Raw genomic sequence first — 68,006 nt, 5'->3', positions numbered from 1 at the left:
CAATACACAATCAGCTGAAATAGAGCCAACTAACATGCCAATTACGGCCAGAAATAATAATGTCACTGGAGGCCAGGAACCTGCAGATTGCTGGTACTTTTGAACACCTCACTTATGATCCCTTAAATTCCTCCAAAGCAAAGATAGTTACCCAGATTTAAAGAATATATTCTGTGTCTTCCAAATCTAGAACTAGCAACAGAGGGCAATCATGAAACCTCAATACCCAATGTCTGATATCTCAAAAACCAACAGTACTTAAAGGACAAAAAAGGAGGCGAAATCCCAAAAAGATGAGACTGCAAATCAATCCATTCAACAGTAAGTCAAAAAATAAACCAGCCAACACATAAAAGTAAACAAAATAAGTGAACTTAATTCCCTTCAATGTTGAACAGAAAAAAAAAACTCACAATCAACTAGCCCTATAGTCAAAAACTATATCAAATAGCACATGACTTAAGCCTACTAAGCACGCAGTATCAACTTGGATCCATAATTTTCTGAGGAAACAGAAGCAAGATTATGCATGTGGTCAAGAATCAAGATCACTCTCAATTCCTAATAACCCATGCAAGTTTAATTTTCAAATCTCTAGGCTTGTGACTCTGTTGGGGCTCTAATTTGCATGTACCTACCAGTTTCCTCAGAGCAAGTATTATAGTTGGCTGTAAGTCGGCTAAATGATGAGGTGGAGGAGAGAAGAGAAGCGGGCTGTAAGCTTACAGCCGGCTTGGGCACAAGAACCAAAAAAATCTGAGACAGGTGGGTCATGCATTAATTGTGAAGAGCTAACTATTATACAAGTGGGCTGAGAGAAGGCTGCAAGAATCCATACAGCCAGCTTGTTGGCTGTATTATTAGCCTTGCTCTCATGAGATGGAAAAGGAGCTTTGCCACCTGAAACTTCTGACATGCATATAAGTCCCAGCTGAAACACATGTCATACTGCCACACACAGCACAAGTACTTGACTTAACATGTTTCGCTAATGCTGTTCAAACACTACTTTAAGTGAGGAGCAACTTCGTTGAATCTTGTCTAAAGGTGAATATACTCAATCCTCACAAAGCCTGAGAAGTAGCAACTAGGAAACAACAATTATTTCCATGACATCCCAATCAAAAGCAACTGATATTGTTCAATACCAAAAGTCTGATCCATTTTCACTAGCTAAGTTGCTAGCTACTATATGGCATATGCAACACTGAATCACAGCATACCATAAACTATCTAGTTTATAACCATAAACATCTGACACACGCAGGCCATCTAGTTCTCCTAGAGTTCGATTGGAAGCCACGCTAACTTAAGTCCCAAACGAGAGTAGGAAGACTACAGAGTCCTCAAATTTTATTTCGTTTGAACAGATTGGCAACGGCATCCACAATTATTTGGTGAATTTCAGTTCAATATAACTACACGAACTATAAACTTCTTTATCATCCAAAAAATATAAAACCGTACAACCAAAAGCAGTGCAGTGGAGTAATAGATTCTTATATCGATGCCAACCACAGACAATGTGGTTATACCTGGAGACCATGGCAGCAACTGCTCCAGCCCAGAGATGCTTGGTCGTGTTCATCGCGCCAGCTCCAGCACGAGCATCCTTCTCCTTTTCCTTTTCCTGCAGAAGTAGCACGTTCCCCTCCGCCACAGCGACGTCCTCCACCGCCTTCTTCCCCGCGACCAGCGCCTCCGCCTCCTCTGCCCCGCCCTTCTCCTCCGCACCCGCGAGCAGCCCTACCGGGCCCGGCACGAACCCCCTGCCCCCCTTCACCGACATCGTCAGCGACAGGAATCCCGGCGGCGCCCCCCGCCGCCGCTGTGACCGGCCCCCCAGCGAGACCGAGCAGCCGGGCATCGCCGCGAGGAGGGCGCCGTGCGCCGCCGCGTCGCCGCCGTCGAGGAACAGCCCCGCCGCCACCGCCCCCTCCCCCGCCGCGGGAGGCAGCCACATCTCGAGCCACGGCATCGCGGCGGACCGGGCCGGACCGGACCTGAACCGAACCAACCCCTCACGCGCTGTAGCCTTGTCTTCGTCCTCCTCCTCCCGCCGCCGCTAGGGTTTGCGAGGCGGGGCGATGCATCGGTTCTATCGACAGGGAATGGGGGAGGAGGGGAAGCTGAATCGGACCGAGCGGAATGGATTATTATATAACGAGTTAGCTGCCTCGATCTGATGCGAGTGGCAGCCGCCGGGCGAGCAAGCAGATGCGAGTGAGGGAGGGGGATTGGTCCTTGTTCTTGCGATTCGCGAGAGATTTGTTGGCGGTTGGGGGGGCTTGGATCTCGCCGCCCGGAGGCAGGAAAGGCCAACGAGAAGCGAACGAGGTTGCTCGAGGTGGAATTCTTATTTTATTTCTTATCTGCTGAAAAGAGAAGATGAGCTTTTAAAAAAATTTCTCTGTTCTTTTGTAGTTGTCCTCTCAATTGAGTGGAGGGCTGGAGGCTAGAATTTTCCTTTATCGTTCGTGCGTGCATCAAGAATCCAAGACGGGGGGAACTTCTGACAAAGATTACGAGGATATTTGCTGGTCCAATTCAGTGTGCTAATACAGGATCAGACCTATAGGTACAGACGAGATTAGGAAAAAGGATACTTGTTTGAGTCATACAGCTTGTCTAGGGAAACCAGCTACCTAACTGGACCCTAATTGCTCCAAAGATTTGTCGGTAATGCGATCGCAACTTCGCAATCGGTGAGCATGTTGAAGTTATAAGAACAAAACAAGGCCCTGTTTGGATGTCCAGATCCAAAATTTTGGATTGAAAAATCTTATCTTTTGGAGTATTAAATAAAGTCTAATCATAAAACTAATTGCAGATTTCTAGGGTTATTTTGCGAGACGATTCTAACGAGTTATATTAATCCATGATTAATGGATAATTACTATAGCATTACTGTAGCAAATTATGACTTAATTACTGTTATTAGATTCGTCGCGAAAAGGTACACCTATGTGTAAAAAGATTTCGCAAAAAAAAAATTATTTAATATATCATGCATGTGAGATTTCTATTAAAAAATTTGGATATCTGTCGCCGGTTCGACGTGCCGTGCGGACAGCTTCTCCTGTCTTCCCGAAGCGTGCAGGCTCTGCTCGGTCCTCCACGGTAGAGCATTCCTGCAAACAATTCCGGCGTCTCGGCGCCAAGCAGTAGCGAGGGAACCCACAACTCGCACTATCGGCTGGCTGGTGGTATGGCCGGTCCACGTGGCGCCCGCAGGCTCCACGGGTGGCTGTGCTGAATCGGCTGGGAGCGAGCTAGGGGTGGGCATTCGGTTCTTCGGTTCGGTTCGGTTCCTCGGTTTTCGAAGAAATTCGGTTTCTAAAAAATAGGAACCGATCGGTTCCAAGAAATTTCAGGAACCGAGTATTTCGGTTCTCGGTTATTTCGGTTCGGTTTCGGTTCTAACCGAACTAACCGAATTTTTTTACCGAAAGCTAAGATAACAAGAAAAATATATATGTTCTATAGCAAATTTAGACAATACTTCCTCTACTTTAGAGAATAATAATTGAGAAGAGAACAATAACAATATAGTAAGAGAAATACATGGCAATTGAAGTATGATACATCACATGTAAACTAAATATACTCTTACAAAATGCAAAGTTTATGTAATTCGGTTCTTTCGGTTAATTCGGTTACCCGAGGGTAGGAACCGAATTTTTTTCGGTTATTTCGGTTCTTCAATATCTGGAACCGAACAAGGAACCGAATTTTTCGGTTCCGGTTATTTCGGTTTCGGTTCCGGTTTTTTCGGTTCGGTTCTTTGGTTTCGGTTAAATTTGCCCACCCCTGGAGCGAGCTCCCCATCTGTACGACGGGCATAAGGCTAGAAGTTTCATGACATATAATTTTGCTAATATCGTCGGATATTTATGAGAAAAGAGAAAAGAGATTCATAGTATGTGTGGGGAGTTTTATTTTCATAAAATTCATCCGGCTCGCTTACCTAGTAACCATGTGATGAAACTATGCATTGAGATTGGCTTAAGAACGCAGAGTTTGCTACAGAACATGGCACTGTTTGGCTGAGCTGATAGCTAATGCTGATTTATTATGAGAGAAAAATACTACTATTTGACTGACTGTAGCTGATGCTAATTTATTATAAAAGAAAAGTACGGCTAACAGTGTCAAACAGTACCAAACAGTACATGAGTTGCTAGGCTGTGTTTAGTTCCAAAATTTTTCCCTCTAAACTTCACTATTCACCTATCACATCATTTGTTTACCTCATGCATGGAGTATTAAATGTAGGTAAATAAAAAACTAATTGCATAGTTTTGATGTACACGACGAGACGAATCTTTTGAGCCTAGTTAGATCATGATAAGATAACAATTACCACAAACAAACGAAAAGTACTACAGTGTGCTATAGTGTCCGATGTAACACTTTTTACCACCATTTTACGGATCTAAACACAGCCTACACTACTATTCGGATCACGAGTGCATCCGAGCGTTAGGTCTGGTTTAGTTGTGAAATTGAAAATTCCAAATCTATCATATCGAAAGAGAATCTTACATGTATAGAGTATTAATCTAGACGAAATGAATAATTTAGTTTGCTTGTAAATTGCGAGACGAATCTAATGAGCCTAATTAGACTATGATTAGATACTAAATTGCTATAGTAATTGCTCCACTACACATGCTCTAATGATGAATTAATTATGCTCATTAGATTCGTCTCATAGTTTACGGACGAGTTCTGTAATTAGTTTTGCGATTAGACTATATTTATTACCTCAAACGTGAAAAAATCTATTTTTACAACTTTACACGGACAACTGGCCGTGTTTGGTTGCCTCCCGTAAATTTTTTGAAAAGGCATATTTCTACATTTGAAGTACTAAACATAGACTAATCACAAAAATAATTACAGAACTCGTCTGTAAATCGCGAGACGAATCTAATGAAACTAATTAATCCATCATTAGAGGTTGTTTACTGTAGCAATTTAGCGTCTGATTACAGCCTAATTAGTTTCATTAGATTCGTCTCGCCATTTACAGACAGCAGTCGCAATGCGTTTTTTATTTCGTCTAGATTTAAGTCTCCATGCAGGTGCCGGAATTTTTTTTTTGGAATTTTGGTTTTTGCAACCTAACACGGCGTAAACGAGATCTTAAAGGATATCAGAAGTTGAGAACAAAAGTGAATTTCTTTTTCCCATCGATTCCTCCACTGGTTCCGATACAAACCATGCTCCCGCCATGCGGGCCCGCCTAGGCCTAGGTAGCACCGTACAAGTTTGGGTTCCAAGTTCCAGCCAAGGTAGCATTATTATTTGTTTTCTTTAGGAAATTGCAGTCGCTGTGTATGATCTGTATCTTGCGTCTTACCACAGGGAGCTTAGCTAGAAGTTGGTGAGCTCAAACTGCTGTTGTATAGCATTTGGCGCGAGCTGCTTGATCACCGGGGGTGGGGAGCCAAAATGCAAATGCAGCTACGCTCTTCTTTTTCAGATTACCATCTATCTACGGAGTAGTGTAGTCACCCGAGAAAACAAATGGAGCAGCAGCTTCCTGCTAGTTAACTTCCAGCGTTCAAACAAAAAAAAAACTACCAGCCCAACAAGCATTTCTTGACAGCCCGGCCCAATGGCCAATGCAGCAGTGGTCAGGGCAGCAGTTTCCTTGAAAACCGATTAACCGAAGTACCGAACGAACATTCAGCTAAAAAGGGAAAAAGGGTAAACTGGACCTTCCTTTTGGAGAAGGAACTTCGTTGCTTTAGCTTATTGATAGAATGAACCGTATCACCAAAAAGAAAACGAGCTATATACTATATACTAAAGGACCTACTCCATACTTACCTCTATCCAACAATATCCGAGCGATGGAGGCCTTCGTGGCACGCGCGCACATCTGCAGCAGTCGTACTACCACAGAAGCGATTATTGGCCATGTTTGGATGATTCCACGAAAATTTTTGCACAAAAAGACGAATGTATGCATGAAGTACTAAACGAAGTTTATTTGCAAAACTTTTTTAGGAATGGGTGTAACTTTTCGAGACGAATCTAATGAGCCAAGTTTCATCATGATTGGCTACAGTGATGCTACAGTAACCGCGCTCAATCATCCTCCAATCATGCGGTCAAAGACCTCATTAGGTAGAGCAACTGCTACAGTACCACAGTTGTGGAGGTAATTTTGTAATTAGACTTTATTTAATACCCCTAATTAGTAGTCAAAGCATCGTTTCTCTCTCATCAAAACTTTTCTACCCTCCAACCAAACATGGCCATTAGCATCCATCACGGCGGTTGAAAATTGCTAGCAGTCACAGTGCAGCTGGCCTACCGCGCCCTCCCTGCGACCCTGCGCCGGAGTAGAGTGAAGCAGGGAGCTGGGTAGCTAGCTGTCGTCCGGGCGGCTCTCTCCCCCTCGGTACGGCCGGGGTCGGGAAGGAATTGTTCCGTGTGATGCGTGTTGCCTTGCCACAGACCGCAGCATAGTACTCGATCGCAGCAGCCACCGGCGGTGGACGGGCGGGTTTTAAATTCCCGGCGTTACTCCGGCGCCGTCGAGCACGCTGCTGCCCCTGCACTGCTCCGGATTTAAGCCGCTCCCCCATTCAATTTCTCCATCAACCGCACCTATCTATACCACACACACACACAGCACGTCAACACGATCGAGCCTAGCCATCGAGTTGAGCGTGGCCCCGGCCGGGGCTGGCTGGACAGGGCCGGGCGCTGGGGCCCCGTACCGCTCGCGCTTCCTCCGCTCTGCGACCCGGTGGCGTCCATGGGAATCATACATGCATCAAGCCATCAACTATATATACTACTATATATTAAGGTCCCCCCAACGACTAACTGCTAGTAAACCCTAGTAATCCCACATTGCGCAGCCATGCACGTCTGCTCCACGTCCCCCGTGCACAGTTCAAAAGTGTGGAAAACGATCAAGGGGCGAGGCCGGAGAACCTCCTCCTGTCCTCGTCGTCGTTTCACGTAGGACACGTACGCATGCCGTGCGCGTCCGGTAGAAAGACTAGGAAGCTGCAAGCATCCGGTACCTGCAGCCGATGCATGGGGGGGGGGGGGGGGGGGGGTGAACTTGCGAGGAAATGGGCCGAGCGGATGGCGCATGCACGTTAGGTTTTAGATATGCTATTCGTCTGAGTTCTGAACCTACTAGCGCGAAAATAGTAATGAGCGTAGACTAGTTATCAGTGAGTATTAAGATCGCTGCACCGCTCGACGAGACAGTATCGCCGTCCACAATCGCAGTGGCAGGTGGCAAGTGCAGAGCCCAGCCATGTCGATGGGCCCCGATGATGCTGATTCGGCGCCGTGTCGACCACGGTAAATTAAACAAACGTCGTGGGGGTACAAGTCCTTATTTGTTCGACAACATAATGCTACGAAAACTCCTTGATTGTTCCACTCGCAAAAGTGGATATGCATGCGGATTGCATGTCGTCAGAGATCGAGTCAAGGAAAACAAAAGTTATCATTGGCCGTTGGGAACATCTCCAAAAAAGAAAAGAAAAGGCAGAGATCGTCTGATCGTATAGTAAGCAGATGAACGTTGCACTCATGCATCTCTTTTTCATGGAACAGAAAAATGGACAGAAATGAGCACGAGTTAATGTTGTCCACTGCATCCAGCTCGCCCCGCTGCTCGCGACGCCGGCCGTCGGCCGGGCACAATGAATCGCCTCATTGTCGTGACAAGGGAAAGATGGCAATATTATGCTAATCCCAGTGGAGAATTTCATATTGCTATTTCCAAGATAGCCATGTAATTACAAGGATTATGAAACAATATTTGAAATACCCTCTTCCAATGCATAATTTCGTATTGTGGTTTCATGGGATCTATATTGTATTTAATTTCAAAATTCATAGTGTGTTGGTATTCGTATAGAGAGAGTTTCATCTAGATGAAATTGATTTTTTTTCTTTCTTCTTAAATACTATGCCATATCATTATACAATCCTACATAACATGCTAATTAATATACATAAAAACCCCTATGAAACTCCGATTGGAGTGGCCTTATACACATGCGATCGATTCAATACGCGAGAGGACAGTTCATTGCACCCGCCATCCAGCTTCTAGTAAATGACCCGCGCGCATTCAAAACCCCTTGCACTAACTCCACCCGTTGCCCAATCAGACCGTGTTTATTCTTTACATGTAAAATTTTTGTATTGGAATCTTGTTAACTTGAAGTACTAAATGAAGTCTATTTATAATATTTTTTGCACAGATGGGTTGTAAATCGCAAGACGAATCTAATGATGCTAATTAATCCATGATTAATCTATAATTAGCAGATGGTGACTGTAGTATCACTGTTGCAAATCATGGATTAAGTAGGCTCATTAGATTCGTCTCGCGATTTACAGCACATCCATGCAAAAAGTTTTTTAAATATACTTCATTTAGTACTCTATGCATGTGTCAAAACATTTGACGTGACGTTTTTTTACGTTTACTGGATTTACGGGTAAAGATCTAAACGGGGCCTCAGCCCCGCGCCTTCTTCCATCATTCCATCCGTGCACAACCCTAGCTTTGGTATCCACGACAAAAAAAAACAACAAGAAGAAGAACATGCTCAAACTCCCAACGGCCCTGGACGCAGCATCAGCCGTGTTTTGCATGGCCGCGTACACGTGTTGACACAGAATCGCGCCAACACATCTGAATGCGCTAGAACGCGCGACGATCGTCAAAACGATCAATACAGCGAAAACCCTGGGCAGACCGGTCTGACCGGTGCAGGCAGGGAGCTCGCGGAGACCTAGAACAGCGAGCTCGGGAGGGACCCGTCGGAGCTCGTGAACGTAGAGTTGCTCTGAGGTCGGCAGGCCACTCAGAACGTCTTCAAACACCGTAGAGACGAAGGCGGAAAGCAATGTAGGGTTGGAAATGGCTAGGGTTTGAGAGGAACAAAAAGTAGATGTATTTTGTATTGATTCGATTGGGAATACCTCAATCGGCCTTAGCCTTTATATTTATAGGCCGGGGAAGTCGTACCCCTCTCCAAGTCGGTTTGTACAAGAATTTCCAAAATAAAACGAAGCTTACTCGGATTACAACTGGACAGACCGGTCTGATCGGTCGGCCCGACCGGTCAGACCGGCCAACCTCTGAACCGCCAGAATTAGCTGTCAACATATGCCCCTTGCTTTTTGGTGAGTTTCACAAGCCAAAAAGTAAGAACTATCCTGATGTACATGTTTTACACAGAGCATACAAGTCTAAAAATAAAACTAATGGAGATATCCAATACCGGCCGTCTTCGTCTTCATGCACTTTGCCATACGCTAGGATAGAACTTCTTCAAGTATCTCCCAATGATAGCTCTTGGTAGACGCTCCCCTTGCACTGTCTCCATCATGTATGAATTACCGGAGATAGCCTTGATAATCTTGTACGGACCCTCCCAACTTGGCGACCACTTGCCAAACTTGTTGCTTTTCATCCCAAGAGGCAAATTTGTCTTCCAAACCAAATCTCCAACCTGAAAGACTTAAATTTTACCTTTTTGTTATAAGCTCTGGCCACCCGAATCTTGTCTTTCTCAATCTCCTTCAAAGCCTTCAAACGCTTGTCGGTCACCTCATCAATATTATCCATCATCAAATCATGATAATCAACAGTAGAGAGGTCATTTTATTTTGCTAATCTATAAGTGTTCAGATTTACCTCAACGGGTAAAACAGCCTCTTAACCATACACAAGCTCAAAAGGAGTAACCTTAGTAGCACCATGTCTAGATATACGATGAGCCCATAAAGCCTCAGATAACACTTCAAGCCACCTTCTAGGATTTTCTTCGATCTTCTTCATGACAAGTTTGATCAAAATCTTATTACTAGACTCGGCCTGCCCACTGGCCTGAGCATAATATGGAGATGAATTGAGCAACTTAATCTTGTAAGATTCGGCAAAGACACACACCTCTTTTGATATAAATGAAGAACCTTGATCCGTTGTCAAAGTTTGTGGAATACCGAATCTATGAATAATATGCTCAGTAACAAACTCAATTACCTTCTTATGTGTCATATTCTTCAAAGGAACTGCTTCGGTCCACTTGGTAAAATAATCTGTAGCAACTAACACTAAACGATGTCGCTTTGAAGAAGGAGGATTAATTTATCCAATGAAATCCAACCCCCAATCTCGGAACGGCCATGGTTTAATAATAGGATGCATCAACGCAGCAGGCACCAATTGCAAATCACCAAACCGCTGACATTCTTCACACTCTTTATAGTATTTGAAACAATCGGATAGCATGGTGGGCCAATAGAAACCGGCTCTTCTAAGTAACCACTTCATCTTAGGAGCCGATTGATGAGTACCACAAATGCCTTTATGAACCTCACCCATAGCAATCCGGGTCTGATCCGAGTCTAAGCACTTGAGAAGCAAATTTTCGGCAGTTCGACGGTAAAGCTCATCGTCAATTAAAACATACTTGAAAGCCAAACGCCGAATATTTCTCTCTGCACCACGACCAGGATCTCTCAAATATGATATAAGAGGGACCCTCCAATCCTGTGCTTCGGCCGAGACAATTGAATCAGTTTTTTTTGGCCGAATCAGAACCAACAGCTGCATCACCGGTTAGACCGGTCTCTGGACCGGTCCGACCGGTCTGGGCGGTCAGACCGGTCTTGCTAACCGGTCGGACCGGTGCGTCCAGAACCAGGAACTCGGCTTTTGTTTGCATCGGCTTGCGAATGTTGAAATATTTTTTCGTAACATTATAGCCAGATGCTTGCTGAGCCAGAGTATTTGCCTTTCCATTCTCTTCCCTCAGAATATGTTTAATAATAAATTCATCGAAAGGAAGAAATAATACCAAGGCACTTATCAAGATATGCATTTAGAGAACCATTATAGCATTGGCATACGTTGGATACTTGCTGCACCACCAGAAGAGAATCTCCAAAGACTTCAACATGCTTCATGCCCATGGATTGCAAGAATTCAAGACAAATAGAAGCGCTTCATACTCAACTTGGTTATTTATGCATTCTTCTTCCAATCGGTTTAAAAATTCAAAAACGGCGTCATTTGGAGAAATAAGAACAGCACCAATCCCCTGACCGTCATCACAAACCGATCCATCAAAGTACAACTTCCATGGTGTGCAAGTAATATAGCCGACTTCTAGATCATACTTGTCATTAATCCGATGCTCAACAATAAAATCCGCTACAATTTAGCCTCTCATAGATTTTAAAGGTTCACAAGCCAAATCATATTCAATCAAAGCATAAGCCCACTTGCCGATTCGACCACTCAAAATCGGCTTTTGAAACATATGTTTGATCACATCGGTTTGACATATTACTATGCAAGTACAAGATAGTAGGTAATGTCTCAATTTGGTACAAGCATAATAAAGAGACAAACACAACTTCTCAATAAATATATACCTCGTCTCCGCATCAATAAGTCGTCGACTTAAATATGTAATGAGTTACTCCTTTCCTTCGGTTTCTTGAGTCAAAACAGCCCCAATAACCTTGTCTTCAGCAGCAACATAAGTCTGAAAGGTACTCCTCTCCTAGGTGCCTTGAGCACTGGTGGCAAAGACAAATAAATCTTGATCTTCTCAAACGCTTCTTGCTGTTTTGCCCCCCAAGTAAATTCGGTTTCATCTTTTAACCGAAGAATATGAGTAAAAGTATTGATCTTCCCGGATAAGTTAGATATAGACCTTCTCAAGAAATTTATCTTGCCCAATAACTTCTGTAAATCCTTCTTGCATGTAGGGGGCTTCAACCTTCTTCATGGCTTCAATTCTTTTAGGATCAACCTCTATTCCTTTCTCATGAATAATGAAGCCTAGAAACTTTCCAGCCGATACACCAAAAGCACATTTGAGTGGATTCATCTTCAAACCATACCGGCACATCCTCTCAAGAGCAAGTCTCAAATCGGCTAAATGATGATCCAAACCGGCCGATTTAATGACAATATCATCAATGTACACTTCCAAGATGACACCAAACAAAACATGGAAGATCAAATTCATAGCTCTTTGATAAGTAGCACTCGCATTTTTTAAACCAAAAGTCATAACAACCCACTCAAACAAACCGACAAATCCCAGACATCTAAAGGCCGTTTTAGATATATCCTCTTCGGCCATAAATATTTGATTGTAACAGGCGTTACCATCAAGAAAACTAATAACACGATATCCGGAAGCCTCATTGATTAACATATCGGCTATAGGCATAGGATATTCATCCTTGGGAGTAGCTTTATTAAGATCTCTAAAATCAATGCACATTCTAATTTTCCCCGAAACTTTTTTCTCAACGGACACAATATTAGTGATCCAATCAGCATAACGACAAGACCAAATAAATCCAGCATCAAGTAAATAATTAATTTCAGCTTTAATTCGGTCATAAATAATAGGATTGAAATGCCTAACCGGTTGCTTATAAGGTCTAAAATCGGCTTTAATTGGTAAACGATGCCCAACAAGATCACGACTCAAACCAGGCATTTCATGATACTCCCAAGCAAAACAATGAACATATTCTTTCAACAAATTAATCAAATCGGCTTTATATTCAGCCGATAAATTTTTGTTTACAAAGGTCGGCCTAGGAATAGTTCCATCACCAATATCTATCTTTTCTAAAGGACCGGCTGTAGCGAAAATGGCCTCTCATGCCATATTTCAATATAATATTTTGGTGATTGATATAGACAACACAACACTTGGACTAATATGATTGTTATGATGCCCATTCTCAGACTTTTAGGTTCAAGTGATGACAAAGAGAAGATAGGCGTAGCTAGGCCCGAAGGGCCGCATCTTCGGTCCAAGGGACAAGAATTGGAGAGACCGTGGAGAAATCCAAGTCGAAAAGATCAGGACGAAGACAATTTGCTATCACCGGTTAAACCGATGATAAGCAAATTGCACTCATCGGTGTAATGAACTTGGCACCGGATTAACCGACGTTGGGTGTTTTACACTCACCGGTGTAATGGACTTGGAGGACGAAGAGACAGCAGGAGTTTTACAGGCACCGGTTAAACCGACGATCAAGGCAAAGTGAGCATCGGTGCAGTTGTCCAGAGACTCCATTTTTTGGGGGGTTTCTGAGCTTGCATTCACCGGTTAAACCGACGATGATTTCAAGAGCGTCGGTGCAATTGATCAAGTAGCCGTTGGAGTAGTAACGGCTAAGTTGCTGGGAAAATACACTTACCGGTTAAACCGGTGATGACAAAAACTGAGCGTCGGATCAACCGGCGTTAAGGGATTTCGTCAGTCTTTTCCCAACGGCTAGTTTGAAGGGTTGGGCTATATATATGCCACCCCACGCCTCATTTGTGAGTGCTGGAGTTGCTGAAAGCTTACTACACTTGAAGAACACCTCCAACCACCACAGAACTTCATTATACATCATATAGGCTTAAGCACACTTGTGAGAGTGCTTAGTGCTTGATTAGGCTTAGTTCTTGAGAGAACTAGCTTGAGTGAAAGTCTTGCTGCGGCAAGCATCTTGTGTACTCGTCGTGTGGCCCTTCGACTTGGTGTGGAGAGGCAACGACACTTTGGGCGGGGAAGGAGACCCCTCTTGGTGAGAAGCTCCGATAGTGAAGACAGTGCCATTGGTGACGCTTCGAGAGAGACGGTGGCGGTGGCCTTTGTCTTGGTGACTTGGGGTCACTTAGCCTTTGCTTGCCGGGAGCCTTGGTGGCGAACGCAAGACGGTGATCAAGCGAAGAGACTCGGCATCACACTTGTTCGTGTTGGACAAGTGGCCGTGGACGTAGGGAGGGACTTGGTGTCCTAACCGAACCACGTTAAATCGTGTGTTTTGGTGTCTTCACGGGAGTTTGCATATTCTCTCCCTTACCTCTTTACTTACCGTATTACGTTTCCGCATTTACTGTATCTTGCGTGCCTTTACTTTCCTAGTTAGTTTGATTAGGATTGGCTATAGGTTGCAAGTCTTTTAGGGGTAAGTAGAGAGTAGCATAGATAAACCTTAGTCATAACTAGCGTGTGTAGGATGTGTTAAGTTTATCTCATGCAAATAGATTGAGCCCTAGGATAGATAGCGATTAGCGACCCTATTCACCCCCTCCCCCCTCTAGGGTCAGACACCCCGGTGATCCTTACACCGGCCGATGTAAACCCCTGGGCCAGCTTGTATAGATCAACATAATCTTCAATGGCCTCACACATATCGTTTGTACGCGCCCCATATTGATCTAGCCTCTACTGCAACCACTCTGCGTTGAACCGGTCTGACCGATAGGGGGGTTCGGTCTGACCGGTCGTTCCTGTGCGCCGAACGGGACTGGACCGGTCGGCACAAGCGGTCTGACCGGTCGCTTCTGTTGTACTCATTGGATTTACACTAAATGATTTAGCCAATTGTCCATCAGCTTTAATACAGCAGAAACAAAACCATCCTTAGTGCAACTGATCAAATCATAATCCGACAGATCCATGCCCGATAAACACTTGACGTTGTCATGTGCACTAATAGAATCCGAATCGGCTAAAGCAACAAAGGACGAAGTGTCCCCATGGACAATCTCAATCTCATCGCCGATCCACTGAACAAGAAACTGATGCAAGTTAAAAGGAACGCACTGATTTGCAAGAATCCAATCCCTCCCAAGAATCAAATTGTAGTTACCTTGCACTTCCAAGACGAAGAAGGCCGTAGCAAGCGTCTTACTTCCAATGGTGAGCTCCATGGATGCAACTCCCTTGACGCTAAGAGGCTTGCTTCCGCCGATGCCACTGACCGTCATGTTTGTCTTGATCAAGTCCTCATCTTGGCCTCCAAGCTTCTTGTACAATGAGTAGGGCATAAAATTTACAATAGCCCCACCATCCAATAGCATACGAGTCACCAGCTTCCCGTTGATATGTCCCCTCATGTAAAGAGCCTTAAGGTGATTATATTTCTCTCTAGGCTTCTGGAACACAGCTTCACGAGGCCCGAACTGAAGATGAGCCAAATCCTCCTCTGGAACCACGAAGTAATCCGAAGACAAGTGCACTACGTTGACTTCCAAGTTGGTATGCTCTGGCGATGCCTCGTAATCCACCTATTCCTCGTCTTCTGCGGTTGGAGGAACTGTTGGGGCTTCATCAACAAAAGGAACCGAAACGGGCGGCGCCGGCCGGTCTGACCGGTCCTCCTGACCGGTCGTCTGCGGCGGTTCGACCGGTCTGTCTGGCTGATCAGCTGCCTTGGCCTTCCAGATTTTGCCTTGAGGGAACATGGGTCTGTATCTGTTGAAGTCCTCATCCCTCAGCTTCTCTTCTTCGTGCTCCTTCTTTTCCTTGTTGTGAAGGCGCTGCAGCTTCCTCTTCTGTGTGTGAGTCAAGCCTGATGGACACCACCTAGGCTGATGGTACTTGTCCGCTGCGCTCTTCCTGCTATTGGCTTCATGATCATTGGCCATGACCGGCTTTTGTGAAGGAACATCAATCGATTTTTCAATAACCATCGGCTCTTTGCCCGCATCTTTTATGGGCACTTCTATTTCACCGACCTGAATCACAGAATTGGTTTTAAGCTTTTCTAGACCAGCAACAGGCTTCTACTCCTCCTTCTTCTCCTTGACGCGATACTCGAACCTTGGAACAGGAGCCCGGCCCAGCCTCTGGTGAGACCGGTCTGACCAGTCAGCGGCGACCGGTCTGACTGGTGCAGTCTGCTGCATTGGACCAGATTGGCGAGGTCCCAATCGGTCATGCATAGGTACTCTGGAGCCTTCCCCTTGATAATGTGGAGGATAAGGCATTGGAAAACACTGCATCCATATCCCTTCATGCTCCCACGCCGGATTTGTTGCATTTTACGCCGGTGGCACCTATGGCATTGTAGCATACATCTTCTGGGGAGGATACAATGTGACAACATCACCTCTGCGCCTGCTGGATTCCATCCTTGGGGACGCTGGACGATCTTGGCACGGTGGTAATCGTGGTCTCTTTTTTAGCGGCCGATCCTTTTGAACGGCCTTTGTGTACTTGTTCAACAACTGATTGAAGGTGGGCTTCTGATTAGAAGCTCTTCCGTGCACCTTCGCCTCGTTGGTCCTCCAAGTACCCACTTCCGGACGCTTTGGCTTGAAAGTCCGGGGACGGTCACCAGAGCGGTCTGACCGGCTGGAGGAACTGGTCTGACCGGTTGGACCGGTTTGACCGGTCGGAGACATCGATCTGACCGGTCGCGCCTGGGCAGTAGAATGATTTTCTGTTAAAGAGCTTCCTTGCCCCCCGAGCCTTGGGTTTCTGATGATGATCTTCAGAGTATCATTGCCATCATCAGCCTTCTCCTTGATAACCTTCCGGACAAGGATTTTGTCACTTGTATTCATCGGCCTTGGATCACCGATGACAACATTCTTCCCCTTAGCCCCTTTGGCTTGTTCCGGCCGAATGAGCACCTTTGGATTGTTCAATTCCAGCGTATGAACAGTGAAAGGAGCTTTATCAATTTGCATCTCAGAAAGTATCAATCGTTCTTCATTAATGGCCGATTGTATCTATCAACGAAAAACATTACAATCATTAGTAGCATGAGATGTAGAATTATGCCACTTACAATATGCATGTCGTTTAAGCTCATCGGGAGATGGAATAGCATGCGACAACCGGATATTACCATTCTTAAGCAATTCATCAAAAATCCGATCGCACTCAGAAACATCAAACGTAAATCTCAGCTCTTCTTGCCGATTCTTTTGAATCGGCTTGAGAGACGGAACTGAACTGGGTTTGGCCTTTAATGGCCAAACAAACTCAGCGGCATACACCTCTTTATTTTCGTCGTCCGAACTATCCGAATCATGATCAAGAACATGAGTATTGGACCGATGAGGCTTAAAGGTGTCTTTGGTATTTTTAAGCTTAAATTCTAAACCCATGACTTTGACTTGCAAAAAAATCACCGTATGATACTCAAAGCCCTCAAGTTTTTCTTTCAAATAAGAACGTAAGCCATTAAACGCCAAATCTGTCAAATCTTTTTTGGAAATCGTCAAACTAAAACACCGATTTTTAATTTCTTTAAACCTTTTGAAATAATCCGAAGCCGATTCATCACGGCCTTGCTTAATCGATGTTAAATCCAACAATTTTGCTTCACTTTCCCCACTAAAGAAGTGATCATGAAACTTATGCTCCAACTGAGCCCAATTGCGAATAGAGTTAGGAGCAAGTGAGGAAAATCAAGAGAAAGCCGTTCCAGTCAAAGATAAAAAAAATAGACGCACACACAAAGCATCATTGAAACCGGCTTCTCCCAACTGTAAGACATATTGACTAACGTGTTCCCAAGTTGTACGAGAATCATCACCATTAAATTTAGTAAACTCAGGAATACGCCAACTAGCAGGAAATGAAACAAAATCAAACTCAGCGGGATAAGGTTTTTGATGTAAACGCGTAGTACCCATATGCACCCCAAGCTTACTCTTAATTGTGTTAGCCAGATCTGCTTTAAACTTAAGGAGATCAGCTTGATAGTGCTGGCTGGTATAAAACTCAGAAAATTGACGATGTGCATTAGGATTTCCGTGTGGCATCGTCTGTGAGGAGGTTGGGATCGGTCCTTGGCTAGGCCCGGATCCTCGTGACCCTCCTGCTACAGTAGTGGTGCGAGGTGGTGTATACAGTGACAATTCATTAGTTCGGCCAGGGGCAGCCGAACCTAGAATCGTCCCAAGAGGCACCGGCGACGGTACTGAGTAACCGGTCTGACCGGTCTGTGGGACCGGTCCGGCAGGCGCAGTGTACACGATAGATGGTGGCGGGGTTTGCCCTACAAACGAGTTCGGCGGCATACCATACATTGGTTCATATGTGAATTCAGGAGTAGGCGAACTTGGATCTGATGAGTTAGGATTTGACATAGGTTGTTTACCTTTAAGCGCATCAATATCACTACTCAACTTAATTAAAACGTCACCCGTAGCGGCTTGTGCAGCAATAATCTTTTGATTCATCATGGATGACATCTTATCAAAAATATCGGAGGGAAAGAGGCTTACATCGGGTATCTCTTCAACCTTATATTTGTTAAGCTTGAGAGACGGCAGTACGAACTCCTCCACCCTCTTGACGAGGCCACCACGATCCTTCTTGAAGCCCTTCAGGAATTGAGCCTTGACGTGCTCCTCCACAAAAAGGTAGGCCTTGCGCTCCTCTTCGGTGAGCTCCTCCATCGTAGCCGTGATGATGTTGTCCTTGTCGATCTCTGAAGTGCTCATCTTCTTCGAGGATTAGATTATATCGGTTTTAAAATCAGATTAATCTTTCCCCAGCGGAGTCGCCAAAAAGTATGTTGACACAGAATCGCGCCAACACACCTGAATGCGTTAGAACGCGCGACGATAGTCAAAACGATCAACACAGCGAAAACCCTGGGTAGACCGGTCTGACCGGTTTCGCCGACCGATCTGACCGGTGCAGGCAGGGAACTCGCAGAGACCTAGAACAGTGAGCTCGGTAGGGACTGCGTTGGAGCTCGTGAACGTATGGTTGCTCTGGGGTCGGCAGGCCACTCAGAACATCTTCAAACGCAGTAGAGACGAAGGAAGAAAACAATCTAGGATTGGAAAAGCCTAGGGTTTGAGAGGAACAAAAAGTAGATGTATTTTGTATTGATTCGATTGGAAATACCTCAATCGACCTTAGGCTTTATATTTATAGGCCGGGGAAGTCGTACCCCTCTCCAAATCGGTTTGTACAAGAATTTTCAAAATAAAACAAAATCTACTCGGATTGCAACTGGACGGACCGTTCAGACCGATCGGACTCTGTTACAATTAGCTTTCAACAACGCGCTTGCCCGATCCTGCCTTTTTGTTTCCGTTTGCGGGGTTTTTTCTTTTTTCCCACTTGCTAAATGCTAATCGCTCTCGAATTGGTGTTGTAGGAGCAATGCACTAGTACATGGCAGGGGGGCCAATAATAAATTCCCGCGCGCCAACAGCCAACAAACTTTCCGCAACGAGCAGCCAGGCCGATGGCGAGCTCGGATTACATGCAGGGGCTATTGACAGCGACAGGTACTGAAAGTACCGAGCTACATTTATATGCACTTATATGTTATATCTACAACACCATTCATCTCGTCGCCAAGGAGTACCCCCGCCTGACGAGCTGACCGTACGTGCTACCCGCCCGACGAGATCGATCAACTCCACCCTGTTTGATTACCCATCCTAATAGTGTACGCGCATCACCGTGGCCCTAGTTTTACTACTGCTCCATCCTTGCATCCTGGCACTAGCACATTCAGGTGGCCACATGTACACGTGCGGCGCGGCATACTAGTAGATCGTGCACGCGCGCCGAGGCGCACGGGATGGAATGGAACCATCTCTCGGTCGGTGGGGTTCCACCCTCAGTCCCTGCAGCAGAGCAGCTGGAGGCCGAGCTTGAGGGGCGCCGCCGGCTCGGGCGGCGGCGCGGCGCGGCTCGGCGTGTGCAGGAACTTGCAGTTGGGGCACGCGGGGCTGGCGCGGCACATCATCACCAGCATGTGGCACCGCACGCACACCGCCGCCACCATCTCCCGGCTGTCCTCGGCGGCGGCCTCCGCTGGCTGAGGACGGCTCTCTACTGCTGCTGCTGCTGCTGGTGGTGGCGGCCGCGCGGCAGGCTTGGGCTTCTTCTTCTCCTGGTGGGCGAGCGCCGGGCGCGGCGAGAACGTGAGGTTCAGCTCCAGGTCCAGCCCCGGCGGCGGGCAATTCGTGGACTCTTCCTCCTCGTCGGCGGCGGCGCGGTAGTCCGGCTCGCCTCTGGGGTCCTTCCACGTCCGCTTCTGCGTCCTCGTGTTGTAGTAGTGGATCCGCCCCGACTGCGCACGCACGCACAGCACACGGATCAGAACACGCGCACAGCAGGCGGCGTACGTGTGGAGACGACTCGGACTCGGACTCGCCCCGCATGGATGAACAGATGATGATCATAAACCGGGCAGCACGTCCGATCGGTATGTACGTACCTTGATGTCGAGGCAGCGTTGCCACCCGGGGGGCAGCGGCGCGGCGTCGAAATTGAGCTCGATCCCGTCCACGACCTCGCCGCGGTCGTCGCCGCCGCCGTCCCGCTTCCGCTTCTTGCTGGTGGCGGTGGAGGCGGCGCCGCCGCCGCCCACGAGGGAGAGGCACGGCGGCCGCTTGCTGGCCTCCGGCAGGAGCGCCGACTGCAGGGACACCATGTGCGGCTAGCTACACGCTCGGCTTCGGCTGCTGGTGCCGCGTTGCACCGTACCCTCGGTCGGAGCGGTGCCAGCAGCGGTGGTAGCGCGTACTTGGCTTGGTCGGGTGCTGGCTCCTGGTGATGTATCCCTATGTGGATCAGGCGATCGATGATCGTGTTGGCTCGGCTGGCTGCGGTGCGATCTGCGTTGTGGGGGCGAGCGTTGGGTTTGGATTCGGGCGCGGCGGGGGGTTTATATAGGAGGGGAGGAGCCGGGGGGTTCGGCGGCCTCGGCCTCGTCGGGGGCCGGAAATTTATGAGCCCAGAAGAGGTAGCCAGGATCTTAAAGGGGACACTGCGGCCGGGCCCACGAGATGTTCACACAGCTATCAGGACCGTCGGGTCAGGTCGAGTCGATTGCGTCTGCGTGTCATCCGCCTCCCTCCCTCAGTCCCTCCCCTTTAACCGCCGGGCACCGTGCTCCTCCTCCGCCTCCCAGTCCGGTCCGGTCACCTCCCCTCCCCCAGCGCGCGGCGCTGCCATTACTGCTCCGGCCACCACCGCCACGCCCATCGCATCGCTCTCCGCCCTCACATGCTTCTTAACGCTGCATGGGCTTTTGCGGTTAACCATCGTTTTAGCTCACCATTAAGGCCGGCCCAGCAGCGATCGACCAGCGCATTAACCGCGCGCGCTCCCCTCCTCCCGTCTCGTCCGGGGCGGGCGGGCGGGTTAGCTTCCCTTTCCGCCATGCCGGCGGCTCCCGGCCGGCGGGGCCGCGTCAAGTTCCATTCAGCTCCGGCCGAAAGCGGGTACTAGACCACTGGGCTGAAAAAACAAAACCTCCGCCATTAAAATCTGAAACGGATTCGACTTTCCGTTGGGGCAGTGGATACGACCGCATTGATTACGGTGGAGAGCGGATAGGATCATGTCATGGAGTGCTGTGTATAGAGGGAAATATCCAAGGATTAATCGCGCTGCGTGCTGTGCATGCGCCTCCCTGCAGAAGGCGGCGCTCTCGCCTTTCTTCATCGCATCCTTTTCTGCCTTGTTCCTTTTCCCTCATCTGAAGCAAAGCAAGGTGGTTGGGCCATTAATCTCCGGTGCCCGATCGACCGCAGGAGCAGTATGGGCCGGCCGGTGAGGGGGAATTAGCGTTTGGGGAGGGGAGGAAATGCGGTTCGGTCAGGGTCAGGGGTCAGGTCAACCAACTTTCGGCATACTTACTTCAACTAATACACGCCGGCGAGTGAGGTTTATACGGAGTAATTAACCATGGAAATGCTACTACTACTATACGGATTGACCAAGTGTGCTGGCCACTTGGGGCCGCTTTGAAAGCTACTACTCCGTACCTGTATCTAATTCTGCCCTGAATGCAGTTAATGTGAATACCAGTCAGTAGGAGCAAATGAGTATAGCATGCCAGCCAGCAGCTGTGGCAAATTCAATCGCACCCGTCCAGTCAGCAACGCTTGCATAGCGAGTGCAATCCGTGCAGAACCCTTACGGGCGGGTGCTCCGTCCGTAATGTCGACTGTTATGAAGCCGTCAGAGATCATCACTTGGTCGATTGGTCATCCGGGCATCCGAACCTTCCATTCCATGTCTACTCAGGCCGCGTTCTCTCACGCGTCACGGTCGGGCCAGCGCGAGCGGCTGACACGTGCCCCTCGTGTGGGACCTGGGGGGAGCCGGAGGTGAGAACTCGCGCGGGCGCACCGGGTGGGTGGCCGGAGCCGGCGACGAGAGGGGAGGGAAGGCGAGAGACTCGTCGAGAGCCAGCCGGGCACGGTTGAGGTCGGAAATGAATGCGGCTGCCTAGCTCCTCCCCCATAACTCCGACTTCCAAATTTGGGTCGCCAAGGGAGGCTCCAATTTAAAGCGGCCCAACAGCCGGTTTTAACCCAAATTTACAACCCCGGAATAAATCTCGCCAACCTTCCCTTTAAATTCGGAGTACTGTGAGGGCGTGCCTGGATTTACGAAAACGCCCCTTCCATCTGCTGCCTCCCCCGGCCAGGAGATTAGCTGCGTGGCCATTAAGAACCCTCCTGCCGCTGCGATCGTTATGATGGCTGCTGGCTTGGATGGGGCAATGCATTTGCTGCCACTACTAGTAGGCAGTAGTGAGTACCCTAGGCCAGCATCTAGGGCGAGCCAAGTGCGTTTGCTCTTGTGTCATCCACATCGGTGTCCATCGTCTTGGCAAACACAATTCGGCTGGATAACTGAGACTACTAGCACGTTCCGTGTCATGCTAGCAATTTGTAAGCCATGTGGTGAAGAGCGATTCAGATTGGTTTGGAAGTCAGAATTATGAATGTTCGACTCTTGGGACTTCATCACACAGTGAATCTTAATGGTTCTTGGATCACCATGCATGTGCTGGGGTGCATTCCTGGCTAAGATTTCTCATCGCAAAGATAGGCGATCATGCATTCATGCAGTTTGTTTCTAGCTTACACCGGTCATTTTCATCCCTCTGAACGCGGTGGATTCGGGCTCAACTGTTCCAGCGCAAGAGGAGTGAATGCTGCTGCTGCAATGATATCGGTCGTTCCGCATTTGAAGATCCCCGGAATGCTAGAACAGGAGCGCGCCTCGCTTCTGGACCTCCGGTAGATTAGATTGAAGCAAATTTAAGAGCTGGACGGGCCACAGCCCCCATACGGAACTGTATCAAATAGGAAAATAAGTTTTTTTTTTAAAAAAAAAAGCCCTTGCCTTGAAACATTTTCTTTTCGAGCGTCGGATCCCGGAAATAGAAGAAGGGGCAAAGAAATTTGGACGGCGACTCGTCTTGGCAGCATTAAAGGCCGGAGGAAGACGGTCATATATAGGTCGTGGTGCTCGAATGAAGTCCACCGGTTCCCATTAACTCGCCTTCAATTCCTGCTTCAATGCGCCCGCCCGCCCTTCCCGTCGCCGCTTAAGTGTGGCGAGGTCGCCGGCCGCCAGAAACGCTCCCCGCCGTCCGATCGGTCGCGAGCTCTTCCCTGTGGTGGAACAACAGATATGCACGTGTGCTTGGCTTCTCTGTCTGCTCCAGCCCCCTGTTTTCACTGCTCGCCTGTCATTCAACCTGGGTGAATCAAAGGAGTCTTATTTTATGCATTTGAGTAAAAGTGTTGCTTAGGTTAGAGCAAAGTATGTGAAAAAGTTTGGATTTGTATATTGTAGTCTCTTTCGTTGTTACTTGATAATTAATATCCAATCATAGATTAATTAACATCGTTAGATTCATCTCGTGGGAATCAGTCAGACTGTGTAATAAGTTATTTTTTTAACTACATTTAGTGCTTCATGCATGTGTTTAAAAATTCGATGTGATGGGTACAATAGAAAAAAAAATTAGAAACTAAATGGGGCCTAAGTAACTGAATTATATCTACGTGGAGGAGAGAAAAATAAAAAGAGAGAAAAGAATAGGTGTCTCGGGATGCGCTGGCCGTAGCGAAGATGTGCTCCGCGAACAGCAAACTATGCATTGACTAGCAGTGGACCCTGCCACAGGCGAGGAGCAGCCGAAACTATTAAACTTGCTTTTATACTGTTAGGGCACCGGCCACAATATCGATGGTGTGCTCTCTATATTAACACCCACATAGGATATAGTAAGCACTTGTAGAGTACCTGCTCAATGGTTGGCATATTGAATAAATTTTCTAATTTATGTGGAGCCCGCATGACAATAGTTATTTAATACTCTGTCTCTTCCTTGAGGCTCTGTTTAGTTCCCACCCCGTAAACACAAAAAAACTGTAAACGCAAAAAAGTATAAAAGAATTTTACTAATTTGAAGTACTAAATGAAGTTTATTTACAAAACTTTTTACATGGTTGGGCTGTAAATCGCGAGACGAATCTAATGAGCCTACTTAATCTATGGTTTGCAAAGTGATGCTACAGTAATCATCCACTAATTATTGATTAATCATAAATTAATTAGCATAATTAGATTCGTCTCTCGATTTACAATCCATCTGTGCAAAAAGTTTTGTAAATAGATTTCATTTAATACTTCAAATTGGCAAGATTCCCACGCAAAAAAATTAGTTTACATATAAAACCAACTAAACAGGGCCTCAGTCTCCGCTTCACCTATCGTTTGTGGGACCAACTTTGAGGCGCGCGCTGTAGAGTGTCACCAAGCGTAGCGGCAGTTTCTCTCTCTACCCCATTCTCTCTCCGACATGTACCTGCTATATAGCAGAGCTGCTATCGGCCCTTTGGCCATGCCTAGTGTTACTCACTCCCTCTAAATCTAAACAGGGTGCTGTGCATGATTGGTCGATGAGCGCAAGTGCATTTGCGCCATATTGAGGTGGTTACAAAAAAAACGACGTCTTTGAATGTGGATAGCAGCTGAAATCATCAGAAATCGCTGATGATTCAGGCGAACAGCGCTCTGGCGCTTGTTTAGATGCACAATTCAAAATTCCAAATATATTACATCGAAAGAGAATTTAACATGCATAGAGTATTAAATTTAGATAAAATAAAAAATAAATAACATAGTTTGCTTGTAAATTGCGAGACGAATCTAATAAGCTTAACTAGGATATGATTAGACACTAAATTGCTACAGTACACAAGCTCTAATGATGAATTGATTAGACTCATTAGATTCGTCTCGTGATTTACAGACGAGTTCTGTAGTTAGTTTTATGATTAGTCTATGTTTAATACTTCTAATGTGTAAAGATTTCATTTTAAAAACTCTACGGAAGCAACTAAACAAGGCCCTGGTGTGCCATGGCCAGAAGCCGGAACGACGCGGCAGGGCGACGCCACATAAATGTTGGTCACTGTGCATGCCAGTGATGATCCGGCTAGCTTAAGACTGAGTCCAACAGCGCAAGGCAATGCCACTGTGCCTCGACGAGCAGAGCTCCAACAGCAGAGGCAGCGGGCGAGGCAAACTTCCTTTCGATGAGAGAGGATGTAAGCATCTAGGCCCTTAAGGTTTGTTTCGGTGATCAATAACAACTATTATTGTGACTAATGAGTTTGTGCAGCTTAATGAAATATTATCGCTCATTGGATCATATGTTAAAGAGGTCCCTCAATTTTATTATTCAAAAAGGCGATCTCGGTATTCAACTCAAGCATATAATAAGACTAAGGATCTTTCTAGTCCTAAGTGTCGCAAGGTTGAGAATGACACTTAGGTTAGTATAGGTTTTATAGTTTTGTAGAGGTCGCACTATTAAGAGGGGTTAAGGCCAAGTAACTTGAGCATGGACATGGTCAATCAAAAATGGATGCACACTATGGTCACTCATGTTCTTAGAAGTTTAAATAAGTGGTTTTCAACTTATATCTCAATAATATTTGGATTTCATTCAAGACTCAAATCAGAAAAGGCAAAATCAGAAAAAGTCTATACAATGGTTTAACCGACGACTCCAATTTTCTATACGTCGGTTAAACGTAGTTATTAGAGTCTGGACAAGTACATACACCGGATCAACCGACGATATTTGAAATTAACGTCTGTGCAGTTGTCCAGAACGTTGGTTTTCCAGGGTTTTTCAAACTTATACTCACCGGTTAAACCGACGATATTTGAAATTAACGTCAGTGCAGTTGTCCAGAACGTTGGTTTTTCTAGGGATTTCTAAGGTTATACTCACCGGTTATACCGACGATGGATTTAAGTTAGCGTCGGTGCAGTTGTCCAGAGAGTTGGTTTTTCAGTTGATCAGTGGACAACTACACTCACCGGTTAAACCGATGATACGTTGGTTAAATTGCCCGAGTTGTAACGGCTAGTTTTCCAAATGGGCAGTTTACTTCATCGGTTAAACCGACGATGACTTTTAGAGGGCCGTCGGATTAACCGACATTGCGTACTTTTCTGGCAGCTTTTCTCCAACGGCTCTATCCGCGTGAGCTGCCTATATATACCCCTACAATGGGTCATTTTGAAGTCTCTTGACACCAGGCAACATTCATACACTCATACAATTGTTGAGAGCCACCTTGAGCTTCATATTCCACTCATTTGATCATTCAATCATCCAAGAAGCAAGACTAAGGAATTGAGTAGAGATAAGCTTGTGTGCATCCATTCTTGGTGATCGGTTCTTGCTCAAGTGAAGGCCCTACCTTGTTACTCTTGGCGATTGGCAGCACCTAGGCGATCTTGGTGATTGAGGTGTTTCTTCCGGAGTTTGCCAAGTTGATTGTGGGAGCCCGAAGAAGTTTGTACATGACTTGAGTTCCACCACACCGAGATGGTGAACGGAGACTCTTAGTGAGCACTCTCGTCTCGGTGACTTGAGATGTGAAAAGACTCTTAGTGAGTGTCACAACGTGGATTAGGGGTGTGTGCTAACACATCGACACCACGGGAAAAAATCTGGTCGTCTCTTGCCCACTCTTTACATTCAAGTACTTACTTTCATGCAATTATTCATGTGCTTGACCCTAGAGATCATAACTTAGCTCTACCTTGCTTAGTTTTATATCTTGTTGCATCCTTTATAGCTTGTGTAGTTTGTGAGTTAGCCGGTTGATGAATTGAGCCTTACTAGTATTGCATATGTTAAGGTTGATTTATTTTGTTTTAGAAATTTGAAAAAAGCCCAATTCACCCCCACTCTTGGTCCATCGATCCTTACAGAGGAGATGTAAAAATACATCCCCTCTCTCCTCGAATGCATTTCGCGAGCGACGGCGACGGCGACGGCGACGACGCGGAGGGTGCGCGGGGGCGGCGGCGCATGGCGAGCGCGGCACGGTGAAGGAACGCCGGTGGGAGGCAAGCACGGCGGAAGAGCGCTGTCGCCGGAGCTCGAGCCCAATCCATGGCCACCAGCGTGGGCCTGGTCTGCCGCGGGAGAAGGGGACGGAGAGGAGGGCCGGGGAGCAGAGGCCAGCCGTGTGGAGGTCCCGCCGGCTGGGGAGCAGAGGCGGGCCGGAGCTCGCCCTGGTGGCACGCGTCCTCTGCGTGGCGCGGCGGAGCGAATCTCGGTCTCCCTGGACTCCCCCGACGGTGGCCCCGATGCGGCCCGAGCGGCGAGACGCGGCTTCGACGGCAGCCTTGAGCTCCCTCCGCGGCCGTAGCGACCTCGACGGCGCCCGCTCCTCCGACGGCCCGACCCAGCGGCCTCGACGACGACCCGACCGGCCGCGAGGAGGTCCCCTGCTTCACCTCCAGCGAGCGCGGCCCCCTCTGATCTCGAGGGCGGCCCTCTTCTCCTGATGCTGCGGCGAGCGGCGGGCGCGCCGGCCGGAGCGCCGCACGGCGAGACAAGCAGCGGCCGACCTTCCCCCTCCCCTGCGCACGCGGCCGCCCTCCTTCCCCCTCCCCTGCCTGCTGGCGACGCGGAGCGGCCGAGGCGGCGGTGGCCGGTGACTGCACGGCGCGGCGGAGCTGGCCCGGATCCGCCAAGCTTGACGAGCTCGTCCACGCGGAGCGGCGCGCGCGGCGTGCGGCGGGCCGGAGGGGTGCGGGCGAGCGTCGATGGCGGCGGCGAGCAGGCGAGGCGCGGCATCCCCGGCTCCCCTGCTCGGGAGCGGCGCGCCGCGGCCCCCGCTCGGCCGTGCGCCTCGCGGCAGCTCCTCCTCCTGCGGCCGCAGCAGCCCAGCGAGCTCCAGGGGTGGCGTCGGACCGGCGAGCTCCACGGAGTGGTGGAGGCCGAGCTGGACCGCGCCCGCTGCCGCAACGCGGAGCTGGAGGAGCGGCTGCGGCAGCTGGCCGCCGAGGGAGTGGAGCTGGAGGAGCGGCTGCGGCAGCGTCCATGGCTGCCCGCGACGCTCGGCTTCCTCCGCGGGCGGCACGCTGGTCGAGCGCGGGCGGATGCGTTTGCCTCTCCAACTGTTGAAGACACCAAGAAAAAATACCCTATTTCAACCGCTGTAGATGCAAGGCAAATTGTATTTGGCTCTTCAATTTGCCTCCCTCCTGTTGAAGTTAAGCATCTCTTGCTGCCACCCCGCGCGCAGGCGGCGAGCGAGGTCGCCGCCGCCACGGCGGTGCCTGCAGCTCGTGCGCGCCCGCCGGCCGTTCACGGCGGCTGCGCGCTGCGTGAATCACACGACATGACGGGTCGGAGCTCGGAAGGCAATGCACGGAATACGCCGGTCGCGGTCAAGGTGGCCGATCGAATCGCCCGACCTGCCGATGCCGGTGAGCGAGTGAATGGAGACTTGAATACGCAATTGAACGCGGCCGAGAGGGTACGCGCTACCACGTACCGTACCTCGCCAGATCAGATCACGTCATCTCGGCGTACACAAATTATAGTACATGAATTGAACGCGGCCGAGAGGAGTACTTTGGGCAATTAATACGGGGAGCTAGCTCGGAGGCGCGCGGCCGGCGGTGGCGCGGCGAGAGGAGAGCTCGCCCCCGCCGCCTGGGAGTTGGGTGCGGCCTTTAAGGCGGCGATTACTACCCGCCGCGCCCGTACCCGATCTGATCATCGACCCCGGCGAAGATCATTACGCTGCTGCCTGCTGCCTGCCTGCCGGCAGCCAGTTTTTTGTGCGCCCAGCCGGAGCGCAGGGGATACGGATCCGATACGGGCGCTGCTGCTGCCTGGCACTGTGAACTGCGTCACGGCCTCCGTAACTGGTAACCTGGGCATGGTGGGGGTTGGTTGTTGTTGTGCTGTTGCTCCTAATTCGTTCGGTTAGAGTTGCCACTTCGTTATATGCGGCACTAGCGCAGCACAGGTTATTCACTGTCAGGCTAAAACAGTTATTACATGTTGGTCTATGGCTTCTACTTTAGCAGGCCAATTGAATACATCATTCCTCTTCGTGCAATTAGAGCCGAGCGAGGATAGGATGCTGTTACCACAGTTTATTTACTGTTGCTGCCAAATGAGGGCTCGGAGGCGCATGACTGAAACTGCATGCTCCTGCTTCTCTGTTATTTTTCCTTCTTTTGGAGAGGGCAAGGGCAAGGGCATGCTCCTGCTTTTCGGACCCACCGTTGCAACAGCACGATTTGGTGGGATCAAAAAAAGGGCATCCATAGTTTATGTCTTTTGATCGTGGCCCATTAATTTTTTTGAGGGGTTCTTGGCCCATTAATGAATCCACACTGCAACGTGGTTGTGTGCTACTTTGAACAATCTGGCCCAACTCTTAAAGAAATTCTAGCCCAATAAGATCCTGCCGCTACAGCAGAGCTCGCGCGCGGGAGGGAGGCGAGGTTGCAGCCCAACCCATCATCTGATCCTTTTAAAGAGCGAGTGAGTCAATCCGGCGTGTTTGGTTTGACTTCGGATTTGGCCTCTCCCGAGTCCCGGCGGCCTCTCCCCTTAACCTCCTTACCTTATGGGCTAGTGGGCTACTAATGGCGTTGCGTCGCACACTTGTGCTCTCGTGCCAGGTCACGCCTGGCACGAGCGCGCGCCTTGAGCTGCTGCCGGAGCCCGGAGCCCGGAGCCCGGAGCCGCGAGCCGGAAGGGGGCTCGCGCTAAGGGCCCCTTTGGAGGGCTCTCGACGGACGGCTCCGGCTCCGTGCTGCAGTGCCGCGGCACTGTGCGGCACTGTAGCACGGAGCTAAAGGAACCACCTCTGCGCTACAGTCAACTGCGGGAGGAGTGAAGCCGGTGAAGCTAAGGAAGGGTGGCTTCACCGGCTCCGTGGTACAGCGCCGCTATAGTGCGCTACAGTAGACGAAGCCGGAGCCGGTGAAGCCGTCCCAAACAGGCCCTAATCTTCCGTTTTTTCTACCAGGATGGTGATGATGGTTCCTTGGCTCCTTGGCCCCCTGCCGCCTTTTTGACTGGAATCTGGGTTACCAGTTACGGCCATGTTTGGCTTACACCATATTTTTTTTACAAAAAGACGAATATATGTATGGAATACTAAATAAAATTTATTTGTGAATTTTTTTTCGGATGGGTGTAACTTTTCGAGACGAATCTAATGACAGTAATTAATCTATGATTTGCTATAGTGATGCTACAGTAACTATCCTCGAATCGTGCGGTCGAATGCATCATTAGTTTGGTCTCGTGAATTTACCAGAAATCCTGTAAGTGGTTTTGTAATTAGATTTTATTTAATAATCTAAACTAGTGATCAAAGATAAAAAAAATTCGCAAATTTTTTTTCAAAACTAACCAAACACGGCCTACCATTAGCTGTACGCTCACCAGCGCTGACCCCACGCGATTTCTCCACCCCCGTTGGCAGCTGGTGCAAGCAAGAAACGCTCCTCCCTTCCCTCGTTCTTCTTCCTCGGCCCACCCCGCGACGACGAAAAGCCTAGTTTGAAACGCCGAAAGCGACGCCCTTCTTCCCCGTTCAAAGCAATCGTGCTCCCCTTTTCTCCTCCCCCTTTCCACCAGCTGCACGCGTACGGGCCCGCCCCAAACACCAAGCTCGATCTTGGTCTCCAGCATAACCAGAAGAAGAGGGGGGGGGGGGGGGGTGCTCCGGATCCCATGGCGCCGGTGGTGTCGGCGCTGGCCAAGTACAAGCTGGTGTTCCTGGGCGACCAGGCCGTGGGCAAGACGGCCATCATCACCCGATTCATGTACGACAAGTTCGACGACACCTACCACTACCAGGTTCGTTCCTTCATCTCCATCGCGCCGCCGAATAGCGCCGATCCTCGGTTCTCTGCTTCTATCTCCCTCTCGGACGGAGAGTTCATTCTCTCGTGTGTTTCGATTGAGGCCGCCAGTCGGAGAAATCTGATGATCCGCCGCGCTGCTTGCTAACCCTTGCGCGATGCAGGCGACGATCGGGATCGACTTCCTCTCCAAGACGATGTACCTCGAGGATCGCACCGTCCGCCTCCAGCTCTGGTACATATCCAAACGTTCCTGTCCGCTCTTAACCCTCAACTGAACCCGCTGCTCCATAGATCGTCTGGTTGCCCATGGAGTTCGTGCGTGCTTATTGGCGACTAGCTAGAGAGAAGATCGATCTGTCGAAATCGCCTTTTTCTCCCAATATAAACGGAAAGCAATTGCACAAATTGATTATTACAACAGGCAGGTTTGACAGAGTTTGCAAATGTGAAAATGTGCAGGGACACAGCTGGGCAGGAGAGGTTCCGCAGCCTGATCCCGAGCTACATCAGAGACTCCTCCGTGGCCGTCATCGTTTACGATGTGACTGGTAAGTTGACCGTCTCCGAAAGATTTCCCACCAGTGCACTCTAATGTAGTTTTGCTTTCAACGCTAGATGGGATATGAAGAATTCGCACCTTGTGTGTCGAGAAATTTTCTTTAAGATCAGTTAGACGTGCTGATTTCAGATTTCTTTCTTCTTCTTTTTTTAAAGAAACAGATTTTCTTTCAGAAAAACTACTACTAAGTTTTGAATTATTTGTTTCATGAAAGGTTATTTTTCTTTGAAAAGAACGAGTCAGGTGAAAACGTCTGTATAGACATAACTTCAACTTGTGCAATGCCGGGATCATGTCATCCTTCTTTGCAGACACGCAATCCTTTTTGAATACGTCAAAGTGGATCGAGGAAGTGAATACACAAAGAGGCGGCGATGTGCTCATCTTCCTTGTCGGAAATAAAACTGACCTTGTCGACAAGAGGTTTGTATCTGTGAATCCTGTCATCAAGATAATATCAGTTTCGTATTCCATTTCCATAGACAACGTCCCACGATATAAACTCAAAATGCAAATATCCATTTTGTGCTTTAATTTTTGTATTGAGACCACAACTAGCCTTCTCAATTATATTCACTGGATGTACCAGGAAAGTGTCCACTGACGAAGGAGAAGCCAAAGCACAGGAGCATGGCGCCATGTTCATAGAAACCAGTGCAAAAGCTGGGTTCAACATCAAGGTTCCCACTCCTGAATACAAGTACTTTTTTTTCCTTAACTTTCACAAGCAGAAGTCCTGCATTGCTTATCGTTGGCTGCTCACGAAACACTTGGATCCTGCAGCCTCTGTTCCGCAAGATCGCTGGATCCCTTCCTGGAATGGACGCTCTCTCGTCAGCAAAGCAGGAAGACATGGTGGACATAAACCTCAGGCCTTCCACTGGGTCGTCAGCTTCAGGCTCAGCTTCGCAGGCGGAGCAAAAGTCAGGTGGTTGCTCTTGTTGAGACTTGCAGAGTTTTGTGTTCAGAGAAGCTGCAGTAGTAGGGATACAACATTTGAGTTAATACTTCCGTAGAGATGAAGAGTAATATTCATGGGGAAGAGGCCAATTTCTGTGTACAAATATTTTTGTGAAGTTGCCATACATAACTTTTTTTGGAACCCAGGAATATGATCAAATCTGTGAAAGCTAACATCATCTCTCTTTTACCAACTACTAAATCAAAATACTCGCCGTCGAATTCAGCTATACCAGAGCCACTCCCTGAGGAGCAGTTATAGTCATAAATCAATCTTATTAGCATATCCATCAATGCAGCAGTAAACAACATTAAGCACTGTGGTGAAACTGACGAGCTCGTGCAGAAATTCCAAAAAAAAACATAATTAGCCACCGAAAACATTAAGGACTCCATGGCCCAATGGATAAGGCGCTGGTCTACGGAACCAGAGATTCTGGGTTCCATCCCCACTGCGTCTTCCGCCCCTTCCTGAACGCCTGCAGCATTGCTACTGGTAGTTTGCCCCTTATTCACAGGTCGGGGTGGTAAAGGGCCCAAAATTTTGAATTAGAAAATCTAAAGGCCGGGCTCTAATCTTATACAATTTTAAACTAAATAATTTAAAAATCTCGTTTGACTATGAAGAGGCCACTAGGGCCATGGCCCATTACCACCCCTATTCACAGGCGGTTCCATCCACTTGTAACCGGAATAGAAAGCCAGTTTCTGTGTACGTGGGCTCCTTACCCGTCTCCTCAGGCTCTAGTCCAGCACTCTGCTGCAGGTCAAATCCTCATTCCATTCCCAGCATCGACGGAGGCCATTATTTACAGCAGCAAGCTAGTTGCTAAAGATCAAGGTATTTCCTAGAGAACCATAGTGAAGTGCATCACTTCACCGAGAAAATTGGCAACTTCTCTCAGAACTAGCAGATCGGTGGAGCATCACTTCAATACTTTTTTTCCCCTAAACCAAAGCTCACGTAAGAATTACACCAATTTCCACAATATATCGTTCCTCAAAACACACCGTTTATGTATAAAAAAGCAAGTATAACGACTTGTTCAACAGTAACAATTCACACAATCCAACGTGGAAACAAATACAGCAGATACAAAGCAGAAAGCACACGGGTTCCTTTTACAACTCTACACTACAGCACCACCATCAGGACAGGCGTGCTGCAAAAAAAACTACACCACGGAAGACAGACGGGCGGGTACCACCTGGGGAAAATTTTTACAACCTGATGATAACTTAAACCGATGTTCTTGCAACCAAAATCCGCCTTTTCAGGACCCTGACGAGGCTCATGTTGGGCGGCGTGGACAGGTAAATTATGGTGAACAGCTAGTGAACATAAATTGACAACAATGAAATACAGGCAGCCTTCTTGGTACCACAGGTATACAAGTTGTACACCTCTCTCACCTCCTGGAGAGGGCCCTGGAGATCCTTTTGCAACAGGGGCTAGTCCGGATGGCGTCCTCATGAGGGCGGATAGCTTCGACAAGAGCATTGTGAAGATGGCCCTGTCATGGAGGGAAAAAATGTGAAGGAGGGAATGCAGTGTAGATGATGTACTGATGTGCTATGCCATACTCACCCTGGTGTTGAGAAGGGCAGTGTAGATGACGTAGTTGGCGTAAGGGTCTTGCAGCAGTTGCTCAAAATGAGACCCATTGAGCAATTCACGCACTATGACAGCTTTGGCATCATCTGGGAAAATCTTCAGGCATTTCTCCACCACGTTGCTGCTCACCTTCTGCTTTGAGAGATAAACATACCCCCCTTCAAACTGAGATGCCAAGTGAGCATTTGCAGAAGGAATTTTCAGATTCAGAACATATTGTACCACATAGTTCCTGGAATAAGGGGAAATGTGAAAGCAATCTTAGTTTCCTGGGATGACGGGATGAAGATACAGCACTGCCAGCAGTATAGAGAAATAAAATCCTATAATATAATAGATAAAATATAATAAACACCCTTGGACCGATGAATGAATTTACCAATCTAAGGGAAATGGACGACCTGTCTATTCAAACAAGAGTTATTGAAATCCATTTACTACTGACCATGAGAAGTATAGTCCTGTTCAGCACAGGTTGGGTTACCTTCACTTTTAGAAAATTATAAAAGTAGAAACCATTTAGTTCATCTAGGTAGCAGCTTAGCACAAAGTTCATATACTATGCACACATTTTTAACTTCACTAACCACTGTCCCTGTTAATATAATATGTTATCTTCCCAAAGTATCTACACAGGATCACTAAGAGAGCTTCTGAAACGTACATAGAATTTGAACTAAGATACATATATACATGTTTATAATCAACAAAGGAAAACATACATTTTCTACACTAAATTAAGTTACTGGTGTGAAGTTAGCTTCAATATAGACTAGCTTTGTGCAAAAACAAGATATATAAGAGATATTGAAAAATATGAAAGCAGAGAACTAACCAGTTACAAGGACACTCTACTGTACTACAATCTACCTGACAGATCAGTACTGCATGGGAAAAACAAGAAAAACACAATGGTGTTTCTTGCATCATTATTCATTATAAGCAACCAAGGGCTTACCCAAATGGATCTTGAGCAAGCTCAAAGCCACGAGCACATATTTCCACAATTAGCTTGGCCTGGTAGGCACCACGTGCACTAGATATGCAACGTTGTAGAACACAGCATCCATGGCGATGTATCGCCATATCAAAACAGTTAGCTGCAGCGGCCTCATATATGAACTGTTTAAAAAGTAAATGTAAATATGTTGTACATGCTCTAGTAAAGTAAGATTAATCTATACTTAGCAAATATTTGCTATTTTAAGAATTTCATGACATAACATTGATCCCTAGCAATAGAATTTATGAAGAGTTAATATGAAAATTTGAGCATACATACAGTAAGGACTCTTTATTTTCACTTGAAAAATCTGAGGTACTGAAAATTAGCAACATGATCATATCTGCCCCCAATTACTTTCTGTATGACTAGTGCATAAAAAACCATGTGTACAAACAGAACATATCTTGCCATGCACAAGTCATGTGTATAGTTATGCCAAAGACAGGATTGAAGAAAAAAGCAAAAAATCTCACAGTCAAAGTCAAGAACAGAAAGAGTGAGGTAAACTCTTAAGGTAGATCGCAAGACATCACCATCACTGACAAATGATATGTATGAAGAAAATATGACACTTAAATACTGAAAATTTAGTAAAGCATAGCAACAGTTTGGTTGTTAGTTACTGAACTTAGTTGAATTTGGTGTGTTATGTCATTTCAGGTCCCAAACTTTGTAATGACTTGATTCGTCCCTCTAACTTTGAATACAGGTGGATCCAGACCTCACAATTTCATGAATAGATCAAAATTAAACTTTGATAGAGTAATGTATACAGAGGCAAAGATTCAAGAATACCATGTTTACATAATGATGAGTGGCTTCATGTTTGTTAGTTTGTAAGCAAAAATATTTTTAAAGAAATTTGAAGATAACTACCTCATGCAAGAAAATGTCTGATTACAGATGCATATGAGCCCACATTGCTAAATGAAATTATGAGATGCCTGCGCTTGCTTGCACTAATCATGCAAACTGTATGGGTATCCACAGCCAGTAAATTCCATGAGTTCTGAACCATTTCTCTAACTTATGTGCCAGACTGCCAGTTACTCAAGGGCAATGACTTAACAAAGAATGCAACAGCTACTTATAATTACAAACAGAAGAAACAAGTTTGCAAAATAGGAACTGTTGGGTTACCTTGTTCTCGTCTGCCCCAAAGTTTGTCAGGCACTTCTGTATTACATGATTACCATTAGGGTCATTGACAAGCTCCATGAAGGCTGGCTGTAGGGCTGAAGTAATAAGTACAATCTGCTCTCTGGTCGTAACAGTCTCTATCAATTTCTGTACTGCCCTTGTCCTGAAACAAATCAAGACAAGCAAATCATCAGCACCATTGCATCCCCTCACTAAAACAAAAAGGGTACACACTGTAATGTTAGCACCACAGCACACTTTTTGATGCCTGTGTCTTCATTGTACTGACTCAAACAACAACATTCTAAAATCAGCAATTGCCATAATTGATTAACAAGTACAAATGCATCTAGTGTTAGATAGAGATAATAATGCAGATGTTTGATTATTTTTCAGAAGAAAGTATCATTACCCATGCATATTTAGACAGATAGCAACCAGCCTCACAGGATCTTGTGTCAGCACAGCGATGATCCTCAGCCTTTGTTCTTCATCACACACGTCCAGCATCTTTTGTACAAGATAGTTGGCAAAAGAGTCGATCATAAGGTCTGCAATGTGGTTGATGATTCCTTCAAAGATCACATCCACATGATGCTTCCCTTCCTCAAACTTCTGTTGCAAATACCGGCACCCAAACTGGTCCTTGGCCATAAAATAGATGTAATCCTTCCCTCGAACCATGTTCTCATACCTCATAGTCCTAGAATTCCCAAGCTCTGGTGTCCTGTTATTGACAAACTGCTGGAATCTCCTCTCCCTCCCACGTTCCAAGAAGTTCATGCTCTTCTTCCCATCAAACATCAGACTGTTGTCACAATGGAATGCCTCAAACTGATTTACATTTCTTGCAAACCTGTTGTCTGCCGCGGGAACACCGTATGCATATTGTAGCTTTGGTCCACCACGGACGTCAAGAGCAATCGGACTGGGACTGAAAAATTCTGCACCAGTGTGCCTGGAAAGCAAGTAGGACTCGGCGAGATCAGGGTGCACCAGACCTTGGCCCCAACCAATGCCAGTGCCATGCCCTACCCTGTTCATGCTGTACATGAAGCCGCCAATGCTGGTGTCCAGGCCTCTGGGGAAGCCGCCGTAGCCATCCAAGCCGACGTCCGACAGGAAGCGCTGCGGCCGTGCTGCGACGTACCCGACGGCTTTGGCCTGATCAAGGAACACGTGTTCATGGTGGACGGAAGAACCTGGCGCCGCGAAGTTGTACCCATGGTAGGCGCCGTGTGCCGCGGAGACATCAGTCGGGGCCGGGCTCTTGACTGGCGGCGGGCCCTGGCGCTGGAGCGCGGCCTGCGCGCCCGCGGCGGGCGCGTCCCCGATGCGCAGGCCACGGAGCTGGTGCGCGAGCCACTGCTGGTCCGGGTCGACCACCGCCCGCGCCAGCGGCTGCGGCGGCGGCACCGCGCTACCGACGAACGGTCCCGACGCCGGCGACGGCGCGGAGGCCACGGGGAGCCGCGCGGCGAAGGCCACGCCACCTGCAGCGCCGCCGCCGCCCTGGAGTGGAGCGCCGTCATCGCGACGGTTCAGGACCATGGCGAAGTAGCCGTCCTCACCGTAGCGCGGCGCGGCGTAGCCGTGGCCGCCCGCGGCGCCATGCACGCCGCTGCCGTGGCCGATGACGCCGACGGCGAGCTGCCCCTGCGGCGACGTGACGTGGGGGATCTCGCTGAGGAGCAAGTCCATCTCTTTCTCCTCCGTCCTCTCCGCCGCCGCCGCCACCACCTTGGCGCCCCTCGTCTCCATACGGATCAACAACACTCGGGAGCACGCACACGCAGCCCGAGAAAAACGACGACGGGAAATCAAAACCACCCCGGCGAGACGAAAGATCCGATCAGATTGCGGGAGTGGGGACGGAATTGCGGAGCCGGGAGGGGGAGAGGGGACGGCGAATCCGGGGGATCGGTTGGGGGGATCAGGATTGGGGGGAGCAGGGGTTAGCAGTGGTCTCGCATTGGAGGGAGGCGGAGGGGGCGGAGGAGGTGGAGAGGGCCGGTGAGGCATGCAAAAGGGGAGAGGCGGAGGACGGCCGATGGGGTTCGGGGGTTTTATAGCCTGCAGTGCTTGCGTTGGGCTTTGGCGGCTTTGCTCAGCTCATCCCTTCTCCCGCAATCCTCCTGCCCTGCGCAGCTGCGCTGCGCCATTGGTGAAGGCTAGTAGTACACCGCACCACCACAGTAGGCACACGCATGCATCCGGTTGTTAAAGGTAAATCTGATGCTGTTAATCCTGAATTCCTGATCTGTTTGTTTGCTGTTAATCCGGTTGTAGGGAAAGAAATGCCATGATATTCTCGTGAGCAAAAAATAGAAAGAAAGAAAATGTTGGATATGAGTGTTAAATTCATGGACAATTTAGTCGTCCCACCCAAAACAATTGAAGACTTTATTGATCTTAAAATTAACCATGGTAGGTTTTCAAAAAAAAAAACCATGGAAAGAGTACAGCATGTTTATTGACCTTATTATGTGCATGATGGAATTAGCCGTTTGCGCTCTGCGGATCCTCTCCTCACAGGCCAAGAATGGAGATTAAGGGCCCGTATTTCTTGCTTCAGTTTTGGGTCTATCTTAATTTGCCTTGAGAGGTACTACATCGGTCTTTTTATATGCTCACTCCGGTGAGCCTTTACTAGCATGTGACACCATAATATCTTTGCAGGGAATTCCTAACTGGACAACTCCTTGGGTAGTTTCTTCTGCTACGACTTCAACAGAAAACAATATTCAAAAATATAAACTATAAGTGCTCCATTAGACATGAACTGATTTTTTAGACTCCCCCCGGAAAAAATTAAAACCATGTACGTGAGTGAGATCTTTGACCAACAATTTTTCACGAGGATCTCAAAATGTAAAACGATGCTTGCATAAAAGCACGTCAAAATTTAACCAATTGCTATCCTAACTGGACAATACGTGCAGAGTTTGTAATATTAAAACTTGAGGCAATATGGTGTTGGAATTATGGGCTTGGCCCATTTATTCTATTCAATGCATTAAAAGAATTCAAAGTATACTATTAATTGCCAGGGAATCAATTGCTTAATACCGTATCGGGTTTGAGGAGGATCTCAACCGACTTAAAGGGTGGACCCTGTGTACACCACTTGTGAAGCCGGTAAGAGGAGGTCGGTGAACCACATGCGCGCGCACGCTCGCTCGCCGGGCCGAGGCCGTGGCCGGACGGGTGGCGCGGCCGACCGTGACGAGCGGTGCGACGTGTTGAGATGAGAATGTTTTTGTTGTTGAATGCATTCAGAGACAATAAAACGTGACAGTGATGACATTAGAATCATGGCCTTGACCGTTGGCACTGATTCACTAGTAACTGCACTCATCAAAGACAATTACAGCGTCCAAGTTCGTTGAATCTAATGCACCTCCACGCCTATATAAATCAGTCTCTCCTCCACTCATCCACACATCACAAGCACTTGCTTCATGTACTTCATCCACACATCACAAGCACTTGCTTCAGGTACTCCTGCTTAGGAGACCTCTCACTTCTCCCTCTGCTGCTTTCTGCCATTCTCATCGCTAGCGCTGCGCGCACAGCTCTAGCGAGAGCAGGCCTCCGAAACCTCTGCTCGCTAGCGGGCAATCAGGTTTTTGGGGAGCGTCTTGACGCGACTGCTCGCTCTCTGAATGATTATTTAGTCTACATCTCGGCGTGAATGACTACTTCGTCTACTTCCTAGTGATCGTTCGTGGAACTGCACTGTGAACATCTTCCTGCATCGACGTCGTTTGGCTACATCAGGCAAGGCCAGTCGAATAGAATATCTATTCCAGCTGGTAACGGCGCACCCGGTGCCTCCGGCACTGGTCCCGCCTTGGGGTACACTCTAAACCTATTCTGGTTTAATATTTTGTTCATGTTTATTAGTGAGAATAATATGAACACAAGCACATATTTTGTTCACACATTATCACTCCTTTATGCCATGGAATTGCTAGTAATATTTGGAATTAAAATATACTGAAAATTGCCTAGTTGTCTAACATATGGAGTTTGTTTGAAATGATTTCCTTCATCCTTTTACAGATTGGGTACAAGCTGAGAAAAAACTTATGCTTTAATAGTAGATAGTTTCCTCGAAACAAATAACCGTGGGTTTCCTTGGAGGTGCTAGGTTTTCAGAGAATAGTTGTGTGGATCAAGGATCTGCTTTTTAAGGATCTGGCACATTTTCTTTTGTTTGCATGAGAATCAACCGATTCCAAATCAAGAATGATCTTAATCTTTTTCTACGGAAGAAATGATCCAATTTTTTTTTGTGCATTACCATATTTTATCAATCATGGCGCAGAATCAACACGATCCATAGCACGTAAACCTCGTGAAACTTAGTAACCCAAAGGCAGTAGAAGCAACACAGCGGCTGTCCGCCCAGAATCCATGATGATGCGCGAGCCCGAAGGATACGAAGCCATGTAGCATGGCCATGTTTAGTTTCCAAAATTTTCAAAATTCTCCGTCACATTAAATTTTTGGACACATGCACGGAGTATTAAATGTAATTTTAAAAATAATCAATTACATAGTTTAGCTTTATTAAATGATGAGATAAATTTTTTGAGCCTAATTAATTCATAATTAGACACTAATTACCAAATAAAAACAAAAATACTACGGTAGCCGAAATAAAAAAATTTAGCGAACTAAACACGCACTAAGCAGCAGCCTTGTTCGGCGGCGGCGCGACGCCGTTGCAGCCGACCGGCGGCTGGCGCAACCAACCGCGCTTGGATTGAAGGAAGGGGGGGCGTTTTGACCGGGTCGTGGGGCTGCCCACCCACCCAACAGCCAACAATAGGCGAGTCGTTAAAAAGCGTGTCCCCCCGTTGGCGCGCCCGGCCGCTCCCCCTGTTTTCCCTCCATATCGCCCGCGCGGGCACCGCACCCCCTGATGCGACGCCCTCCGTCAGGTCCCTCGCCCCGCCCCGCGCCCGCGCCAGCCCCTCGCCGCCTCCCGTCCCTCCCCCCTACATGGCGGAGAGGGCCCTCCCGCTGGCGTCGCCCGAGCCGGACTCCTCCGCGGTCTCCACCGCGTTCGGCTCGCCGCTCGAGCCCGTCGCCGCCGCGGCGGCGGCGCCCGCGCCCGCGCACGACACGTACGTCGTGCACGTCCAGAAGGACCAGATATACCGCGTCCCGCCCCCCGAGAACGCGTACCTCGCCGAACGCTACCGGAACGCGCGCGGCGGCGGCGGCGGGGCGAAGAAGCAGGAGGGCCCCGCGTGCTCCCCGTGCGTGGCGCGCACGCTCGGGGCGCTGCTCGCGGCCGCGCTGCTGCTGGGCGCCGCCGTCGCCATCGCCCTCGTCGTGCTGCGGCCGGGCGTCCCGAGCTTCTCCGTCGACAGGCTCACCGTGCGCAACGAGTCGCGGCCGCCGCGCGCGGACTACGACTTCTTCCTCACGGCGGTGAACCCGAACAAGATGACCGCACTGTGGTACCGGAGCGGCTCGGCGGTGCTGCTGCACAAGGGGAGGACGCTGGCCAGGGGCGGCGTGGGGCAGCCGGCCGACGGCGGCGAGGACGCCACGGACTTCAGCATGCTGCTGCGCGGGGTGCCGCACGACGGCCACACGCCCAGGGCCGTGGACAAGGCGCTCGCCGGGTCCAGGGAGCACCTCGCGCTCCAGCTGGATGTGGAGGTCACCGTGCAGGTGCACGTCGGCGCGCTCGGGTTCGGGCAGCGGAGGCTGGCGGTGCGCTGCGAGATCGGCGCCGCCGGGCTGAGCAAGGACGTGCACATCTCGTCGCAGAATTGCAGGAGCAGCTTCGTCAACTGACGATGACGCGCGCACGCCCCCCTGGTCGTCTTGCGGTTGGGGTCGGGGCGCCTGGGCGATCGTCGAGACTGGCGGCGCGCGCGGTTGCGCGGCGGCACGCGGAAGCGAACGGGGAGTAAGATCGTGCGCGCGCCTTGTGCGTAAAATGTTGTGAAATTCTTTAGAATCTTATGTAAAATTGTGACGAACTGATCATGGCGTTCAAGTCCGGATCACAGCACCACCCACATATTTCTGCTGTCTTTTGGTAATGATCATCACGAGCGTTATCCGCAACCACCGGCCGCTGCGGCGATGCGTCGGGAATATTCATTCGTCTCCAAACCATGGCGGTGTGGTGGCCGCGGCCGGCGGGTGTTGCCCGGCGGCGGCGACGGAGAGAACACAGAAGCAGTTTGCTTCTCGGCCAGAACACGCACACCGATGGGCTGCGCGTTGGCGAAGCGGCCCATGCCCAAACGGGCCCCAACTGTGCCGACTTTCGCTTGACTCGGCCCAAGGCCCAGCTCTACCTGAGCCTGTAAACGTTTCCCTGATTAATGAGAAAATACATGTGTGACTGACAGATTCGGGCACCCGTGTGCATGGTTTTGGTAGGGTTGCATGCAAAGACAAGTCTCTTTCCCTTCGACTTCGTGTGCCATGGCAATGCTTCTATACCTTCAGATGGCCACTCTCTATCTTCTAGCAGGGGGTGTCCCGGCCAAATTAGAGGCCCAGTGCGAAATATTAAGATAGACCCTTAATGACCTAACAAAATTAAACAATAATCTTACTCAGGTCGGTGTCTTGTGATGTGCAACACACAGTGAGGGCGGAGGTCGGAGGGCCGAGGCATTGACCCTGAGCCTGAGATGTTGATCGCGGTAGCTGCAGTGCGGCAGTGGCATCTAGGCTGCCCTAGCCGTCTAGGAGTGGCCGTGGCTCGTGAGCGACTCACGACTCACGTCTGGCGACCGGTGATGGCGAGTCAACACTGCGACGGTGACTGCCAGGCGCGAATCTACTCTATCTTCGCGAGCTTACGAGTGTTAGTGCGCGTCAGGAGACGAAGCGGTGTCGGTCTTGCCTTCATGATCGAGTTGAGCGCCGCTGTGGCCCCCGAGCGGAAGGGCGAGCGTCGGGTGATCGAATCAGGAATACGATGTGTGACTTCTTGGAGTAATTTGGGCCTCATTTTGCTACGAATTGGGCAGCAAATTCATGAAATTGAGGCCTCATATGTTACTTTATACAAGGTATACTTTATATTTTGGGGCCCTTCAAATTTAGGGGCCCTGTGCAGTCGCACAACTTGCACGCCCTTAAGGACGCCCCTGCTTCTAGCGGCGAAGAAAAACACAAGTCCCCACTGCAGCCCCCTCGGTCCCCCTCCTCAATTCTTCGGTGGCCTTGCCGCCGCGGTAGGTGGAGGAGCGGGGACCTGTCCTTTCATATATCTACTTAGTTTTTCTTTAGGGTTTGGTTCTCCAGCGACATCGACGAGGCGGTGGCGACGATGACATTTTGGAATAAGGTCTCTCCGGCATTTCCCTACTTCGACGACGTCCGTTCCGTCGCTGACGATGGCCATGAGAGCTAGTTCTGCCAGATTTGAAAGTTCTCTCCACGTCTTTGCAGTTGGTGTGTCAATCAGGAGATGCAGTTGGCTATCCTTTGTTGTGGCGACTTCGACCTCTTCTTTCGATATTTTCTGTGACAAGATCTGGTTTCATCAGCCCTCTGTTTTGGTGGCGAAGAATTGCAAGCCTGTGTTGCTTGGGGTGTTTCCTCAGCCGATGTTCTTTCTGCGGTTGCTAGATCTCGTTGCAAGCAACGAGTGTTTTTTGCGGTCTTCAAAGCCTTGTGTGGCAATGGCGTTTGCAGGTGTCCCTTTCCCTTACTGCCGCTTCTGTGTATTTTTCAAGCTCCGGTGGACGACGAACAATCGGAAGAAGAAGACGACCAGATATCTCTTCGGTGTAATTGTGTCAAGTTGTTCTTCCATTGTACTACCAATTATTTTTCTTGATATGAGTCAGATATGAGATAATTTTTTGGTGTCTTCCTAAAAAAAGATGGCCGCTCTCCCATTTTGCGCTGGGACATGCTTGCTAGGCGTCTGTACAATTGTACGTGTGTATGTAACGCCCTGTATTTTCTCATTAACTGTAAAATATCCAAAAACATGAAGCTTCTGAATGTAACAACAACAAATTTGAAACAGGTACGGGCAAAATGTCCCAAACAATATGAGAAATTCAGGTTTTAAGTTTCAAGACTATCTATTTGTTCCTTTCTGTTTTGGCGTGAATTCTGTTCAAATGTGAATATCCGTTTTCTCTGAAAGTGTTTAAATTATTTCTAAATCCAATGTCTCTCTCGGGCCGAAAGACGTTTCCTTCTCAATACCAGCCCAGCAAATATAGGCCCAACTCTTTCAGCCCACTCCATCCGCTAGGACACTATATATGAGGCTGCAAAGAAGAGACTGGGGGCACACCTCAACCCCAACTTTTTCGATTATTTCAGTTTTATGGTTTCTGGAACCGAATAAAAAATTGATTTTTTCGGTTTCGGTTCCGGTTATTTCGGTTCCGTCCTCAAATCTCGGTTAATTATGCCCACACTAAACCACAACCCCAGCAAGGAACGGCAAAGATTGTTCTCACGAATGCCCAGAGGATCCGGAGCAGGTGCTGTGTTCATCGTAAATACTGAACACTAGTGAAAACAGATAAACAGTTGGCGAAGCTGAACACGGCGATGTCCCCTAATGTCTTCCCTCTACTCAGTAGTTTTACGTCAAAGGAAAAGCACTTAGTAGAGCGCAGGTATGAAAACTCGTCTCCTTTGCCGGTTGCTGAATCGACAATTGTCGGGAGATCGCGAGATGAGCCAGGTCAACTATGGGTAGTGTGGTGACTGACAGATACTCGAGCGCTGCCGACATGGCTTTGGGCACTGAATAATATCCCGCGCGCCAGCAGCCAGCTCCTCATGCCGCCCACTCGCCTAGGCCCGTGATTGTGTTAAGGATCAGCATGGCACGCACGCACGCACGCACATGCCTAGTTCAGTGTACCAATCTGCCGGAGCACAGTTTTTTCAAAGGTAGGGTTCATGCACAATCAGCGCTGCTTCACTTTCAGAGTTCCAGGTTCCGGTTCATTGTCCATCCATTTTTCTGTAGGGTGCCAACCAATAATGGTTCTATCCTCTTTTTCCCCCTTAGTGTTGCATTAAAACAGCAATAAGACGATTCAGATTTCGCATTCGTACTACAGAGTTTTTTCTTTCCCTTCTGACGTTTGGAGTTCGGCATGTGACAACCGAGTAAGTCAATCAGATCAGCATTCGCTGGCTCATACTTCGCACAGTTCCAGCCACAGACGACTCGGCAAAGTCTGCAGTTTGGGCACCAATCTCGCATCAGAAACGCGGTCAGCAAAGGAAATGAAACCCAAAAGGCTTATGGAAACCTAGCATAGCCATGACAAAAAACTTCATAAAGCATGAATATCTACTTGCTTTACCCGGGTCAACGTTTACCAAGCTAAGCTATACAGAGGTATGTCATGATCAAGCCTATCAGCCTATGCGATTACATACATTATCCCTAAGAGGGTAGCCTTTTCTTGCCAAGTGAATCTTGTTGTCATGGCCAACTCATGGTTGGATTGTTGGATGGGTCTCCCGTCAATCCCAACTACCTTTTCAATGGATCGTTTCTTTCAAATTTTAAACCAATCTTTGCATTAGCTCACAGTCCTCCTTTCTTAGGTCTCCAGCCTTTGAGATCAACAACAAGTCAGCTTAAAGCTGTGCCATGGACCATCATGGGATTGGAAGGTGGCAACATATAGTGGGCATCCCTGCCAATCTCCTTGAGTGCTCTAAGAGAGCAGCGTTGACATTGGGACAGGGATTATGGGGTTGACCTCACTTGACAATAGCTGAGCATTATTGGTGCTTTTATGCAAGCTCTGGTTATCTATCTATAGCCTCCATGAGAGGATATGCATAAGAAAATATGAATGGTCAATACCATGATGGACTAGAGCATGAAAATGACCACAAAAGCAAGCTGTGGATAGACCATACTGATCTGTAAAGTGACATAAACCAACCAGGATTAGCAAATTGAGCATTAGTAGTTTAAAAGCACCAAAAATATATTATCAGGACCTTGATCTTCAGCCTCACATATTTAATAATTGGTACTACGCTTGTAATATATTTCCGTGGTAGGCTAGGCTTATGTTGATGAAACCATCGGCAAACAAGCTTGTTAAATGAATGTGGTTTCTGTTTTCAAAAAAAAAAAAAACAGAGAGAATACAAAGCTACCGATCAAGCTCGAAGTTCTCTAATGAACCAAAGATAGATCCAACTGCCACTTAACGCGTTTCTCAAGGTTCACGCATCAACCAAAAGGCAAACAAATTGTTTGATAGAAGCGACAAAGTTACACTGAACAGTGTACAATGAACTTTGAGAGGAACCATGTAAATTGTGGTGATTGCCAGCTAATTACCTGGTTTTCTCCTTCTGGGGAATTGAATTAGCATTATATTAAGCGAAAGCAACGTTGTGATAACGTGGAGTCCTGACTTCCCCACATGACACTCTGGTCCTTTTAAACTAAGAACAAGCGAAGAAAGAGATCCAGATGCTTTCCCTCCTATGCAGCAACAGATATATAATATCATCTAGTACTATTCGAAATAAGATATGTGCTGCAATGACCTAAACCCTACAAGGTTAGTGTGAAGACAAGAGGGAAACATCACACCTTACAGATCAGTTGCTTTAATATTGAGCTAACAAATTCCAGAATTCGTACTCTGAATTAGCAAAAATAGCAAACAATGTTTGTATACACAGTTTTTTTTGTCAATTGGTTTGGAATATCATTCTCCACATCAAACTTTTACATGGAGTAAAAGCTTCTGGACATCAATTTCTGTGATAAACTGACAAGTGAAATACCCTAGGAATTTTGTCCAGGTTAAAATGCTTTTGGCATCATGTCAAGTCTCAAGTGGTAAACACTCAGATCTGTGCAATGACATAAAAATTGATTATGAAATTGAATCACAAGATTACATCATTCCAAAAGATAAAGGCGAGGCGATTCCGTGGTAAAACCATAAACCTTCATATCTCAGTGACGCAACCTAACACTCCCCTTACAGCAAAATTCATGTTTTGAACCTTTTGGGCTGATCCTGATCCTGATCCTAATCGAAATGTGTTTCTTCATCGCTACGGCTAAATAGTCCACATCATGAACCTCTTATATTCTACAATTCCCACATAATTCCTGTTTTGCTATCATGAACAGTAACATATAAGTACAGAACAAAAAAAAAAAAAGATAACAGCGGTTCTAGTGTCACAAAGTGGTATTTATTGGATCATTGCAACTACAGAGTGGATTTCAAATGTATATACATTAGACCTCTGCATGTGGAATAGCAATTTCCTGAATCCAAAGTGCTGGAGAGACCTCCTTCCTGGCAGTGCCATTTAAAAACCAAGCAGACCAGGGGCTGATGCTAGACATGATCAAACCCAAAACCTAAACTGACAAATACCTAACCATCAAGACACCACTTTAATCTTTGGAGCTGTGAAGTACAGAGCAAGAACAGCTTGATCAGGAACTGCGGGGACGAGACGACCAGAGCCTTTGCATTACGAAAGGATGGATTCCCAGTCGATCTCCAGCGAGGGGTACTTGCGCAGGAGGAAGCTCTCGGATTCGTCCCATGGCGCTTCTGAGAAGTCGAGGAGCTGCATCTCCGGAACCACGTCGGAGGAGCTGGTCGAGGACACGTCGCCGTCCGCGGACGACAAGCTCTCGGACCCGGAGCAGCCCGGCTCGCTCTTGATGTCCGGGCTCGCTGAGGAGAATGTACTCGGAGTCGTTGCGGCCGTTGCCGCAGAGGCGTTGCTCTGGCTCTGGCTCTGCGACGCTACGTCCGTGCCGTTGCAGATGGCGTGGAGCTTGGCGTCGACCGCGGCGTGGAGCGGCGGGCCGAGGTGCGCGCCGCCGCGCCTGAGCTCGGGGAAGTTGAGCCTGGCGGAGTCCCCGCGGAGGCGGAACGCGGCGCTGTCGTAGGCGAGCGCGGCCTCCTCGGCGGTGTCGAAGGTGCCGAGCCAGAGGCGGGTGCGGTTTCGCGGCAGGCGGATCTCCGCCACCCACTTCCCCCAATGCCGCTGCCGGACGCCGCGGTACAGCTTCGACACCGGCCGCTCGGGGAGCGGCGCCGGCGCCTGCCGCTTCATCGGCTGCGTGGCGACCGCGGCCAGCGCGCCGCCCGCCGCGGCGGGCCGGCGTAGGAACTGGAGCTGCGACTGCACCTGCAGCACCTGCGCCGGCGTCAGGCCGCCGGCGGCGCCGAGGAGCGAGCTCGCGGCGCTCTGCTGCTCCACGCCGCCGGAGCACGGGTACGCGAACGAGATGGTCGGAGGCTGCTGCTGCACGGGCGGGGCGGCGAGCGCGCGCACGAGCTCCTTGCTGTCCGCCATCTCGTACAGCGCCGCGGGAAGCGCGCCGCTGCGGCCGTGCCAATCTATCGTCGTAGCCATGGATCCTCGCGCGGAGGGGAATTAACAGAAGAGGGCACCGCGCGAATCTACCGGAAGATTTCGAGGGCAGAAGCGCAAGCGATTTCGGGGGTCGCGAAGGCTGGAGAGCGATCAGCAGCCGATGAGCAAGAGCGGCCGTTGCCCGGGCTCTTTTATAAGCGAGGAGGGGAGTAGGTTCCGGCCAACCGGAGGGCGCCAGGTGTCCGCGCTCGTTTGTCACCGGCACCAGTCGAGATCTTTCACCGTGACTCCGCGAGGGGAGGTGCGTGTCCAGGCAGGTGCCGGTAAACGGTTGGGTACCTGGCGGCTCACGATTGGTCGAAGGAGCAGTCTGACCTGGTAAGACCAGATCTAGCTGTCACATGGCTGTGTTGAGTGAGCGAGCGTGGTCGACGCGGCAGCTTGTATGCTACGGCCTCCGAGTGCTGAGAGTGGTGCTGGGTAGTATCTCGACGCCGTGATGAAGCTAATGGTTTGAAACTTTAAACAATCATTTATCTAGCCAATCACCTCTCAAACCTCTGGATCTCCATGTCCATACGACTACTAAATTACTACTCCTATCCATTTTTATAAGGCATTGTATATGGAGTAGTATGATCATTCAGATAACACTTTAAGCATTCATTTATCATATATTATATCACTCGTGGTTATAAAGTTATAATCATGGTGAAATATATACGAATCCAATCACATAAAGTTTATATTATAAAAAATAATAATTTAAGAGTTAAATTATTAGTTAAATATTGTACAATTTGAATCTTGATATATGTGTGCACCTTATAAAAGTAGATGGAGGGAAAAACTTTGTATACTAACGCCTACTGTGTAGTAGTACTCTGTACTCCCATACTAGATACGACGGTGACGTAAAGGCCGCCGAATCGCCGGATTTGGTGCCCCAGTGTCTTCCTCCACGATCGATTCTTTTTAGCGGCATTCTTCACAATCTTTGCGATTGCGATCATGGTTTTTACAGTCGATCGGACGCGGATGGGGCTTCCTCCGCACAGAAGGGACAAGCGAGGCAGACGATTCCATCGTCTGTTCGTTTCAATGATCAGTGTGTGTGCTGGTAGCCTCGTAGCACTGCCACGTCTTTTCCTTTTCGCAAGTGATCGGAGCCCACACACACGAGAGCACGGCCACACGTCTTTTCCTGTTTGGCTGGCCTTGGCTTGACTTGGCTTATTACAATTTATTTTTTCCCACACAATATTATTCAATCTACCAACCGAGCACTATTTATTTTACCAGCCGAACATACTCAAATAACTCTCCGTGCGGTCGCGGTCTCACCGAGCAGTCTTCTCCTCGTGCCCCTTGTGCGGGCTGTGGCGAGCGGCAGCGCGCGTGCTCCGGCCGCCGCTGCGAGGCGGAGGCGGAAAGGGTGGAAAGCGTCCGCAGCCACAGAACGGAGGCCGGAATCGGCGGGGAATATCGACGTGTCGGACGGAGCCTCGTCGCGGGAGGGTACAGTACAGGCTATGCGATCCCGGAGGTGGGAGTGGGGGTGCCTAACCACAAGATCGCTGGCGTTGGGCTTCCGGCTACCTTTGCTTAAAAGTGGTTTTGTTTGCATCTCCAAGCTCGAATCAGAATTGATTCCACGGTGAATTCGTCGCGGCCGCCTCCTATAGCCTGACCTCAACACCACGGTTCCTACAGCGCATGGCCTTCCAGAGACGCGAGAAATCTGTGGAGCTGGGAGGTGATGGGCTTGCCGCGAGAGTTTTAGAGAAGGGTTAAAGAAACATCCAGAGGCGAGCTGGGTTTTCCTGTTGCTTCTTCTTGCGAGGCTCTGGATGAGCAGGTATGGTAGCCTCAGAAGCACGGTGTGTTACAGTACCATGGCCTTCCGTTCCATCAAGACCCGCCGAGCAAATTTCCGAACAGTGAGGTGATAGGCTCAGCACAGGGATTGGTTCTGGAGAAGTATTAGAGAAAGATCTCGAAGCAAACAGCGGGAGGGCACCAACTAAACCACCTCCTGGCCACTTTCCAGGGATTAGAAATCACGATCTAACACTTAGACCACAACTAGACGTAGTAGGCCCACACAGCAACCATCACCTCTCGCGAAAAGAATGTACAAAAACAGAAGCAGAAAGGTGATGGGTCTGCAATACTTATCATTGTGGTGCCCCTGCCTTGCTCCATCCACACACCAGTCATCATGTTACGATGGGTGGTCGAACATCACACGGGCGGAGATAATGTTCTAAAGTGCAGGTCAAAAAATACTACATGCGGATGATAATCTTTTAAATAAAATCGTGGCTGTTGTTCATCAAGGGGCGTAAACTAAATGCATAGGGATTAGTGGCCATTACGCTGCCCCGAGGGGAAAGGCTAGGGCCTAATGACGCAGCAGCCAAACTGGCAACAGGCTAATCAAGCACTGCACGAAATGTTAGGTCTCCATGCCCTATCAGGAAACATGTGACAAATTTGATGATGCCATGAGGCTCAGCAACAGCTCAGATGATTGATGGAACTAAAGTAGTCAACAGATTAAAAAAAAGTAGCATGATAAAAGTTTGGTTAAAAAAACTGAGTATGACGACATGACAATTGACCTCACTACTTTGGGCATCATTCACTACCGTAGAACCAGAAAGGGGTCACAATGGCCCCACACAGAAGCTCAAACTAAAACAAGTGTTCTACTATTACCTTACAGATGAATTGCGTGATTACTATTTGACCAGGTAGAAACTATGAAGTACAAAACAAGGGCTGCAAAAGGTAAGGTCACCCCATGCTGATTTAGTAAAAATTGCCACCTTCCTAAGTACACATGCTCCTATTACCTTAGACTGACCTCACCAGCCTCCCGCGGAAGCGTCGAGAGGGTGAGGTGGCGGGCGGGCGGAGGTGGCGGGGCCGGGGACGGGCCACGTGTGCGGTGGCGTGGGGGATTGCGGGGGGGGGGGGGGGGGGGGGACTGATGAGGTCAGTCTTACAGATGAATTGCGTGATTACTATTTGACCAGGTAGAAACTATGGACACTGAAATTGCAGTACACTATTACTAAGACAGACATAGACTAGTCTTTGGTAAACAGGTCACAGAAAAAGAAAAAAAAAAGGCCACAACTTTTTAGTTGGGCCTCTGCCCTTGGGCCGAGCCGCCACCGGCCGTGGCCGTTCACTTCCCCACCGCGGGAGGCGGGACTCGGCTGGACGGCACAGAGGACTCGGGCGGCGCGGGCTCGGGTCCCCGTCTCCCTCTCCAGCGGGCCCATGGCGAAGCGGCACCAGGGTTCACCTAACCGGTAAACCGGTTCGGTTTCGGTTTGGGCCGGTACCAAACCGGCCCAAATTCAAATTTAAATTCGAAAAAATGAAAAATTTCTAAAAATACTTCAAGGTGCGACGAATTTAATGGTGTCAAATTTTCTCAAAACTTCATTCGTTTAACATATTTTTAGGGCATTTAAAGTTAAAACAAAAAAAGAAAAGGAAAAAATGAGACGGCCCATTAAGGCCCACTTGGTAAACCGGTCAAACCGGCCGGTATATCGATCCAAATCGGTTACACATGCGATTTTAAATTTGGATTTGAATTCAAACCGGTCAAACCGACCGGTAAACCGGTCTAACCAGTCGGTATACCAGTAAGAACCAGTTGAACCGAGTTTTTTTAATTCAAATTCAAATTTCACCGGTTTCTACCGGTAACCGGTCCGATAAACCGGAACCGAAGTGCTCCGGTTTAGGGTGTCCTGTTGGGAAAAGAAACCCTGAGCGGCACACACAGGCGGCAGACTCCGGCCCCGTTGAAGCACCGGAGCCCGGCATGAAGGCCAGCGTGCGGAGGCACCGACCGGCGTGGTGGCCTGCGCGGCGGCCACTACGGCGGTGCGGAGCCCCGGCCAAGGCTTCGCGTTGCACCGCCCGGAGCAACCATGTGCAGCTTCCGGCCTCCGGCCATGGGCGTCTGGCCAGTGCCAGATCACGCCACGGTGGTCCAAATCCGGATCCGGCCGTCGTGGACCCAGATTCGGCAGAACGGGCGCACAGCCAAGCACCATGGCTCCCGGAGACGAATCTCATCGGTGAGCTCTCCCTCTAACCTGAGTCGGTTTGGTTATTCTTACCGTTCCTTTGGCCTGCTTAGGCACAGTCTTGCTTGGGCAATGCCCTTCATCCTCCTCCCTGGCTGATGTCTTGATGACAGGATGCCGCAGGCAGCAGAGGGTGCTGTTATGCGGGTATCGAGCAATCCGTCTGCACGTGGATAGATAGAAGAGTGATTCAAATGCTGGAGTTATTCGATCTGGCAACTAGCTGCTGATTTACACGATGTGACCCCTTTCATTCAACCTGCACTTGCTGATTCTTTCTTATTTGTGCAGTTCATCTTGCTTTTGCAGCAACAATTTGACTGCTTTTGATCTCTCATGCTACAGTGCCTTGGATTTGGTTGAGCAGTAATTTCAGTTCTCCACGAAAGATCTCCCCACGAATCTATTTTGTTTTGCTTTCAGTGCGGCAGCTCGATTTGTACTTCCTGGTTTGCTCTGTCCTGCTGGTTCGACAGTTTAATTTGGTAACAGCAGCTGCATCTCAACCATCAGGCAATAGAAACAGAAGCCGGGCTACTGATTGGCCCTGTGCGCTTAGCATCTACAAGCGGTGTGCAACTATCATCAGTTCTATCTGTCAAAACCTTGTGAGTCATTCTTTTTATCTCATCCACAGGTGCAGCAGCGACAGCAGCATATCAGCAGTTTTACTACATCATCACTTTGCACTTTGCAATGCAACTCGAGCTACATTCAGAGCACGCATCATCTCATCATAAATTTAATCATTGTGAAATATCATTTTATGCTATACTGATGCAATCATGCAACTGTTGGTCACATTATTTAATCACTGCTTGCTTGCTTTGGCTGGTCATTATTTGAATTGATTAGCTTTTTCACTAAATGAACTTGAGCTCCTTTTGTATGGCTTGTGCATGTTACATGTATGGTTAAACTAATCAATTATTGATGTCAGGCCATTGAGTTTATAACTGTGCTATTCCAGACTTACGGTAGTATGGCAACCTTTCATTTTTGAATGTTTTAAGTAACGGCCAACTGCTAATTAATTTAGTATCTTTCATATCTGATCTGCATACTTGCCCTTACTACTTCTTACATAGTGATTAGGAGCTTTCAAATCAGTAATCTTTGCTCAGTCTTTCTGCTTATTAAATTAAACAGTTACTGTTCATCTGGTGGTTGCTGCAGTAAAGTAATTACGTACATAACTTTTGCATGCTCATTAGTTTAATTCTCTTCCTTGATCAAGTACACTCACACATTGCTAAGCATACTGGTAGTTGATTATGTGAATGATAAAGTTAGCTTGTTGGTATTTGGTTCTGATCATGCTCTTATTATTTTTCTTTCTTGTAGTGTCATCCTACTGAAGCATTACGGCTGAAGACTTGAAGCTGGATGATTGCATATGGACTATGGAGCAATGGAAGTGTGAGATTGTAAAGTAAATTAGTTAAAATAATATAAAATTAATGTGTGATTCAAGTCAGTTTTGAATTTAAATAGTTAAAACTGTATTGGGCTAAAGCAACAATAGTTCTGAAGCCAACCCCATTTCTTTTGACTCTGCAAGTCAGCTTTAGTCAGTTTTGCAAGTCAGTTTTAGTCATTTCTTTAAAATAATTTTGTTTTCATGAAGATACACTCAATTTTGACTCTGCTTTATGAGCATCAAGTTTGTTAATCATTATCATAGCCAAACTATTTCTCTCCAAAATTCTAATAAATGTTTGGCATGCCAAAATGATTAGGTTGTTACTTTTGGAGTTTTTAGTTTATTCTTTTTACTATCTGCTACCCATGATGGAACCTGAATTGTTGACATAGAGTGGTTTGTGCTAAGACCTGCTACCCATGATCCACATCACAAGGATTCTGCTGATTAAATTCTTAATAGATACTAGCTGGTTGCCCATTGCTACGGGTCTATACAAGGGACATATTTAGGGGAAAAAGCTTCAATAATATGTCTCTCTTTTTAAATAATGTCTGTAAATATGTCTCTTTTTAACCCGTAGCAACTGTGATCATTTCAATTTATGACTCTGGTTAGTTCTTAAAACCTTTCTTTTCACCCGTGGCATTGCACGAGCAATCAACTATTGATCTATTGTCCATTTATTATTTGCACAGGAAGAAAGGAAGAAGAGAAAGGAGGCTGAGACGAAAGCTAAGCTTGACGTTATTGAAGCCAAGCAACTACATAGAGGAGTTAAAGCCTTAGAAGAAAGGGGGGAAAATCTATGAGGCTGCCCTGTGGCACAGCCACCTGGTGAGCTATCTGCGCTGATGCCTCTCTACCTCCTGATAAATATGTTCCCAAGTTTAAATGTGATGCAGCCATCAGTATTTGGTACGCCATGCAACAAGGAATTTTCTTTCAACCTAAATAGATTATCATCTCATATCATGACATTCTCTGAACTCCAAATTAAAAGGTGAGTTGGTTTAATTGCTGCTTTATTTAGCTTCTGCTTACTGCTTACCGCTGAGTACTTAGTTTGACACTTAGTTTTTGAACCTGGGCTGAACAACTTGAGCTTATGTGTATGAAGATCCATGCGGCAAATGCATGCAAGGTGACTCATGTGAAACTCTCAGCGTCAAAGGGAGTTGTTCCTCTTTACATATAGAGAACTGCGAGTTGAACATCGTTTCTATGAGAGTGCTGGTTTCCTGAAAATTTTTGTTACTAATTTGGTTCATTTGGTTGTTTGATCAGGTGGCCTCATCTTCCGCTGCAGGTGAGATAGGAGATTTACTTTGATTTCCGGAAGCAGAGGTTCATTTATTCAGCAGCGAGGGAACTTTTTAAACTCCGGGCATTATACCAAGGGCACTGCTTAATGGTTAGGAACTGAGGCTAAGATTAACACCTCTGTATAAGTGGGGTAGAAGCATGTAAAACTCTATATTTGATGCCTATATTGCACCGGCTTATATTTATGATGTTCTACCCCTCATTGCGGGATGCAAGAGATCGTCGAATATGCTAATACTTAGTGATGATATATATCTTGATTGTCATTAGATGTATTTTATGGCGAAAGAAAATTATCATGAAATGTACTGTTGCGATGATAAACGAAACGTCAAGAAGTGTTCCATTTTGTGAAGTTTTTTATATTCTTAAATAGAACATTTTCTTGTTATAAGTTTATGTGTGCTTTGCAACTTGATTGTTCTTATATTACATATATAAATTTTTTGCCCCGTAGCAACGCACGGGCATGAACCTAGTAGTTTATATTTAAAAATCTTCTGAAAACGTGTATTAGCCTACAAACACCTAAGCAATGCAAGTCGACAGATAGATTATTAAAAAATTGCTTTACAGAATGAAACTAGCAAAAACTACATAAATAAACAGGGCAGTCATCATTCACAAAGACCGGCAATTGAAAACATAGAAGAAATATCACAAATATGGTTGAGGAAAATAGAACAAGGACAGCAGAGCAAAACATTCATATGTTAATGGACAGATGATGATGATGAATCATTTAATAAACAGTTTATTAATACGCTGATATGCTCTGATTCTATGCACATCATTTCAATGTTGCACGCTTAAATTATCATAGAGAAAATATACATTCTTAATCGAAATGTCAAAGGTTACCAGATTCAACATATCTGCTTTCAACGAGGTCATCAACTAGAAATCAAACATATTAATTCTAATGGGGTGCAAAAGGGACAAAAAAAGGCGAAACAAAGTGATTCACTGATTTGCAAAAGCACATACTGCAGTCTGAACTAGGCAGAAAACATTGCTTAAGATCTATGCAGTCGATGCCATCTTTCTGTTGCATAATGGGCAAGCTTAAGTCTTACCTCCTCAAGCTCAACATCTTCCATGTCCTCATTGCTTAACCATGATGATAGGCAGAAATGAACAACATCAATACCAGTGTTTATTGGAGAAAAACCATCAACATTGGTAAGTCGTCCAAACTTAAGCATGTTTCGTAGATTTGCAGAAGATGGCTCCTCTGCAAACTTAAGAAGGATGTCCTTCATAGCAGCAGACCAGATAGGCCTAGCCATCTTCAGGAAGCAGCACAAAGTTGTAATAGCAAGCTTGACCGTGCCAATGTCAGATTCATCTTTCCCACCTCTTCCATGGAAATCTGAACCTCCGAGTTTCAGCAGTCCATACTTCTCAGCTAATTCATTAAATCCTGTAAAAAATATCATACTGAGAAATGACCAAAATACCCCCTCAATGGAAGGAGCAACATTTGCTAACAAATAAATTTTAGTGCGTGAGGAATCCTCCATCCTATCCCAAGTTATCACAAATGAAGTGTTAAAGACATACCATCAACCTTTCCATCACTTCTGTAGACCTCCATACCATTAAGGCCAGCACCTTTTAAAGACCTGATTATTGCATCCGGGTTCTTCAATGACCAAGGATGAGCAAGAGCAGATATACCCCCAGTACGACTAATTAACTGCACAACGGTCTCAGCAAATGGTTCACTTCCTCTGCAAAAAACACAGGTCTTGTTATTGATGGAAAAATCTTTATCAACATAGGACATGCATATTTGGGATGAAGCGTTAACCTAGCATATGCAGGGCCATCATCAGCAAGGTACTTGTTGAATGCTTGCCTTACATTCTCTACATAACCTGCTTCAACCATAGCCCTCGCTACATGCAATCGACCAGGTGCCACTCCCTCACCAGCAATTTTAGTTAAATGCTCCCACTTTATCGGCAACTTGAGTCTATTTAGTTTTGCCAGCATATTCTTTGCACGTAAGTATCTCCCATCTCTAATGTTCAATAGCATGCTGTACAACTCATCAGACCTTGATGGACCGCAAGAACCATAGTATGCAAGGATATGGACAGGCTCACCAGCACCAGCAACTTCCCTTATAGACAATGAAATTCATAATGTGGATCATCATATGAAACATCCTCAGTCATAGAAAAACTGCTTAAATGCTGTTTACAGTAGCATTTTATTAGAAAGGAACGGATCATTAGAACAATATTGCAGATCTGTTGACGAGAATGTGCAACGAGAATATGATTGATACATTAAATTAAATTGCATGATATGGATATTTTTTATTCCAAGCATAATAGAAAAGGTCTTTTCAGTAAAAGATAAAAGGCACTTACCTTGGATTATATAGCGCACTGATTTCAACTCCAGGAATTATTCTCATGCCGAATTTGGAAGCTGCAGAAACAGCTTCCGGTATGCCAGCCATGGTGTCATGATCTGTTAGTGCAAGAACTTTCACCTACACCACAGACATTTACAGTTCAGTCACTCCTATTTTCATTATTCAAGATTTACAATGTGCAGCCATCAATATATAACATTTAGTCAGCACAACCATACCAAAACTTTAGGAGGTAGGTTAATAGGATATGGTATATAATCCACAAAACATTCATGGGGAAACAGACACCAGTGCATCTCAATCATTTTTTTAGCAGCAATTAGCTAAGCAATGCACTATCGGAACTACCCAATGCGTGTCAGACAATGACAGCTTCATTCAATTTAAGCGAACCGATCACTGGAGGAGAGTTGAAACATCCAAAGAAACTGCTTCCCAGTTAGATATAGCAGTCACCAGTGCAGCACTTCCAGGTACTACGACAGGGGAACAGTCCTATAAGCATGCCACTTATTTCTACAAGCATGCCACTTATTTGTACACGGCTACGCACATTGGCAGGTATACGTGTGCAAGTTCACAACGTAATACTTGGATTTGCTCAACAACTAAAGCATACGCATACGATGAGGCAATCGAACTCGAATCCGACGTAGAACAGCACAACGCCGCGGAACAAACCTCACGAGCATTTCCTCGAACACCTAGCAGGCAAACGAACAAGACGTCATTAGAGGGCTTGTTCACTTACCCCGTTGCGGTGGGCGCGCTCGACGAGCGCGGAAGGGGAGAGGAACCCGTCGCTGTGGTTTGAGTGGGAGTGGAGCTCAAACAGCACGTCGCCGCCGCTGCGCGCAACCGGGGCCGGCAGGAAGTCGTCAGCGTCAGCATCGGCCGCCGAGGGTTCTGGAAGTGGCGGCGCGGGCTGCGCCCAGGCGCGGACGTAGTCTAGGGCTAGGGCCTGGTCGGCGCTGGTTCTGGGCTTCTTCTTGCTCCTGCTCGGCTTCGATTTCTTCTTGCTTCCCATGTCGGGGTTTCAAGGCGGAGGGAGATGCAGCGCCACCGGTCGAGTCGTCGAGAGGGGGCGGATGGATTCCCCGCCGCTTCGATTTTTTTTTAATGACCGCTTCGATAGTTGCTTCGGAAAAAGACTTCTCGAAGATTTTTGTTTGCCGTGCACCTCACGTCAGTAAATCGAAACGAATTGCAAAATAAAAAAAAACAAAGTTCAACTGCATGGGGGCTCTTCGATAGATGTAATATTACTATAAACTTCATCGGGGAAGGAAAAAGTATTCACGATGACAGATAAATATATTTTGGTCAAAATTCTCAATATATCGTCGTCGTCCATATGGATGTGTCCTAGATATTCAAAGTACTTTTGAGATGTGTGAGAGGATATTAAAAGGAAAAAGTCCAATTTTCACCCTCGAACTATCGCAAAAGTCTGATTTTCAACATTCAACTACGAAATCGGACAACATAGGCCATCCAACTGTCAAAACCGGACAAATTTGGCTCTTAGGATGGTTTTGAAGGTGGTTTTGCATTTTCTAAAAAAATTAAATAAATCTAATTAGATTTTAAAAATCAAAACTAATTCACTTTAAATCAGAAAAATATGAAACTAGTACCAAAATTTTTCTAAAAATGTAACATATCTATTATTGCTCCATTTGAATTTTAGTTATTAAAAATAATAGGCATACCTGCAAGTAGCCAAATATTATGAACATAAAAAAATTAGATCTGAATAGCTCAAAAGTCATGTGACAATAGATAGTTTACATTTTTAGAAAACTTTTGATACCCATTTCATAATTTTTTGATTTAAAATGAATTACTTATAAATTTTTTAGTGTAAAATTGAATATTTTTAATTCTCACAAAATGGAAAATCACCTTCAAAACCACTTCAGGGGCCAAATTTGCCCGGTTTTGACAGTTAGATGGCTTATGTTGTCCAGTTTCGTAGTTGAAGGTTGAAAATCGGACTTTTGCGATAGTTGGAGGGTGTAAACCGGACTTTTCCCATATTAAAATATGCCTGTATCAATCTCGAGCGAAATTTTAACATCGATACATTTTTATAATTGTTCTCATAAATATCTTACATATTGCTTCGTAATCCATCTTATGTAAATATTTGTCAATTACTCTCTATGACTTCACCCACAGTCACTAAAACCCAAACTGGAGTAAGTTGTCTTCTTTTCTTGAAAGGAAGCAGGGGCACTACTATGGCATATAAGAAGGAAGCAAGCAAGCGAGTCTTACACGGGGTTGGCCATCATATGATTGGTAAAAAAGTTTAAGACACTAACCCATCTTCCACCTATTACGATTTACTCCCTCCCAACATTGATTTTCAAAACTTATAGTGAATATAGTGAAGTAAAATGGATCTAGTGTCGTTATATTTGCCATAAAAGTTTGACCTCATGTTGCACATGCACATGCGCATACACCATTAACCTCTTGCTTTTTTCTCTCCCGACGAACATTAACCTCTTGCTCCTGTTAAACAATACGAAAATAGCACAGTAGTGTATTTTTCGTGCAGTACTGAACTTTGCACCGTAACTGAATGCTTCAGGTGTCAATTGCACAGAGATGCGACCGACCAAACGAATGGGCTAAAATCGCTGGGACAGGTCATCATCTGTTCATCAAAGGAGAGAGGAAAGGCCTATAATTGGCAAAGACATCTCGACAGGCCAAAACCGCTGGTTGTTTCTTCGAACGGGCACCAACTCAAGAGCCCAAAATTTAGCCTCCCGAAAGTCTGTTTCTGTCTATAAATCCGGAGCTCGAGATTTACGCCGGCACCTTCCCATCGGAAGCTACAATGGCGGCGACGAGCGCCATGGCGCTGTGCCTCTCCGTCGCGATCGTCTTCTCCACGCTCTCACGGCGGGCCCTCGCCGCCGGCGAGGGATCCAAGGAGGCGGACAGGATCCCCCAGTTGCCCGGGCAGCCGTCGGGTGCGCTTCTCCAGCAGTATTCCGGCTACATCAACCTCAACGACACACACGGGAAGTCGCTCTTCTACTACTTTGTGGAGGCCGACGCTGATGCTGCCCAAAAACCGCTGGTTCTCTGGCTCAATGGAGGTGAAATTCTTCTCCTGCATTCTCAACGTTTACAGTTATAATCAGAGAATTTTCCGTGTCAGAAAAGGTGTGGAACATTGCTCTCCATTGACGCGATCTATAATAAATTGCCCTCGTTGATCTGCCGCGTTGCCATGCTGCTCGTGTCTTGTGCAGGCCCTGGGTGCTCGTCGTTTGGGATCGGAGCGTTCCAGGAGATCGGCCCGTTCCGCGTGGACACGGACGGCAAGACCCTCTGCAAGAACAAGTACACCTGGAACTCAGGTAATTAAGGCCTGCACACACACACACACACCGGCCGATCTTCCTTCGTGTTTGCATAGCGTTCTGAAACCAGCGACGGCGACGGCGATGTGCAGACGCGAACGTGCTGTACCTGGAGTGCCCCGTGGGCGTGGGCTTCTCGTACGCCGCGGACACGGGGGTGTACAAGGTGATGGGCGACAACATGACCGCGAGCGACTCGCTGCAGTTCCTGCTTAGGTGGCTGGACCGGTTCCCCGAATACAAGGGCCGCGACTTCTTCATCGTCGGCGAGAGCTACGCCGGGCACTACATCCCGGAGCTCGCCACCGCCATCCAGGTGGCCAGGATCACGCGCCCAGCGGAGACCCCCATCAGCCTCAAAGGAATCGCCGTAAGTACTAAGTAGTGTTGGCAGCAGATCATCATGCATGGAGGAGTGACCGATGATCACGCGCTAGCTGCTGATTGCATGCTGCTGCAGATTGGTAACGCGATCCTGGAGTTCGCGGCGGAGCAGAGCACGCTGTACGAGTACCTGTGGCAGCACGCGTTCCTGTCGGACTCGGGGCACACGCTCATCGCCCAGAGCTGCAAGGGCATCGACGACAACTCGCCGCTCTGCTCGGGGGCCAAGGACACGGCCTACAACCAGCTCGGCAACATCGACGTGTACAACCTCTACGCCGGGACCTGCCACGACAAGAAGGTCAAGCCCGTCGGGTCCAACTGCATGGACCTGGCCGACCCGTGCGCCCAGTACTACGTGGACGCCTACCTCAACCAGCCAGAGGTTCAGAGGCTCATCCACGCCAACACAGGGCTCAAGTACCCCTGGACTAGATGCAGAGGCAGCAACTACAACCTGTTCAAGTTCGGGGACTCGCCCTACCGGTCGATGCTGCCGTACCTCAAGGCCATCGTGAACAGCGGCATCCGCGTCTGGATCTTCAGCGGCGACCTGGACGCCATGGTCCCCGTCACCGCCACGAAGCAGTCGATGCAGAAGCTCGGGCTCCCCGTCGTCGCCGACTGGCGGCCATGGTCCACCGACGGCCTGGAGGTCGCCGGGTACGTGATCGAGTACAAGGGCCTGGTGTTGGTGACGGTGCGCGGGTCCGGGCACATGGTGCCCATCGACCAGCCGGACCGCGGCCTGGTGCTCTTCAAGTCCTTCATGGAGGGGAAGCAGCTCCCCAAGGCCGCGCCCATGGTCGACGAGTGACAAGGCGACGCATGCAGCGCGCCCAGGGACTCGCCAGTCGGCCGCCGGACCACTCCTCCGTTCAAGGACGCACGGATCCCCAGTCGTGCGTGCAGAGGCGCGTACTGTTCCAGTGTTCCTTGGCTCTGCGACTTGTACACTGTATACAATGTTTCGATGGCCTCTAAGAATTGTCTGACGTATGTTTTCATTGAGAGAACGAAAATTTGTCTGAAATGTCTCACTACCGGAAAACCCTATATATTGATTTTTTTTTGGAAAACATGTCCTACGATATAACATTAATAGCCCAACTAAATTTAACATGTAAATTATTTAATCAACATTTCAGCATTTTTTTATTGTGTACAAAGCAGGTGGATGATAATTTAGTAAAACAATTCCGGCACTTCTTTACTTTGTCTTATCATTTAGTACAAAATATTAAATATTTCTTTCAAAATGTTAAATATTTAACACAAAACAGGTGAATTTTGGAAAGAAAAAAGAGGTAGGGAGTGGTGGGCGGGTAAGTTCCTTCCTACTTGTCGTTTTTTTTTGAAATTCCTACCAGTCGGCTTTAACAACTATTTAGGGAGTGAGGGAGTAGATCTGCGAAGTGTCTCAAAAGAATCCGAAAAAAAAACATCAGTAAAGATGAAACTTGCAGATCAGTGATTGCCAACGGCCTGCCTAGCAGGGGGCAAAGCAAGATGGTTCTTGGCGCTGGCGGGCAGGCGGCAGGCCATTGCAAAGATAGCCTGGCGCAGCAGCGCCCGGCAGGGAAAGCACTGCACGCCTGACGCTGCGGCTGGTGCGTCAGCCGTCAGAAAAGCACGCAGGACAGGATCCAGCAATGAACGATGGCATCATGCATCCAGCATCCAGGGTCCCAGCAGCCATGTCCATCTTCTTTCACATGAAGCTAGGGCCTAGTACTCCACACTACACCGTCCTCCCAGTCCCAGCACGCTGATCACTGACGACTCGAAGCGAAACGAAACCAACACTGATAAAACTGTCTACTGCTAGTGCTACCATCGCTCTCTACTAACAGCTGCAAGGATGCCCTCACCACTACGGATCTAAAGATGCTAAACACATCATCTAGTGTTCAATCAAGCTTTGTGTTGCACACAGGTAGAGCTAAGAGAGCTAGCTACATATGCTTAGTTCCTGCAAATCTGATGGACGGCGCCAGGCCGGCCTGGTGATCTGGTCTACTTGTGCGGCGGCTGCTTCTTCCTGCCCGGGATGCACCGTCCCCTGATCCCTCCTCCGTCGCCTTCCATCTGCTCATCCGCTCCATCCTCGCCGATCCCGCCAACGCCAAGCCTCCTGAAAACCAAGCAAGAATGACTCATCGACCAGTCGCTCGATTCTGAATTTCTACGGCACGCGCTATGTAGAGCGTAGCTAGATGCTTCGCGCAAACGCCAAACATTAATCCCGTGCGTGTGCGTAAGCATGGATAGCTTATCAGATACTCCTACGTAGGCGTGATACAGTGCTAGCTCTACCTCGTTTGGCAGTGTGGCTGTGCTTAGATCCGTAAAATGGGTGTGTTTAGTTCGCAAAAAGTTCGCGAAAAAGTTGTCGTAGCACATTTCGGTTTTATTTGGCAACTATTGTCCAACCATAGTGTAATTAGTCTCAAAAGATTCGTCTCGTCATTTATAACCAGTGCAATTAGTTATATTTTTTAACGACATTTAATACTCCATGCATGTATGTAAAATTTCATATGATGAGCGTCAGTGAAAAATTTTGGGAACTTTTCACGGAACTAAACATAGTCATGGTGGTAAAAAAAGATCACATCAGACACTGTAGCACGCTATAACACTTTTCGTTTATTTGTGATAATTATTGTCCTGCCATGATCAAATTAGGCTCAAAAAATTCGTCACGTTGTACACATCAAAACTATGTAATTAATTTTTTTATTTACCTACATTTAATGTTCGATGCATGCAAAAAAAATTGAAGTAATAGGTGAATAGTGAAGTTTAGAGAGAATTTTTAGAACTAAACACAACTTGTGTACCTATTGGAGTGACTGACTGACAGGGAGCTACACGTACTACTACTATACTGTACTACTCTGTACAGAGCTACACTGGCATAGTGCACAAAGCCAATGTGCAGCCACAGTCCTCGAACAGTGCATGTGCACATGGCCCCGTGCCATGCATCAGCATTGAGCACTCATGCCAGCGATAAGTCCACAGTCCACACTGCACGACGACGGGCAGCATCCGGCCAACGAAACTGCTACTCATCCGTTGCTTCACAGAGGAACAGTATACTGCTGCTGCCGCGTCAGCATTCTCTGGCAGACTGGCACGGTGGTTCGCCTTCGCTTTCCTCCCAACATACTACGGGCGATACACGGCTCACTTGTTGACCTCCATGTTTCGTCACGGCTAAACTCCAAGCTTTCCCATTTAGTCCTAACATGCCATGCTACACCTACGTGGCTACGTTTACATGTGCACGAGCCCTAGCCAGGAGTACTCCAAGCTCTTTGGCTAGCTAGACTACATGACACAAATAAATTAGCAAACGTTTAATCCTGTCGGGACATTGACGAAAAAAACAATCATGCGATGACAAAAGCTACTAATTACGGAGTAGAGATAATGAGGACCAGACGTACGGCTTGGAGTGAGTGAGGTTACCTCTCCTCATTGTACGAGTTGGACCGCTTGAGCGACGCCGCCGGCAGCGGCGTGCCCCGGCCGCCGGCGCCCTCCACGATGCTGCCGCTGAAGTACTCCTTGTCCTCCACGGCGAGGTGCCCGAACCGGCGGCCCAGCTCGGCGGCCCCCGCCGCGGCGTCCTCGTCGTCCGCGCCCGCGCGGGCCGAGAGCCGGCTCACCAGCCCGCAGCTCCGCCTCGGCTCGGCGCGGCACTTGCCCGAGCTTCCGCCCGCCGCCCCCGCCGCCGCCCCGCACGCGATCAGCTGCAGGAGCATGGAGCCGGGGCGGTTCGGCTCGGGCTCCTGGTACTCGGCCCGCCCCGGCTGCAGCGGCGCCGGCGCCGGCGGCTTGTCCGAGGAGGTCGAGGACGGCGGCGAGGTCTCCTCGACGGGCAGCTCCACGGCGCGGCTCCGGTTGGTCCGGGCCGAGACGGCGGCGGGCTTGTCGGCCCGGGCGAGCCTTGGCCCCGCCGCGTGCGGGCCGGCCTGGCGGTGGTGGTACGAGTAGCCCAGCTCGTCGTCCTCCGGATCCTCTGTGGCGTCGTCCCGGTAGGCGTCCACGTACTGCTTGTGGTTACGCGGCAGCGCCATGGGCTTCGTCGGAAACCTGTCCGTCACGCGGAGTTGCTGGAACCGATCCGCTGCGAGGTTCAGAGAAGATGTCAGCGAGAGAGGCCCAAAAAAAAAGTTAAAGAATTGAATGATCTGGCAAGACAGGTGGCCATTAATTCAGATGATGGGCGCGGCCGATGAGAAGTCAAGCGCTGGGTGACGGCGGCCGGCCTGAGCCTGACGGGTTCACATCACAAGTCTTCGCGAATTACGAGGTGGCTCAGGAAGGCAACGTGCACGCTGGGAAAAGGCTGCGCTCGCATTTACCAGCTCTCCCACGGTCCAACCGGTTGACGATCAGACCAGGCCAACCGAGAAAAATTGGAGCTGCTTCCGGGAGGCAGCTAGTGGTCAATGCCGTACCCGTAATTCGAAATCCGCAGCAGTAATTATCAAAAGCAGCGTGTTAATGTGCATTATCCTGCAGCCTTTTGTATGCATGCAAGCCATAGCCCATGGGCCATGGCCGGTTTTGAGCATGGTCAATGCTACTACTATCTCGGATGAGGCGGAACAAGTGGTGGTCAAACTGAATGCAGGTCGAGCAGGGAGACGACGATGGTCAGTCAGTACCTGAAGAGCAGCCGGGGAAGATCTCGGAGCCCTTGAGCACGTACTCCACGCCGTCGGACGGGTAGATCACGTCGTTCTCCGACAGGTCGTTCCACACGTACCCGTTCTTGTAGTTCCTGGAGCACGTACAACAATCATTTGCAAAGATGAAGGGCTCTCTCTAGATCAGTGCAACGCTGAGTGGTAGTTTGGATAAAAGAAGCGGAAGGAAACCAGTACAGGCTCGCCGTCTACCTCTTGCAAGACCATGAGAAGAGAGCCGGCATGCCTTTGCCCCGAAGCAGCGTGAGCCTGTCCATCACATCTTCACGGCCGCCAGAACAAACAGGTAGAAAGACATCACCAACATGTGTAACAAGAATCTGGTTGCATTGTCCACCACGCGAAGACGAAGCATAGTGCTTAGTACCTTTGAGCCGGAGGGGCTGGTGGGGGTGCTGCGCGATCTCCATGAAGTGCGGGTGCTCCAGCTGCCCGTTCCTGCAGAGGTAGTAGATGATCTGCACCCTCCTCATGGGCCTCGCCGGCGCCGGCCTCGCCGCCGCCGCGTACGCCGGCCGGCCCCGCTCCGGGCTCGCCTCCACCCTCCCCGCCGCCCGCCTCCCGTCCGCCTCTATCATTCCCCCTCCGGGGCCTAGCACGAACGGCGACTTCGGACTTGGTGGGCTGCTTGGCCTTCGGCCTTCGCCGCCCGCACGCAGGTTCTAGCTACGGCAGGCGTTCGGCTTGGTAGAGACTAGACTAGAGAATAGATAGGCGACGAATGGAGTGGGAATGGAACGTCAGCCGGGTACGGGGCGGCCATGCTCTCCCCCTCCTCTCGACGCAGGAGCGAGCACTTTTTATACGTCGCGTCGCGCGCTTTGCGGATTTCGAAAGAGCCAACCACCCACCCCGGCACCGGCAGCTGCGCGTAAACACGTCAAAACTTTTTTGCGGCACTCGCTTTAACTTTAACAGTGCCGGCCACTCGGAGTAGTAGTGGCTGCGTGCGAGCGCACGGCGACCTGGGATGGAAGAAGGCTGGGTGGAACCGTGGAAGTCGGAAGCGGCGGCCGGCGGGCCGGGCGGGCATGCAGATTGCAGAGGGCGTCATCGAGCATGTACTGCGGCGCATTGATTGCGCCTGCCCCGCTGGGTGCAGGAGGCGCGCAGCGGCAGCGCTGCCGCGGGCGGGCCGGGGCCCGGTCCGCGTGATGTGGACTTCTGCTGAGGTGGGGAGGAGACACGAGGGGGGACCCCCCGCGAGGCCCCCCTTGCTGCCCGTGCCTTTCCTGGCCGCGTCGCCTGTTCCGCACGCGCTCCGGCCGGCCGGACCAAGCACCACCTTGCCATTGCCCATTGCATGTAAAGGAAAGGAGCAGGACACGGTTAGGAAGCGTCTGGTGCCATCGGCTAGTGCAAATGTGCAGTGCAAATGATGGAAAACGGATAGCAGATATCTAAATTATCCGATATTCGTATTGTATTTGAATTTAATATGGTAGAAAAAATGAATACATCTAAATTTGATTTTCATTGACTTTCTCTATCCGATTTCAGATTCGTATTCGACAATATCCGACACTATCTGTATCCATTTTCATTAGTAAAAACTATTTAAGAAATTATATTTATTTCTTACCACCCATATTATTAATTTTATAATAAAGATATAACATAAAAGATTGAATTTATTTTTAAATAATCTTATTTTATCTCAAAATTACTTATATATATTTTGGTCTTTGTTTTGTTGCCCCCCGAGCGTTGAAGTACTAGATTTAGTCTCTGTGCCTTTGTTAGGGGATTTTGGTTCAACAATTTCGGCTTGAGACGGCCGAATTGTATCTTGACCAGCAACATCAGGCAAATTTTTGCAAGGTTTATTAGTCGGCTTTTCAATAACCGACTTTTGAAC

General features: G+C 48.2%; 9 protein-coding genes and 1 long non-coding RNA gene across 17 annotated transcripts in view; 4 read left to right on the top strand and 6 right to left on the bottom strand.

Annotated features, from left to right (window-relative positions):
- Nucleotides 1-2,368, bottom strand: part of LOC120690387 (probable mitochondrial adenine nucleotide transporter BTL3) — a 4,634-nt gene extending 2,266 nt beyond the window's left edge. Inside the window, exon 1 of the mRNA XM_039973025.1 lies at nt 1,536-2,368. Coding sequence (XP_039828959.1) covers nt 1,536-1,978 — 443 coding nt within the window. The 5' untranslated portion in view covers nt 1,979-2,368. The remainder of the gene's footprint in view (nt 1-1,535) is intronic.
- Nucleotides 2,369-18,915: 16,547 nt separating this feature from the next.
- On the bottom strand, nt 18,916-20,467 carry LOC120692432. Its single transcript, XM_039975729.1, has 2 exons — nt 20,023-20,467; nt 18,916-19,875 (listed from the first exon to the last, which is right to left on the bottom strand). Exons 1-2 carry the CDS (start codon nt 20,236-20,238, stop codon nt 19,420-19,422), a joined length of 672 nt encoding a protein of 223 aa, XP_039831663.1. The 5' UTR covers nt 20,239-20,467; the 3' UTR covers nt 18,916-19,419.
- A 9,902-nt stretch (nt 20,468-30,369) lies between these two features.
- On the top strand, nt 30,370-32,465 carry LOC120693133 (ras-related protein RABH1b-like). 3 transcript variants are annotated; one of them, XM_039976539.1, is made up of 6 exons: nt 30,370-30,753; nt 30,929-31,002; nt 31,230-31,297; nt 31,710-31,752; nt 31,919-32,009; nt 32,113-32,465. In XM_039976539.1, exons 1-6 carry the CDS (start codon nt 30,637-30,639, stop codon nt 32,272-32,274), a joined length of 555 nt encoding a protein of 184 aa, XP_039832473.1. In that variant the 5' UTR covers nt 30,370-30,636; the 3' UTR covers nt 32,275-32,465. The 3 variants fall into 3 exon arrangements, with proteins under 3 accessions (XP_039832473.1, XP_039832472.1, XP_039832471.1); XM_039976538.1 differs by having other exon boundaries at nt 31,230-31,318; nt 31,641-31,752; nt 31,919-32,029; XM_039976537.1 differs by having other exon boundaries at nt 30,375-30,753; nt 31,230-31,318; nt 31,641-31,752.
- Nucleotides 32,466-33,572: 1,107 nt separating this feature from the next.
- On the bottom strand, nt 33,573-37,811 carry LOC120689363 (putative pumilio homolog 7, chloroplastic). Its single transcript, XM_039971651.1, has 5 exons — nt 36,463-37,811; nt 36,051-36,213; nt 34,863-35,026; nt 33,878-34,136; nt 33,573-33,803 (listed from the first exon to the last, which is right to left on the bottom strand). The coding sequence occupies exons 1-5, from the start codon at nt 37,809-37,811 to the stop codon at nt 33,699-33,701; spliced, it is 2,040 nt and encodes a 679-aa protein (XP_039827585.1). The 3' UTR covers nt 33,573-33,698.
- Nucleotides 37,812-41,007: 3,196 nt separating this feature from the next.
- Nucleotides 41,008-42,069, top strand: LOC120693517 (NDR1/HIN1-like protein 13). The gene has a single exon (XM_039976973.1). It carries the CDS (start codon nt 41,061-41,063, stop codon nt 41,865-41,867), a length of 807 nt encoding a protein of 268 aa, XP_039832907.1. The 5' UTR covers nt 41,008-41,060; the 3' UTR covers nt 41,868-42,069.
- Nucleotides 42,070-47,236: 5,167 nt separating this feature from the next.
- LOC120693192 (ethylene-responsive transcription factor RAP2-13-like) lies at nt 47,237-48,560 on the bottom strand. The gene has a single exon (XM_039976614.1). It carries the CDS (start codon nt 48,441-48,443, stop codon nt 47,547-47,549), a length of 897 nt encoding a protein of 298 aa, XP_039832548.1. The 5' UTR covers nt 48,444-48,560; the 3' UTR covers nt 47,237-47,546.
- A 3,643-nt stretch (nt 48,561-52,203) lies between these two features.
- Nucleotides 52,204-55,537, top strand: LOC120689830. 6 transcript variants are annotated; one of them, XR_005681463.1, is made up of 4 exons: nt 52,209-52,510; nt 52,633-53,127; nt 53,864-54,945; nt 55,230-55,537. It is a non-coding gene; the product is annotated as an uncharacterized LOC120689830 (long non-coding RNA). The 6 variants fall into 6 exon arrangements; XR_005681464.1 differs by having other exon boundaries at nt 52,204-52,510; nt 52,633-53,938; nt 54,641-55,537; XR_005681462.1 differs by having other exon boundaries at nt 52,205-52,510; nt 52,633-54,945.
- A 513-nt stretch (nt 55,538-56,050) lies between these two features.
- Nucleotides 56,051-58,780, bottom strand: LOC120689828 (5'-3' exoribonuclease-like). Its single transcript, XM_039972253.1, has 5 exons — nt 58,409-58,780; nt 57,650-57,774; nt 57,082-57,396; nt 56,832-57,001; nt 56,051-56,691 (listed from the first exon to the last, which is right to left on the bottom strand). Exons 1-5 carry the CDS (start codon nt 58,682-58,684, stop codon nt 56,285-56,287), a joined length of 1,293 nt encoding a protein of 430 aa, XP_039828187.1. The 5' UTR covers nt 58,685-58,780; the 3' UTR covers nt 56,051-56,284.
- Nucleotides 58,781-60,376: 1,596 nt separating this feature from the next.
- On the top strand, nt 60,377-62,431 carry LOC120691906 (serine carboxypeptidase II-3-like). The gene is made up of 4 exons (XM_039975108.1): nt 60,377-60,773; nt 60,930-61,037; nt 61,133-61,410; nt 61,501-62,431. The coding sequence occupies exons 1-4, from the start codon at nt 60,509-60,511 to the stop codon at nt 62,239-62,241; spliced, it is 1,392 nt and encodes a 463-aa protein (XP_039831042.1). The 5' UTR covers nt 60,377-60,508; the 3' UTR covers nt 62,242-62,431.
- A 642-nt stretch (nt 62,432-63,073) lies between these two features.
- LOC120693248 (protein SOSEKI 2-like) lies at nt 63,074-67,054 on the bottom strand. Its single transcript, XM_039976657.1, has 5 exons — nt 66,516-67,054; nt 66,341-66,410; nt 66,107-66,222; nt 64,902-65,562; nt 63,074-63,558 (listed from the first exon to the last, which is right to left on the bottom strand). The coding sequence occupies exons 1-5, from the start codon at nt 66,724-66,726 to the stop codon at nt 63,441-63,443; spliced, it is 1,176 nt and encodes a 391-aa protein (XP_039832591.1). The 5' UTR covers nt 66,727-67,054; the 3' UTR covers nt 63,074-63,440.
- Between the last annotated feature and the right edge of the window lie 952 nt (nt 67,055-68,006).

The sequence above is a fragment of the Panicum virgatum genome, chromosome 9N (genome assembly GCF_016808335.1).
Source record: "Panicum virgatum strain AP13 chromosome 9N, P.virgatum_v5, whole genome shotgun sequence".
NCBI lineage: Eukaryota > Viridiplantae > Streptophyta > Magnoliopsida > Poales > Poaceae > Panicum > Panicum virgatum.
Note: the sequence above shows the minus strand (reverse complement) of the source record. Positions and strands in the feature narration are given on the sequence as shown.

Excerpts from the sequence above, each read along its gene's own strand:
- LOC120692432 (XM_039975729.1), bottom strand. The coding sequence starts at position 20,238 with ATGGTGTCCCTGCAGTCGGCGCTCCTGCCGGAGGCCAGCAAGCGGCCG. Across the intron at positions 19,876-20,022 it reads AACGCTGCCTCGACATCAAG|TCGGGGCGGATCCACTACTA; the intron begins GTACGTACATAC and ends GTGCGTGCGCAG.
- LOC120693133 (XM_039976537.1), top strand. The coding sequence starts at position 30,637 with ATGGCGCCGGTGGTGTCGGCGCTGGCCAAGTACAAGCTGGTGTTCCTG. Across the intron at positions 31,003-31,229 it reads ACCGTCCGCCTCCAGCTCTG|GGACACAGCTGGGCAGGAGA; the intron begins GTACATATCCAA and ends GAAAATGTGCAG. Across the intron at positions 32,010-32,112 it reads AAGCTGGGTTCAACATCAAG|CCTCTGTTCCGCAAGATCGC; the intron begins GTTCCCACTCCT and ends TGGATCCTGCAG.
- LOC120689363 (XM_039971651.1), bottom strand. The coding sequence starts at position 37,811 with ATGGAGACGAGGGGCGCCAAGGTGGTGGCGGCGGCGGCGGAGAGGACG. Across the intron at positions 34,137-34,862 it reads CTTGCTCAAGATCCATTTGG|GAACTATGTGGTACAATATG; the intron begins GTAAGCCCTTGG and ends CCCTTATTCCAG. Across the intron at positions 33,804-33,877 it reads CTGCCCTTCTCAACACCAGG|GGCCATCTTCACAATGCTCT; the intron begins GTGAGTATGGCA and ends CCTCCATGACAG.
- LOC120693517 (XM_039976973.1), top strand. The coding sequence starts at position 41,061 with ATGGCGGAGAGGGCCCTCCCGCTGGCGTCGCCCGAGCCGGACTCCTCC.
- LOC120693192 (XM_039976614.1), bottom strand. The coding sequence starts at position 48,443 with ATGGCTACGACGATAGATTGGCACGGCCGCAGCGGCGCGCTTCCCGCG.
- LOC120689828 (XM_039972253.1), bottom strand. The coding sequence starts at position 58,684 with ATGGGAAGCAAGAAGAAATCGAAGCCGAGCAGGAGCAAGAAGAAGCCC. Across the intron at positions 57,775-58,408 it reads AGCGCGCCCACCGCAACGGG|GTGAAAGTTCTTGCACTAAC; the intron begins GTAAGTGAACAA and ends TCTGTGGTGTAG. Across the intron at positions 57,002-57,081 it reads GATGGCCCTGCATATGCTAG|AGGAAGTGAACCATTTGCTG; the intron begins GTTAACGCTTCA and ends TGTTTTTTGCAG.
- LOC120691906 (XM_039975108.1), top strand. The coding sequence starts at position 60,509 with ATGGCGGCGACGAGCGCCATGGCGCTGTGCCTCTCCGTCGCGATCGTC. Across the intron at positions 60,774-60,929 it reads GGTTCTCTGGCTCAATGGAG|GCCCTGGGTGCTCGTCGTTT; the intron begins GTGAAATTCTTC and ends TGTCTTGTGCAG. Across the intron at positions 61,038-61,132 it reads CAAGTACACCTGGAACTCAG|ACGCGAACGTGCTGTACCTG; the intron begins GTAATTAAGGCC and ends GGCGATGTGCAG.
- LOC120693248 (XM_039976657.1), bottom strand. The coding sequence starts at position 66,726 with ATGATAGAGGCGGACGGGAGGCGGGCGGCGGGGAGGGTGGAGGCGAGC. Across the intron at positions 66,411-66,515 it reads CCAGCCCCTCCGGCTCAAAG|ATGTGATGGACAGGCTCACG; the intron begins GTACTAAGCACT and ends GCGGCCGTGAAG. Across the intron at positions 66,223-66,340 it reads TTCTCATGGTCTTGCAAGAG|GAACTACAAGAACGGGTACG; the intron begins GTAGACGGCGAG and ends TACGTGCTCCAG.